The sequence below is a fragment of the Enoplosus armatus genome, chromosome 17 (genome assembly GCF_043641665.1).
Source record: "Enoplosus armatus isolate fEnoArm2 chromosome 17, fEnoArm2.hap1, whole genome shotgun sequence".
Classification (NCBI taxonomy): Eukaryota; Metazoa; Chordata; class Actinopteri; order Centrarchiformes; family Enoplosidae; genus Enoplosus; species Enoplosus armatus.
Window position 1 is genome coordinate 6,381,336 of NC_092196.1, and position 57,889 is coordinate 6,439,224.

The window sequence follows — 57,889 nt, forward strand, 5'->3', positions numbered from 1 at the left end:
CTGTGATGAACTTTTCCCTGGCGGTGGAGAACAGGAGGCCAACAGAGGCCCTCTGAGCGTCTCACGTGAAATTATTGTCTGCATGTGTGCGCGAACAGACCAGCTGACATTTGTACAGTGTAAAGTCAAGTGATGTTTGGCTGCAGGGAACGAAGGAGGAGACGTTGAGTCAGAGGTCACTTATGTTACATTTCATGATTTCTCACGACTGGTGATATTCAGAATAGATGTTTCTGGGTCAGCCGTTTCCTCATTATAATCTCCTCCGATGAAAATTCATTCATTCATGGACAATGAGTTCCAGGTGATGATATTGAACTACTCTGACTGCACCATTAAAAAACAAAAGCAACTTAAAGGGAGCCCCATATAATTCACAGTGGAACGTAAGTTAGAGCTTGTTTAGCTCCTGTAATGTGACGTATTTGTGGAATCCACACCTCTGACCCATGATGTTGCTCTGCTGGCTGCTACGACCCACGAGCTAACAGTCTGGTGCGGTTTTATGTGGCGGGCATAAATTACATTTGATTGGGAAGAGAAAAGAGAAGGAATTTGTTATAAAAACACTTAAAATGTTTGGTTTTTTAACATGTATTTTACATATAAGAAGTGATCAGTTAACACTGCAACACGGAAGTTTTCATTTTACGGTGCCTTAAAAGGAATTAATTACATACACGCATCATACAAGATGCCGTCAAAACTTGATTTTCTTTGAGTTGTTAAGTTGGCGGTTATTGCAGTTATTAAAATTAAAATCCGTCCTTTATGAAGACAGTTGACACATCAACTGGACTTTATCTTGATTGGCTTCCCTCACCAAAAATGTTCTGAAACCTTCAGCTTGTTTATCTGATCTGACTTGAAAAAGCTTCAGTTGTATTTATTTTCAAGTACAAGAACATTATTCTTATCAGCTTTATATAGTAACTAATGAGAAATGAATAATGTTAAACTGAGTTGTTATGATTATCTGCATTAGCAGCTGCTGCCCACTGTCGTCTTTATCATATTATAAAGCTAAAAGAAGACAAGAAGAAGCAGATTTCTGTCTGTTCACTGAGTTTCATCACTTCTTGTGCCCTCTGATGGCTGGAAAGGGAACAAAATGTTGTTATGAAATTACCAGATGAGGTTAGGGTGACAACAGCTGTGTCTTGCAGTATTTTATTTTAAATGCGTTGTGTCTCCTCTGTGTCCCTCTGAACGCTCTGTGTGTGTAACATCCATGTAATGATGTGGGATATTATGGGGAAACAAATTAGTGCCAAAAAAGTCTGTTCAGTGTCAGTAGCTGAGAAAAGAGTGAATGTAATAAACAGTTTAACAGGATGAAAGTTGTAAATATATAGAATGAAATGCACTCAAAGCAGTGAAGAGCTCTTTTATTTTATTTCTGTGAAAGCCTCTAGAAGATATCAGATTCATATTTTTTGTAGCATTATTTAGTAGAAGCGGTCCGGAGAGCACCTGTTTCCTTTATTACACAGCACTGAGCAGCCTCCTCGGCTTCTTAGTTCCTCCACGTTTCCTGTTGGATTTGATTAATTTTTCAGCGGTAAGAGGGCATCCTGCCACAGCAGAGTTCACAGTTGCATACATTATGAAGAAAACAGGCCTCAGTGTAGAAAGCCGTGAAGTGCACCACATTATGTAGGTGACGGCTTGAATGGAGTCCAATGCCGGTGCTGTGAAGAATGGTATGGTGCCATTTGGGAGCTAACCTCATTACTGTATGTATGTCCCACCGTGCTGACGCTGCCATATAGCCCCGAGGCCTCTCTCCTCACAGTGAGCTGCTGGGTTTGAAGGTGGTTTTAGTTATTTTTGGTCAGATGTTCCATTAAAAGACATGAAAAGTCTCTTTCCTTCTCTGTCTGTCTCTCTCTGTTAGAAACGACAGGGCTATTTGAGAGAAGGGAGACCCCACTTCTCAGAGAATTGCATCTTAAACCAATATTTAATGTTGAATTCAACCCTTCAAGCTGATTTGAAGGAATACTTCAACATTATGGGAAATATATTTCTTTCGTACTGTGTACTACGATCGATACCACTCTCATGTTTGTCTGTTAAATATAAGGCTACAGCCAGCAGCAGTTAGCTGAGCGTAAAGACTGGAAACGTGGGGTGGGGGGTGGGGGCAGCTAGTCTGGCTCTGTCCAAAGCTAAAAAAATCCACCCACCAGCACCTCTAAAGCTCTCTAATTAACACGTTATGTCTTGTTTGTTTAATTGGTTGAGTATAAAAAGCGTAAAAATTACAATGCAACATTTTTCTGTTTTCCCCCATGTAAAATGGCAAAATTAAATAATTAATTTAAACTTGAGTGATTAGATTAGATGACAGAGCCAGGCTAGCGGTTTCCCCCTAAGCATATTTCCCAAAAAACTATTACTTTTGGATAAATAATTCACTGCAGTGGTTATTATTTTACTGGCTTTTTAAAATAATGAGTAAAAGATTTTCTACAGTAACAGGTTATCTTTTCATGAAACAAGTGCGATTTTTTTGAAACCTACATAGTGTCTGCCAGTGCAAAGTGTAAGCTGCACTGCAGAATTGGACCATAATGACACATTGATCTGTTAATGATCTACTGTAAGAAAGACTGTTGATGAATCACTTATCATTTCAGAACATTAGCAGACACTTTTATACAGACTGACTTATGATGAGTTTAACAGCAGAATAAGCTTCACCAAAATGAGATCACCAGAAATCACAGAGGGGAGTGCAAAGAGTCACGGTGCTCCGACAAAACACGGTGCTCTGACAAAGAAGTCACTTAAAACAGGAGGCAGAGGGAAGATTTGGATAGCAATCAGAGTGAACTATAGAGCAGAGAGGAGAGACACTCATCAGGAGAGGTTTTGGCCTCTGATGGGAGATGGAAAGCGACTCTGGAATTGGAAGTTATTCCACCTCTGATGACATTCAGCCTCCATTTGAGTTGACCGTGCAGCTTCATGCAAACACTGTCCTGTAAAAAAAGACAGGGAAAACAATCTTCTAATTCTGCCTTTTATCTCATCCCCAAGGTCTGATATCTATCCTGTCATATGACTTCCTTCTGTTTTCTTTTTTTTTTTTAAATCAGCCACAGTCATCTTCCTGCCTACTAACAGCAAATCATTTCTTCAGAAACCACGTCATGCTGACTGTTTTACACTCAAGTGACTGCACAATGTGAATCACCAGGATGCTGTAAAAAGACTGCATACAGACACTATGCTGTATATATGTATATGCGACTGATTTCATCCTCCAAAACTTGCTGATTTGACAGAGTGGGTGCCAGATTCTCTAATGATGTGAACTGAAATGTTGTTTTATTGTAAATATGTTGATGCTGGATGAAGGATTTTCAGAGAACAGTCTGTTTGTGTCCAGCATTGTTTGCATCTTTGTCTGCTTCCTTCATCTATTTGTGTTGTTGCTACTATTTCATTCCTGCATCTTACGGTTTAGATCAGAGCTCCTTTGTGTCTGTCAAAAACAGGAAGCAGCCACATTTAGTCAGTCAGATTTTTTCCTGTTTAAACAGCTGTGAGCAGAACCGCGAAACCTCACATCTCACAACAAATCTTTTTCTTATGAGAGAGTCTTTTTCAACGGGCTTCCTCGTCCTTGGTGCCGTGACAGTTGAGCAAGAATCCGAGTGCCTTCCAGCTGGTGGAGGCTGACGTTGCTGTGGAGGGGGAGCAGGAGAAATGTGAATTCATCCTGCAGGGAGCGATAAATGAAATCTGTATTGACTGCTTCTATCCAGCAGAGAGCGCTGCAGCTCAGAGAACCACATCAAGCACTATGCCGAACAAGGAGGATTTCAGGTCCAAATGGGTGCTGCTGTAGAGCTTTTGTATCACGGATCAGAGGTTGTGTCTTTATTTAGCTTCATATCTGTGTCAGAGAGCCCCGGAGAGTGACAGAAAGAGGTTCTCGTGAACGGAAATTCTCCTTTCTTGACCTTTGACCTCCTGTTGCTGGACAGCGGCTGACGCACTAACATAAAAGGCCGGACAGAGGAGTAAATCACTCAGACCAGTAACATATTCTATCTTGTGTTCACAGTGTTATAGAGGTCAAACTGCCCCTGTTGTCTCTGTGTGTGAATATCTGGGTGTTTGTCTTGTGTGCAGGCTTGCATGAGTGTGTAAGAGTGTGCATTTGTGTGTGTGTGTGTGTGTGTGTGTGTGTGTGTGTGTGCGCTAATTTTGGATGTGGCTGCAGGGAAAGGAGGTCTCTGGCGTGTGACAGAGCAACTGATCATTAGTCATTCTGCTCCACATACTGTAGAGAGGGAGAGAGGAGGAGGAGGAGGAGGAAGATGGAGGAGATAGGGGAAGGCGGAGAGGGAGCGGAGGGGTGAAAGAGGTCTGTTCTCCACTCTGACTGTGTTAATGGTGCTGTGTTTTAAAGGTCAATACTTGCTCTGCAAATGGACTGTAATGTCTTGGAGTAAACAGATGATGATAAACCTCACACCAGCACTGATGTTTTTCCTCTAAATTAACAACACGGGCCTCATAAACCAACTGCTTCCTTTCACAAATTGGACGCTAGATTTATCTATCTGCCTATCACTTGTATAACCATCTGTTTCTGCAAGACATTTGAACGAATTTGTGCCGTAAACCGTAAAACATTTTGGGCATCACTTAAAAAAAAGAAAAAACAGTCCAGCATGCAGCCCAAGTCTTCTCTGCTTGTTTGTTTAAATAAATAAGGATCATTTATTGATGTGAAAATGCTGCGTGTGGTATTTTCACTTTGTTAAAAAATGGCTCCTCTTCCTCTTTACTGTCTCTGTGGCGCGGATCAACAGGAAGTAAGAGAGAGTACAGTGGGAAGACAAATAACATATGAAACTGTTGGACCAGCGTTTTCTGTATATCCTTCATGATTGTGCCCTTTAAATTACACCATCACAAATGTGTCTTAACACATATCATATAATTACAACAGAACCTGAATCAGTTGATGAGTCATTTGAACTGGTCAGACAGTTTCAATCTTTACAGCTAATTACATTTCTGCCATTTTTTTCTGAGAGAGATCAGAAGTCCCAATCCAGAGAATTACCCAGATATTTATATATGCTTATAATGGTGAACATGACAATATCAATTCAATGAATAATAACTCAATTAATTATAAAAGGCAATGTTGGAGCAAAGAGATATGGAAATTCAAATCTGTAAAACTTTTACTGATTTACTGGCCTGGAGAGATTTTAGTTTGAGAAATGTGACTTTTTATAACTTCTGAGTAGAAATCTGGTCAACTGATATTGACTCATTTTTGGAAGAATATGTGACATTTAATAAAGATTTGTGTAAAAAGTGACATCTATCTCCTGAAAATCTTCATGGCTGCAAGTAAAACTGTTATAGACACTGTCAAGGACGACTTTGACTGCAGAGCGACACGGCTGAAAAATACTGGGAGAAATGGGATTGTTGTCTCAGGACACAGTCACTGAATAATGGTCTTTTTGTTTTTCACTAAGAGGGTTGTTCGGTGTATTTGTGTAATTCCAGTCCTCCTGCTGTTGTTCTGCATCTCATGGTCACTGTTACTTCTACTGTATAAAAAAAAGTTAAAAAGGAACTTTATATGCACTCAAAAAGCTGTAGAAAATGAACATCCTCCACAGTCCAGTCCTACTCTGTCGCTCATCCCTGAGGTTCCTCCCTGTTTTTCTGTTGAAGGGGTTTTGTCTCTACTTGTACAGATTGTGAAGCCCTCTGAGACATCTCTGTGATTTTAGGCTATATAAATGCAACTGACTTGTCTTACGAGAGGAGCAATGGCAAATGAATAAAGCAAGGAAGAGAAAGGAAAACAAATATAGGTTATATGTACAGCTAGAGAGACAGAGGCCAATGAAGGAACCAAATAAAATGAGGTAGAAGAGGTGCATGCGAGAGAGAGAAGAGATGAAGAAAAATGGCTGAAAGACGAAGGTGTGGAGGGATGACAAGAGAGAGGAGGAGGAGGAGGTGATGGATGAGACAGGAGGAAGGTGAGACAACCAGAGAACAGAGGATTGGCCAGAAGAACAGACGGAGGCATCCTGATAAGTGACACTATGCACAGATACGTCTCATAAGTAGGATGGATAGAGGACGATAAAAACAGGCTGTCCCTGTATAACAAGATATAAAAATGAAATATGGAAGAAAACTTCCTGGGTGGTGAGCGTCGGCCCTCTCCTACAGGTGGCAGCCTTGAGCTGGAGAAGACTTCACTCCTCTCCTTTACAAATGAACTATATCGGCATGATCACTCCTAAAGCAGGTTGTTCCAGCTTTACAATGTAAGAAAGCTATTTACAATATACGTGTATACTGTAATTCTGTTTGTGCATCACTACACTATGCAACATCGTCTACAAAGGCAGAGAAGTGTAACAAGGCTGCAAGGAAAGAGGAAGAGGAGTTTTCAGTCACACTGTAAAGTGTAATAGATGAAGGATGTAATGCCTTATTTTTTTTGCATCAATATTTTACAACAAAAAATCACTGCAATGTCAATAACTGCACAAACGTCAGGGAATATGAGGTGAAAACAAAGTATCGACAGACAAAATGTGTTTTCTTCAGCTTTCCGTCTGTCATTTGTTATTGCCGTGAATGAATGTAATACATTAAAATACAATTCAATACATTTAAACATGTGATTTAAAGGAAATAACCACATCAAACTGTGAATTCCACTACAGTCAAAAGCTGAGATTTCAATTACTGCTACTCTGCTAAGCTAAGCTAGTTACCTTTTTAGCAGGACTAGTTTAGCCGGATTTAGCTACCACCTTATTTATGTGGGTTAACAAATTAAATCACCAAGATGTTAGTTCTTCAAAATGGATATGTTTCAATAACAGCTGGGGGGGGGGGGGAGTATATTTAGCTATAGCCAAGAGCTATCTCCATCTAGCTTTAGCTGTGTTTTGTTGTAACTGCACACTTAACATGCTGTTTTCTTTTAAATTATACATGTCTGTGGCATAAATAAATCATAGCAATATCATAGACTGCGTAGCCCATTAGTTGTTTTTCTGGAGGTGTTTCTGGGTAAACCTCTGTTTCAAATTAGATTTTTCATGCATACAAACCTCTCTCTCTCTCTCTAAAGGCAAAACTATGTGACCAATATGTCCTGCATTTATTTGTATTTATGGCAAATAACTGATTATGGTGAAATGACTGTGCTTCCAACTGACTAGTCCAACGAAAAAAATTATATTCTATGTAGATTTCTATATTATTAATGCACTATACCACTTAAACTCACATTAGTTTTATTGGAAGATAGTACTGTATCTACATCTTTACTAGAAAAGGCACTTGCTATTGTAAAATATATATAAAATGTTCTCTTCCAAAACTTGAAGAGGAGGAGGTGCCCGTTTTATGCCCTGAGTAGTGTCTGCGGGGCTTCCTGTCAGGCTGCTCATGGTCCCAACAGGCTCCACCAATCATAAGAGTGACAGCAGTATGTACAGTATGTAGCCTGAGAGCTTCTACCTCTAAAGCTTTTTACTGTGAGCACACCAGATGAGGGTATCACTATGCTGATCAACTCTCTCTGGAGTTGGTTGGCTGGACAGTCAGACACTGTTAAGAGAGAGTCTAAATCCCGTCCTCCTCATCCTCAGTGGAGCTGATGCTCTTCCTCCTTCATTAGGAGGAGCCGGTAGTCATCAGCTGCATTCAGCGGTCAGGTATTCAGTGGGCACCACCTCGTCTACACAGCTACAATGGGATTCCATTCACGCTGTCACTCTTGTCTAAATACGCACAATGGCAGCTGTGTGTGTGTGTGTGTGTGTGTGTGTGTGTGTGAGTGAGAAATTCAGAGAGAGAGAGAGAGAGAGAGAGAGAGAGAGAAGTAAACATGCCTGAAATTCAAAGACTGTGATGTTTCATTCATTATGTTGTCAGCATGAATAATAGATAGCTAATTGATATGTAGTACATCACACTCACACTCACTCACACACACACACACACACACACACACACACACACACACACACACACACACACACACTTCCATGTGGGATCGCACTCTGAACTAATATTTGTGAGGCTCAGTTGTCATTTCACATTCAAATTTATCACAAGAGGCAAAAGAACAAGAGACACAGTGAGGGGCGAGAGAGAGAGAGAGAGATCAAAAGCCAGAGAAAACAAAGAACACACACACACACACACACACAAGCGCGTACAAATATATCATACAAACATGCAGAGGGTGGAAATGAATAACAAACTACTCCTGTCTCTGAAACTGAGTAGCTTTTCCTCATTGTATCATCAGAGCTTATATGGGGAGATATCCTCAAAGACTTGTTGGTTAAAGTGCACACACACACACACACACACACGATGCAACCTGTGATGAGGGCTTAAAAGATGACAGTTGTCTGTTTCCACATCCAGCAGTTATGGAGCAACATTAGCATTCATTTGGAGTTGTGTTCATGGCCACCTGATGAATGTTAAGTCCAATATTCACTCTGTTTTTGCTTCTGAGGGAAATATCTGGCTGTTTAGCTGCTAAATGCTCCACTATGTTCACCATGTCTCTAAACTGTGTTTGTCTGCTGTTTGATTGAGGTAGTGTACAGTGTATTTTTACAACTGCCTGCAGGGACTGGAAACGGGGTTCATGAGAGCAGTGAATGTGAAACCAAAACAAAACAGTAAAGTTGAGGGCTGTAAAACCAAAACAAAGAGCTGAAAGATGCTAGAGAGCTCAGTAGAGCTGAGGGGAACTGCAGAAGCAGGTGATAACTCTCGTTGGGTTCGTCACTCCGAGCGACCCCTGAGCTTGTTTGTTGTCATTTTATCCGTTGTTTCTGTAGGAATATCGATGTCAGCCGCTTCAACACACAGACATTAGAGTGGTTTTGATCTTATCAGCTAACTACAAAAGGGTATTTCCCAAAACAATTTTTTCAGCTTCATGTTTTTGTTGCCATGAAGGAGAGGGACAATAACATGAAGATTTAAGGCTTCAGGTGTCTCCAGGTTGATGTCTCTGGCAGCAAACAGTCCTGTATTTGACATCCAGTCCAGTGTCCTTTTAGACCTCCTGATCTCAGCCTGCGTAAGAAAACAGAGGAGAAAGAGGGCTGGATGTGAGAATGAAAGAATGACAGACACACAGGAAGAGGGAAGGAGGAGAAAGTAGAGCGTGGATGGAAATGAATACAGAAAACTCTTTTTGACAAAACAGAGTTGAAGGACAAACACAATGTTCTGAAAGTCTGAGAGCAGACTCCAGTCTGAATAACGACCCTTTCAAACTGTTTGTGCTCAGTGTGCGTTTGAACGCCCCCTCACTTAGATACCTGTCTCCTGGGAAACCGGTGTATGCGACCCACTCTCTCTCACTCACACACACACACGGCTGCCTGGAAGAGCTGAGGAGTAAAGAAAGAGAGGTGGGGGATTCAACAGTAATGAGTTCAAACACACACACACACACACACACACACACACACACACACACACACACACACTTGCGTCTCGGCTCCCTGTGTTTAAGCTGCAATGAAGCCTCAGCCAATAGAATGTCTCTGTTCATGTGATGCCGGCCAATCAGAAGCCTGCATGCTGACACTCCCACAGGAGGGTGTGTACAGCGCTGCTGAGGTAGGATGGAGAGAGAGCGTGTGTGTGCCAGTGTATGTTAGGCAGTGTGGATACCTTTCTGTGCTGGTGCACTGTATCTGTGTGTGTGTGTGTCAGAGGAAGCTCCCAGCAGGTTCTGATGTTATGCTGATGTTGGTCCTTTGGGGGAAACAGAGAGGCGGCCAAACCCCTGACTGCTGCTCTCACTGTGAAACAGGAACACACACACACTCAGTTCATGTCAGCAAAGATTTAATTACACGTGGACACACAGGAATTCAAAAGCCCCACACACACACACACACACACACACACACACACCTTTGCCAGCTCTTTGAGGGCAGAGTCATGAACGGTCAGCGGTGGAAAATGCGTCTCCTGTGGTCAGCTCTGCAGCTCAGCAGAGGAAGCTGAACTTTCCTCCATTTTATCACAACCAGCAGCTTCATTACTGGGCTGCCAAAATGGAGGCCTGATGGAGTCCACTGTTGATTAAAGCGGCAGTCCACACAAACTGAACCCAGGCACAAAAGCAAAGGGAAAAAACAAAACACGAGAGCAGCTAATTTAGGTGAGTGAGCTGCTTCTTCTGGTGGCAGAGAAAACTGCAGGAGAGGAGGTGATGGAGGAGAAAGATCAGCGCGGAGGTGGAATAAACTGAATATTTAATATGAACTATTAAGGGCTAGTTTGACATTTTGGGAAATATGCTTATTCGCTTTCTGGCAGAGTTAGATGAGAAGATTGATACCACTCATGTCTGTATGGCAAATATGAAGCTAGAGCTGGCCGTTTCGCTTACGGGGGAAACAGATAGCAGGGCTGTCCAAAGGTAACAAAATCCACCTACCGTCACCTCTACAGCTCACAAATTAACACGTTATGTCTCGTTTATTCAGTTTGTACAAAAACTGAAATGAGAAAACTCACCATTTTATGGACAGTTATGTGCCTGACTATTTCTTGGCCGAGAGCAGTAACTTCCTGGAAACAGCCCTGTACAAAACCCCACACACCGTTTTAGTACGGATTAAATAAATGAGATGTAACATGTTCAGTGAATTTTAGAGGTGCTGGCAAGTGGATTTGTTACCTTTGGACAGAGCCAGGCTAGCGGTTTCCCTTGTTTCCAGTCTTTATGTTATGCTAAGTTAACCAGCTGTTGGCTGTAGCCATATATTTGACTTTCAGAGAGGCATCAATTTTCTCCTCTAACTTTTAGCATGAAAGCAAATAAGCGTATTTCCCAAAATGAAACATTTTCCTTAGAAATGTCTTTCAGGGACTGAAATTCAAAATGAATCCTGTGTCCCAGCTCCCTGAAGTGAAGAAAACAAAGAGAGGGATGAAAGTGCAGCTGTTTTAGCTGTTTGAAAGGAACACAATTGTCATCAAAAGATATCAAAGCTTAAAGAAAGAGTTTGTTGTTCATGCCAGAGACTCACAGACCACCAACAGTACAGTTCCATCTGTTTATTGATTAACTATAAAATATTGAGTAAAACAATTTAAAAGAAACACTGATAAACGTGGTTGCTGTCTGTAAAAAAAAAAGAAAAAAAAACATTTCCTTACACATACAGTATAGGGTGACAGAATATATCCGTTTTCAGATTTATCTCTAAAATGTATTCTTTTTGCATTTTTACAAGATTAGACATGTGTACAAAGTATATTCTGATAGCTTTTTCTCCCCTCGACGGTGAAGGATCATTTACAAAACTTAGATGATTTTTCTTTTTATTTTCAAAATAATCTTTTCTTTTTTTTCTGTAACAGGACGATAACGTTACTGAAGGAACAGCAGACGAAGAACCAGCCTCCAGTCCACCTCTCTCTCTCTCTCATTCTCTCTTATGCTCTCTCTCCCATTCCTCTCTCTCTCTCTCTCTCTAGCAGCTAGCTCCCAGTGCCTGTCAGCAGTATTGCTTGAGAGGCGTGGACGATTGTTCAGAGAGGGGAAGCAAGGGAAGAAAAAAATAAAGACGGAAACATGCAAAAAAAAAAAAAATTACACAGAGTTGAAAAAATAAATCACAGCAAAAACACAAATTTGAAAGACAAGCCAAAGTAAAACAGAGACGGCGATAAAAAGAACATATACAAAGTTGGGCTCTTAAAACATATGACACCAAATGAAAATGAAGGCGAAGTGGGCAATAAGTGTGTGTGTGTGTGTGTGTGTGTGTTTGAAGGCCTAAGGCTGGGCTTTGGATGGAGATAGGGGGCAAATAGAGATTGGAAGGCAATAACACACACCTTAAAGGGTTACAAAGGTGTGTAAAGTGTGTGCATGTGTGTGTGTTTGTGTGTGGTAATACCAGAGGATAAGAGTGGGATGTCTTATCAGTCTCCCTCCATCACACACACATACAGAAAAAAAGTGCTTTAGCAGCTCCAGGGGTAAACAAACATTCATAACGGGCACTTTAACTTGGCCACTTTGCAAACACCGGAGCGACCAGTGTGCTCATTACATGGGAGATCAGTTTTGGTCAACTGTCACTCAGAACTTTTTGAACTTTTGTCTGCAGAGATGCGAGTTTCAGACGGGGACGCTCGGTCGGGTCTCAGCCCCCGGGGGGAGCAGACGCGAAAGCAGCAGCTTGTGGAGTAGGTGGGGCTTTAGCAGATTAGATTTTCTGGCATCAATCGATCGAGTAACCTCAGAAAACAACACATAGAGTCGCTCTGTACCTGGTTAAATCACTTTCAATACTAATAGACTAGCAGCACATTATCAAACGTTTCCTTTTCTGGGCGACTAGCATGTCTGTTTTATATGAATGTGTACTGACACGCCACTGCACTGGCAGACGTCTTTTGTCATTTATCGGAGGAAATGTCACATTAACAACATTAACATCTCGGGTCGTCCACCAGACAGCCATCTCAGAGTGAGTAAAAAATATTATATATCCTATAATATAATCAGACGAATCCAGACATAACCAACAGATCTCAAAAGAGTAGAAAATATTAAACCTATTGAATATCAACAAGACAATCATCAATCTCTGCAGCAAAGCAGAGAGAGGGCAACGTGGTAAGAAACATACAAGAAAATCAACATGATAATCACAGATATATACTATATATACAGTATACTATATACTGTACATAGACAGTGATACATCTGATACAAACTCTATACACAATAGTGTAGCTAAGTGAATTAAGAGCTCAGGAACGGAGGTTTGTTTAAACTATAAATCACAAAGAATGGTGTTTCCTGACATCAGCAGACTGGGGAAATACCAATCTGGTGGTGGGGGTAAGGGGGCGGGACCTAAGCGAGATTTGGCGAATCATCATCATCATCATAAGGCCTGGGAGAGTAAAGGCCGCCCAAACGCTCACAACCCTGAGCACGACATTCAACAGTCTCACCCTAAAAATGGTTAAAACTAGGCACGTAGAATAAAATCCCTAAGCAGCTAAGAGAGGCAAAAAGAAGAACGTGTAAAGTGGGGGGGGGGGGGGGGGGGGGGTGGTCGTTTATCTGTTTATTAAGAACGGCCGAAGGGGCGTCACGCAGAGGAGAGGCAGCCAGAGCGGTGGGAGGGGGGTTTAGTAAATACTCTAGGAAGACATACAAGACTCCCAGTCACAGAGTCTCCTCTGCAGCGGAGCTCATTCAAAGTGCACTCATGTCAAAGATGATTGCTCAGAGGGGAAATATGACCAAACATGGGTGAGACAGACACCCGTAAAAAAACAGCAGAAGCAAAGGAAAAATAAAACACATCGAACACAGGACATTTAGAGGTTGGAAACGCTGCAGCCAGAATGAACGGATGAAGCCAAACTGTGAAAGATGGCTGTTAAAATTGAATTATGTTGATCTAATCAGTGCTGGCAGCTTCATACTGACTACCAGTGCCATGACCTTGATGCATCTTGGACTGACTGCAATGTTTACAACCCTGAAAACACCTTAAGAAAAAGGAAAAATCCACCCTCTGGGACTCCTACACTGCTAATACACCAGCTCGTCTTGTTCAATGCATTCGTGGAGTTACTTTGTGATCAAGAGTTGTAGTTTACTTTTCTTGATGACACAAAGGTGTCCTACCTTTCCCAGAATGCTTTTGAACAACCCTCTAGACCCCAAATCTTGTAGCTCTTTATTGAGGCTGGTGTCTCTGCCTCCTTTAGGGTCTATTTCTCCCCGTATTGTTGTCCGACCTCAGTGCAAAAACGGGCAAACAACAACATACAAAGATACATCAACAGCAGCTGTTTCTTGTTTCGTAGTGTTTAAGTGTTTTCAGGGTGGATTTTTCCTTCAAGATAAGGAACTCAAAGATGAAATGGGAAGTGCTTTTAATAGTACAAAGATTCCTTCCTCTCTCTTTAAGCCTGAGTCTGAGGGAGTCAGAAGTTTTAGTAGCACACGGACGGTTTGCCTGCCCGAGTTAGGATTGTCAAAGGGAATTGAAGGGGTTAAATTAAAAGGAGGGTAGACTTTAAGTGTTTTTTTTTGTTAAGTGCTTTCTGTTGGACAGCAATGGAAGGAGTCTCTACCTCTGTCTCTTTCTGTGCGTCTCTTTCTATCTTTGCGTCTGTTGCTCCTGCTGTTCGGTAGATACATTTATATGACTGTAACATGACTGTAACATCACCACGGCAACATCATAATCACAACGTCACATCACCAGCGTGTGTGTCTGTCGGGCCTCTCTCCTGTATCATCATTCACAGTTCATTAAAGCTTCTAGACTGTTTACCTCTTTAGAAAAAAGTACTCTGACATAAATCTATTACATGAAAATAAAACACTCATATTTTCCTCTATATAACTGTGTGTGTATTACATGGAGGTGAGTATTTACACGTGTCTGTGCATGTGTGAGTGTAAGTACGTGTTTATGAAGGGTTTATTTACATGTAAAAGGAGACTGCTGAGCTCGTGTGTGTTCTGAAGCTTTCCCATGAACAACAACAAGCAGGACAGTCCGTGTAAATGGAGTCTGTGTGTGCAAAGGTTTCAGGAGACTTGTTCCTTTTAATACTGTCTATAGTGTCTCCCGTCTCTGTAGTAGTAGCTGTTCATGACAGCCTGCTCCAAGTGTATCGTGGTATCGGAGCGGTTGAGTTCATCGAGTCGCGGCCATGAAAGATCAATCATGAATGAAGATCAGTGATTAGACTTGGAAAGATCACGGGCTAGGTTTGATTCCTCAGTGAGGTCCAAAGTTTGTGATCCAGGTCATGATTTGGTTTCAGCAACTCGCAGTGAATTTCTGTGTTTGTTCAGCAGATGACCGGGACTCCGTCGGTGTTGAAGATCATGCCGGTGGTGGGTTCGTAGGTGCCGGCCAGGTAGTAGAGGTCCTCGCTGTCGGCGTAGCGGCGCGTGTGGGTCATCTGCTCATACTCCTCCACGCTTACCACCAGGCACTTGTGGCTGACCGTCTGCACGTCATTCTCGTCGCTGTGAGACGACTGGTAGAGGGCGCGCTGTGACAGAGACAGAGGTTTTTATTCTACCGTTTATATCATGGAGGAAACGCCTGCTTCTTTTCTACCAGACTAGACAATTAACTGCATCCATCTGTTGTCTGTGGAGCCCCAAAACTGACAAAACATAGTAAAACGTTATCAGACAAGTCAGAAATATAACTGAACTGACATTTAATTACATAATTAAATGGAGAATTTAAAAAACAACAACTTGTTCCCTTAATTTCCAATCAGTTGGAAATTGCCCCCAATCAGTTGATAAAGTAAATTAAAACATCAGTGGAGCAATTGAGGGGAATGTGTGACTAGCTAGCTTAACAGGTGGCTAAACACACTACACCAGCCTTTTCAGCTAGCTACCTAAGGCTGAGGCGAACCCTAGTCATAAAACTACACCAGCCAGTGTACATAATGTCATCATCTATACACTGTACTGCTGTAACATCACTGTACAAACCCTTTAACAGTAGCCAGCTGACTAATGCTAACAAAGGTAGCTAGGTAACCCTATTTGGAGGTTCACATACATCACGCCGCTTGGAAAAGTAGTAGAAAACAGATGAATGACAAAATGTCTCTCAAGACCAAAAGAAAAAGAAAACAAAGGAGTTGTGAAATGAATGGCATGCGTAAAAGATAAACAGAAGAGTTTTGATTGATTTCAGCAAGTGATTGTGGGTAAATGAAAACAATAAAATGCATTTTACCAGCTGATTGGAGGTGAAATGAAAAGTATAAAATGTTATATTTTCTTTTACACTGAATTGTAATTGTTTAACTAACAGCATTATTGATTATTGATATTTTTGACATTTACATTTAATCGGTTTTGAGGCTCCATATTATGCAATCTCCCTTTTATGGTTATGATACAATCACCAGATGTTTTGAAGCCTGAAGATCAGAGCTGAAAAACACAGATAAAATAGTTGTTGTTTTTTTCTCTCACCTCCATGAAGTCTTTCCTCTGGATAGAAGAGTGCAGCGCTGCTGGTAAAGACTGACCACACATCTGATCCCAGTTCTGGAGAGGAAAGAAGTCTTAGCACAAAGCTTCAAACTGATCATACACAAAAATGTATTCAGTCTGATGTGCGTTTCTTTTACTTAATGAATGAATCACACCTGCAATACTAAAAAAGTCAAGATCAAGCTTCTCATGATAGTTTCTTAATGATATACTAGCACTATATTTGCACTGTTCTATTAGTTATGAATTTGAACTAAATCATTCTCCTTTAATCAATTCGATTTATTGGAATGAAATATGGGTTAAAACACTTGTGAATAAGACCTGCTGCTATTCAGATGAAATAATTCAAGAAACAAAATTATCTTTTACTGAATGACAAATCTAAATTCTCAGATAGCGATTTATCAAGGCGCAAAGTTTTGTAACGTAAAAATGACAACCAATGTAGATTTAGTTTAATTTCAGAACTGGTTTAAAAACTCCTACCTTCTTGTCGGTGAGTTTCTTGCCGGGGTTTGTCTCCTCTGGATGGTAGAACCAGTTGACCCTGACCACCATGTTGCTGCCCCATGACTCCCACATGCTCTGGATGCGGCCAATGAATGGCAGGTTGGGCCGGCCGGCGGACAGGAACACAGCACAGTCACCGATGCGGATCATCTCTCGGCCACGCACAATAGCCTTATAGAAGAGCTTCTTAGCCTTGCCCTTCATGCCACGTCTCTGGGGGGGTCAGAAGAGGACAGGCTGGTCACAGATTGAAAGGAGGGACATTTGGACGGATACAGTGTGGGTGTTTCTCAAAATCTGACCATGAATTGTTCTATTTATGAGTGATTTTTCTCCTCACCTGTGTGGGTTTCCCAAACCACTTCCAGAGCTGTCTGGCTGGAAGGAAAGCAGAGATTTTGGGCCTGTTCTCCACACTGGGAAGCCTCTGCCGTTTAGCCAGCTCCTTGGTTGTGGGGAGATGGACCCCCTCCCTCCGCTTTGGTCTCCCCACCTTCCCCTCTCCTCCGCTGGGCTTTGGTTTCGGAGGACGACCCCTTTGCCCGGAGCCCTTCCCGGTGGCTGGTTTAGCAGGTTTAGCTGGAACAGGAGCAGCAGGAGTTGGAGAGCTTGAAGGGGAGGGAGATTGTGAGGGAGGAGACAGCTCTTCTTCCTCCTCTTTTACCTCCGCCTCCTCTTTCACCTCTTCTTCTTCTTCTTCTTCCTTTGTTTCTTCTTTCGGTTTGTCCTGTACTGGAGGCGGGGAGGCGGGGCCTGGTGGGGGAGTAGGGGTCCTCTCTTCATCTGAGCTGCAGGAGGAGTCATCAGTGGACGAAGAGGACGACGAAGAGGACGATGATGAAGAAGATGAGGAGGAACCAGAGCAGGATGAAGAGGAGGAAGAGCAACTTGAGGTGCATTTCTTCTTTTTGCACTTCTTCTTCCCTTTCTCCCCTTCTTCCTCCGACTCTGAGCTGCTGCTACTCTGAGATTCCTCTTTCATCTTTCTCCCCTCTCTTTTCTCCACCTCCTTTCTCCCCTCTCTTTTCTCCACCTCCTTTCTCTCCTCTTTTTTACCTTTCTCCTCTCTTGTGTCAATCTCCTGTACTCTACCACCACTTCCACGACTATCTGCCTTCTCCTTAGCCAGCATCTGCGCTTTGTAGGTGGAGTCCTTCTCTGGCAGGCCAGTCTCTCTGTCTGGAACTCTCACTTTACCCTTTAGGAGTTTCTGATTGGCTGAGGCTGTGGTAATGGGGGTGTGGTCTCGTCTGACGCCCCGGCCCTCTAGCAACATCAGAGCCTTGGTCTTCTTGGTCTTGGGGGAGGTGACACCTTCATGGTCGAGCTTCACGAGGGGCTCTGCAGACAGGGGCTTGCGCCTCACCACAGAGCCCACGTCACTCTGCCCGGAGCTGGGCTTGGGTCTGGGGATGGGGCTGGGTCTGGAGCTGGAGGAAAGCTGGTCGGACGGCATCTTCAGTTTGGATCTGAGGGCAGATGACGACGACAATGAAGACGATGAAGGTCTGGGAGTCAGTGAAGAGCCGGGTTTGCCCGTTGACAGCCTGGAGATGGAGGTGGGTATGAGACCAGAGCTGAGGCTGGGTCTGGAGCCGCTGTGATGGTCCGAGGAGAGTTTGCTTTTGGGTGTGGAAGCAGAACTGGGCCTGGGCGTGGACGAAGCACTTGGCTTGGATGCAGTGGATGATGCTACTATATTGGGTCTGGACATTGGCCTGTTGGTGGTGGGACTGACGCTGCTGGTATTCTCTCTCTCTCTGCGCTGGTTGTTGTATGAGCTGAGGTTGGGCTCGCTGTACAGATCCACAGTCAGGACCTTCCCATAGGTGGAGGGGTAGAGGGAGGGAGGGAGAGCGCGGGCTGGTTTAGGAGCAGGAGGCTGGGCTGAGCTGGACTTCCTGGGCACTGGGTTGGGAAGAGTTGGGCTACTTGCGGGGGATGTGGTGGAGCTTTTGCGGCTCGGTTTTGCCTGGGTTCCCATTGTTGGCCGTGATGCAGGCCGGGGCTTCTCCTGAGCCACCTTCTGGACAGAAGAGGTCCTGTCCTGGGAAGGCTTGGCCGGAGCCTGGGGTCTTTCTGAGAGCTGGGTGGAGGAAGATGGAGGATCAGCTTTCTCCTGGCCATCTGGGTTTATAGAGGTCTCTGAAAAAAAAGAAGATGGAAAAACAACCAAAAAGTTTAGCCGATTTTTGGCCAAACTACACTGTAAATGGGTTTACACTGGATATGCTGACACTTTCATTGTGTGGCCGCATGATTCTTGTGGTCTGCAGCTTCACATGCTGAGAACGGTACACAAATCAGCAAGGAAACAATGCTGAAATGAAAACATTGCATTTCAGCAGAACTGCTTACCAAGTAGAAACAAGGCCAGTGTCAGCAAATCAGACATGCAACATGCCATATATTAGAGCTAGAGTAATAGACTCGGAGCTTTACAGAACAACAACGAAGCCATCTGAGCAAATTCATTAAACCGAGATGACAGCAGTGGTCAAATAAGAGATGTTTGATTAAAGATCTGTCTGAGCCTTGAGCTATTTTTGTTGGTTCGGTTGTTTTAAAAAGACTCATCAAAACACGAAAAAAGCATTTTTGATTTCTGCTCTTTAATGGCCTCTATGATAAATATGTTAAAATAATGACAGCAACAAACTGCATGTTATTCATTTCTATTAGTTTTAATCCTATCCTAATCTCCCGCATTTCCTGTCTCTCTCTAAACTGTCACAAATAAAGGCAAAAATATCTTTAGAAAAAATCCTAATAATCAACATAATTGAAACCGATTTCCAACAGTTTTAAATGGAAAGGTAAGGCACGTCAACACACTGCACGTCCATGATGAGGACTGAGTCAAATAAAAGTCAAATCCATCTCTTTTTTATGACGTTATGCTGACACATTTGGCTCCAGTGCGCAGTCCTGTACTGGTCCCATGGCATTACTCAAAGAAGGCAAAAGGCAGCACATCTCAAATAAAGGCAAACGTGATGGCAGTGCTTAATGTACATTGCACTAGGTTTACTTTAAGCACCCACTCCATTATTCTTACCTCCCATGGGAAACATCACCTTTACTTTCTTTCTTCCTACAGATTTTACTCTTGTGGTCAATCATTTCTGTGAAACTCATCGTTTCCACCAACCATTTCACTGATACATTAGAGTCAAATAGAATTGGATCTTTTCTATTAGTAGGATAAGCAGCAGATGATACTAGCGTCAAGCTTCCAGCCACAGTGAGCCGACTTTTACTATTCAATCAATCCCTCTATCACTCCTGAGGAAGCAGTTTGATTAGCTCACCTGGTTTGGGTTTGGGTTTGCGACCAGGTTTTCCTTTGATCTTTGGAGCGGCCTCCTCTGGCTTTGTCGCCGCCTCTTTGCCCTCTTTGCTGCACTTGCGGACTCGCCTCCTGGAGCAGCTGGCCACGAGCAGAGCAGGGGACGGCTCAGCGCCTGGACAGAAGCAGAGGGCCAGCAGGACTTTATGATTTATCAGAAGAATTTCACATATCTGCTGCTCATGCTTTCATCATGACTGTTACCTGCAATGTTTCAACATTGTCTGCTATTTTGGACACCGTTATGTGTTTTTGAGTGTGTGCACTCTCATAAAGCATCAACATGTTGGAAGAACCTTGTTTGCAAAAAGAAAAATATTTATACCAGCTTCTGATGCGCAGAAATCAACAAAAGCGCCCACAAAGAAAAAGACTGTAATGTAACAAGGTGCTTGGAGCTCCGTGCTCAATAAATATTTTGGTATATTTGTGTATTTTTGTAAGAAATGTGCTTCATTTCTCTCCTTTTGGAATCTGTTTCCCTCACTGTATTTGATGTGGGCATTCACGAAGCCTGAACCAGGCTTTAGACTTAGAAAACACATCCACTTACAAACAAATATATATATATATATATATATATATATGCACACTGGTGTAGAGTAGTGATGTACCGGAATAGCCGTGAGTGAGCAGCACTCCACTGGGAAAACACTTATAATAAAACCATCAACACACACGCATAGCATTCATGCAAATGCAGACAGGCGTCATCCTAGGCCTACACATGCGCGCGCACACACACACACACACACACACACACACACACACACACAGTAAATATATCAAAGTTCAAACCAAGCAGTGAGGGTAAGATGAAATTTGAATCTATGACTGCATGTGAAAGTGCTGCTTCAACAGAGAACAGAGTGGCAACAAGAAAAGTCTAATGAGGCCATGATTGACTGAGATGATGCTGCCCACCAACTGTGTGTGTGTGTGTGTGTGTGTGTGTGTGTGTGTGTGTGTGTGTGTGTGTGCATGCGTGCTCTCACAGTGGATCTTGTAGTCTGGCGGCAGCAGTCTGATGTGGGAGAGTGGGATGCGGCCTGTGTCACCATCGTCAAACTCCACTGTGATGAGATCGTCATTCTCATCGATATCTGAACTTCCTGTTTGGGGGAAAAAACAGTCACAAGTAAGCAGAGAACATTTGATTTTGACACATTTTAGAGATTAAAAACACCTTGTTGTTGTAACGCATGTGATTTGTATAACTGTGTCACTTCCAGTCACTCAAGCAACATTGTTCTTATTGCAGCAAAGCTCACTGAGCTGAACGTGTTCAATGAGAGCAGAACCCAGACCAGTTATGTTCCCATTACCATCTGCCTCTTCAGAGTAATAAACCTCATACACTGAAGCTCTGTTAAGATGTGTTACGTTTGTTTGTGCTGCCAGCTACAATTAAATTGTCCATGTAAGTGGATTGTGAATCATATCATGTAAGCGGTGGGTGTGTTCGCGTGCTGTACCGTTGACAACAGTGCCGGGGTAAAGGCAGCGGTACTGCTGGCTCCAGTAGGCAGCGATGCGGGTGCCCTCTGGGAGGTAGCGCACGGATGGAGGTTTCACATCGATGATCTGCACACACAGAAGAACCTTTATATTTCAGACTTTGCACATAACGCTGTCACTTTTCTAAATCCTCAAAGTGTCTCACACCTCATGCATCACTAGAAATAGAGAGAGAGGAGCATTCAGTCTTGTGTAAATGTAGAGGATCCATATGTGATCCGGTTTACTCACAGCCTCCTGCAGCAGTTGTTCCAAGCAGTAGATGTGCGGTCGGTTCCCTCTCTCCCCCTCCACCACCACGCTGTATCTGCAGGGAGGAAATGTGGGAAAAGGGCGGGGGTCAGCAGTTTGGGGTCAGTGAGACAGCACTCCATCTTTATCTGGATTCTGACTGCTCTGGTGTGTAGCAGGCCAGGGAATGTGTTATCTATTACTAACTCCCACTGTGGTGCTTTGGCTCAGGCTCAGGCTCAGACGTTGTCCAGAGTGGAGCACGACTAATACCTGCATCCCCCTGGAATATTAATCCCGTCTGAACAGGGCTTTAGTCTGTTTGTTTCCTTTTAATTAAGCTACTCTGGATTTGAGCCACAGCTAAATGACCAAAATTAGATCTAAATGTAATGCTTTGTGTCTGTGTGCATGCAAGTTTGTGCATGTTTAAAGGAAAATGTCCTTATTTGCTTTCATGCCAAGAGTTAGATGAGAAGACTGACACCACTCTCATGTCTGTAAGCCAAATATGAAGCTACAGCCAGCAGCCAGTTCGCTTATCTTAGCAAAAAGATTGGAAAAAGCTAGCCTGGGTCTGTCCAAAGGTAACTGCCTACTGGCACCTGTAAATCTTGCTAATTAACACGATATATCTTGTTTGTTTAATCACTACAAAAAAACGTTTAAAACAACAATTGCGTTAGGCTAGCTGTTCCCCCCTGCTTCAAGTGTTTATGCTAAGCTAAGCGGCCGCTGGCTGTAGCTTTATATTTAGTGCACAGATATGAAAGAGGCATCAATCTTCTCATTTAACTCTCAGCAAGAAACGTTCCCAAACTGTCAAACTACTTCTTTAAGAAAACAGAAAGTGTCCCTGCATGTAGGAAAGGTTTATGTATCTGGGGGTTCTTCCAGCCATGTGCAGCTGAATCAGGTACTTCTCAAATCAAGGACAGCAAACTTTAGAGGGGAAGAAAATGGGAGCACACTGATTGATGTGCAGCTTTTAATAGTGCAAACAGATGTGTGCATTTCCACTATTAAAAGGCTGACATCAATCACTGTGCTCCTGTCTTTTTTACCCTCTGAGGTTTACATGTCTGCTCGTGTGTACTCACATGTCAGGGGAGTGTACAGTGTTCACGTGTCCCGCGTACAGCAGCTGGTCGTCCATCGGGATCAAAACTCTGAGGCCGTCCACCAGAGAGTCCTTATCCAGCACACACTGCACTGGAGCTGAACACAATAACACATGCAGTAAATAAGCATGTCAGCGTCTACAGTGTAAGCATGTCTGGAAGCAGCGGCAGTAGCTGGTGTCTTTGTGTACTGACCAGGTGTGGAGGACCTCTCTGATACGCTGTTGCTGCGCGGTGGGAGGAGTTCGTCCTCGCTGAAGCTGCTGTCCTGGTTGGGCTCAAAGTCTTCATCTGCCGCCATGCTCTCCATGAGCCGGCTCACCGCTCCCCTGGAAGGCTGCAAAAACACACACAAGGGCTCTAATTTCACGGCACTAATCATCCATTTAAAATACCAACTGCCTCAAACGTATTAGTTTATATTCCAAAACCCCCCGATGACATTTAATATTGAAAAGTTATGATGCTGGTGATGAAATGAAACCTGCTGCTTCAGGTTCATTTGTGGTAGCCCACAAAAACTTTTCAAAGTGAAACGGCGACATATTACAGTGCTTATGCTGTTGAACACACAATTTTTTTCTGCTGCTCTGCCACCACAAAGAGCTCTGCACACACTTCAGCTGCCTTTCGTGTTTCCAAAACAAACTCCAGTTTTGGCTGGTGGCAGATGGAGAGCAATGCAACACTTTGGCAGAAATCACACAAAACAAGAGGTTTACTTTTTTTCTCTCTCACTAACAGAACAAAACTGTTAATTACAACAGAAGTTAACAGTTAAATTCTTATTGTTATTGTTTGTTCATGTGTTTGTGCAACACAGCAAGCTAGAAAGCATGCTGTGTGCGTGTGTGTACATTTAGGTCTAATAACTAAAATGTTCTGGTTTTGTCCTTGCCAGGATAATCAAGTTCACATCCATTATGGCTTTGCAGCTGATCCATCATCCCACTGACCTCTCTGGCCTTGGTCTTGGCTTTTGGTTGGCTCTTGCGTGCCGGGCTGAGGCTCAGAGGCATGGGGCCGTCTGTGATTGGACTGCACAGAGTGGATGGGCTCACAGGCAGTGGAGAGTCCTTCAGCTTCTTCTTCTGGTTTTCAAAAGTCACAACACACCGAATTAAAACATGCTTATGGATGACAGTATTGAGGATCTACTGGACAGATTTATATCGTTACACACACACACACACACACACACACACACACACACACACACACACACACACTGAGGGTGGGATGCTGCCAGGCTTCCTGCAGTTGTCCTTTCTTGTCAGCAACACGACACAGACAGCAGGGGAGTGCTGCAGTGACTGAAGTACTGGGAAACCCTGCTGGCACTCTGACACACACACTTAAACACACACTCTTGCACAGAGGTGTCGAGGGAGACAAAAGGATGTGAGGGAACCAGAGTTTGAGGGAGTGAAGAAGAGTGAAACAGTAACAGAGAAGAAAAGGGAGATGAGTAAAGAAGGGAGGGGAGAAAAAAAGACAAGTCTCTTTGTTTTTCAGTCTCAGCTGGTGAACAACAACCCGATGAATTATTAACGTACTTTCACCACATCTTTCCCCTCCCTGATGGGTGGAGTGGGCTTGGGCCTGGAGGCGGGCTTCGGGGTGAGAGGTGGGGCCGAGCTGGAGGAGGAGCTCTGACTGATGGAAGTGGAGGCTGACACAGACGTCTGACAGGCTGAGGTGGTGGCATCGTGGAGGAAAATCCTCTCGCTGCGTCTTCGGTTCCAGCCCTCGTCCTCGCTGAAGCCTCCGACCCCGGAGCCAGAGGGGAGGTCGAAGCTAAACTGCCGGGGCGAGCGGGGCGAGGGGCGTGTCTTGGGCAGGGGCTTGCGTTCGACTGGCTGCGCTTTGTCTCGCTTGGTGGGGCTGGTCTGGTCGATGCGGCGGGTTGCTGGGGGCAACAGGGGGAGCTCTGGGGCGGAGCGCTTGCCGTGCAGCAGGGAGGGGAACTTCCTCAGCCGCAGGTCCGAGCCAGAGTCCGACCACTCACACTCTGACGACCCTGATGGGGGAGAGGAGAGGGTCACCTGACGTAAAAACTCTTTGTGTCCCTCTCTCACACACACACACACACACACACACACACACACAGTACAGAAACAGGCTCCTCCCATAAACATGCAGCCAGTAATAAACTCAGGTATTAGGTTCTCTGAAATCAATAACGCCACGAATAGGACTATTGATCAATCTGAAACTAATACATAATTCAAGACTGAATCATTACATGCACCCTGATGTGACAATTAGAAATTATTGGATATTTAACCATGAATCAATAACACAATCCTGAATAAACGCTCAGGCGTTGAACCTGCTCAACCACAAAAAATTACAATTAAAGGCTGGAATGCTGTCAGGGGAACCTGTGAAATTAGTAAAAGCTGGCGAGTTTGTGCAGAGAACAGGTTTGTCTACATTTTGTATAAAAATATAATAAGGAGACAGATTACTGTGTTTTTCTCTACTTTTCGTTTTGTTGCTACTTTCCACAATAAGGTCATTCTGTTTATGAATATACAGAATTGTCATCTTTGTGAATTCGTGAAGATGGCCGTTGTTATGCGAACGTGTGCTGCATGCTTTGTCTGCATCACTAGTTAACTTCATTCCCAGGCCTACAATTTTTGTCTTAATTTTGGAATTTGGAGCTGTCGTCTGGCAGTTTCTTGAAGCGGACATGTCACAACAGGCCAGCACAAGGTCTCTCTTCAAACAAGTTTGAATGTTACACAGCAGATCAAATCTGAAATGCCCATTTTGACAAAAAAAACCCCTGATAAAATCCAAGTCAGCCAATAAAATTCAAGGATCGCTGACTACACTTGGGGAACAAGTGTCTGAACTGGAACAGAGAGCTCAAATGAGGACAATGTTCATGATGGAGGTGGAGACTCTCTGGAGGATGCTGAAAAGATGAGCCAATCTTTGAATCTTCATTTCATTCATGTTCCTGAAAAAGCTGAGGGCCGTGACGTGGTTGGCTTGGTGAAACAACTTATTCTGCTTCTTCTTGGTAAGGAGAACTTTTGACTCCCCCAGTCATTCAGTCACCAGCTAGTGCTGGTCTGAGGTCACTCCTGGTAAAACCTTTCAGGACAAGGTGAGGATGCAAGGAATAAGCAGCGGCTCTTGTGTAATGGAGCTCAAGTTCACATCTATCCAGACTTCAGCGCCAGGCTATTCAAGAAACGCAGGGAATTTGACTCTGTCAAGGAGAGACTCAGACACCTCAGCATGAAATATTCAGTGCCGTACCCATCTACGCTGCAAGTGATTGTCAATGGCGACCAAAGGCTGTTCCGTCACCCAGAAGAAGCTGCATCTTTTCTCCCTGATCAAATTTGTACATGGATGTGTATTTATGATCATCATTTTCAAGCCAGCTCTTTTTTTTCTTTTCCTTGTTTTGGGACTGTACGACAAGGTTATATTTTACTTTTCTCTATTTTTATTAATGATCTTCCAAAAACACGTTTTACTTGTTCTGTTCAGTTATATGCAGATGACACACCCAGATGGCAGCATGTACCTATCCGACCTCCACAGCTCGGCTGGTCTTAACCTATCCAAGTTCTCCCACAGTACACTGCTCCTCCAGACGCTGCACTGGCTATGGGTGGCTCCTCGAATCCGATTCAAGACACTGGTATTTGCCTACCGTGGAGCGAATGGGTCAGGCCCATACTAAATCCAGGTCATGGTCAAACCATACACCCCAGCCCGTCCACTACGCTCGGGTTTGCTACTCCCTCTCTACAAGGGGGGTACAGCTACAGCTCAAGGGGTTTATCCTCAAATCAAAATTATAAATAAATAAAAACATTTTCACAGACATGATGCTTAGTAACAAGACGACTTATTTGCATCTGTTGTGTTGTGTTACCCAAAGTGCTTTGCCTGCTGCGGTGTTTGCCGTCATGGAGAAGGCTCAATGGGGTGGAGCTGACAGGGAGCGCACTTGCCGCAAACCTGGCCAGCAGACCCAGCCCACTCTCCTCACAGCCACCATCATCGTTCGAATCGGACTCATCCTCGTTGTCGTCATCGTCCTCTGAGGTTTCTGTTTAAGAGAAAAGATTTTTCAGCTCAGAGATGAATGTGGCTGCAGCACGGGTCTGGGCCAAAGGTCAAATCACTTGGTATTGTTTCTACTGACTGCGGACACCACAGAGACAATTAATTAAGAAAAGAAAAACGATCAAGATACAACTCTTCAAAGACAAGAAACTAAATACAAAGAATGAATTAAGCCCTGTGTCAAAGGACACAGCCACCTGAACCTTACAATAACATACTAACTACACAAATTCCCAGATACACACACAAACACACACAGTCCCACATCTTAACATTAAGGCTGATCAGAGACAACAGTGGAGAGAGAGGAGATGGACAGACTGTCCCCTGCCTTCACACTGTAATGCTGTGTGAGCAAGATACAGGAGGAAAAATTGGGATTTACCACATACATGCATGTGAGCCACATTGACACACACACACACACACACATACATACATACATATGCTGAGACCATGTGAGCTGAAACTCTGACTCAGATGACATTTATTATTTAAAAAACCCCTTCAGAGAATGTGACAGAGAGAGAAGTGAAAAACTGCTCTTCCTCTAAGTCTGACAGGCCGACACACACACACACACACACACACACACACACACACACACACACGGTGTAGCATACTGCTGGTTAGCTGTGTGTTGCTGGTGGTTAGCAGTTAGGTCCATGGCAACAGATGAGCAGGAGGAGCATCTCCTCAGGGGTTAGAGTGTTAACATTGAGGGTGGATGCACAGTACAGGCTCTCTTCAACCACCAGACAAAATATCTTCTTTTTTTTTTTTTGTCTTACTGACATTAAAGCGTAAAATGTCAGTCGTAACATTAGCTGTAATGTTTGTTTATGGAGACTTTTATTAAAAAGTAACGTAACACCAGACTGAATCAGTGTTTTGCCCTCTCTGGTTGAAGTCTGTTAGACCTGTAACCACACCGAGCGGTGATGTCATGGTGTACAGGAGTGCACCTGTACATCATTGCAGCAAGGTGAGAAGGTTAACCAAGAGAGGTCAGCAAAAGCAAGATTTTTAGGGGGTGTTAAATTACTCTTAAACCAAAACAATAAAGCTTGATTTGATTTTGAGGCTTATCTGAATTAAACAGTTTATTGTGGCTCCAGACAAGAATAAAATAATTTTATCTATTCAAAAAACTAAATTCAAGTTGTTATTTTAGGAGCCAAATCTGGTGCATATGTTGTACTGTGAATTCACTATGTGTTAACTGTAGCAAGCAGACAATACAACAAGCAGGCACTGAGAGGACAGCCCTGTGACGCCCCTTGGTATAACGTTGGTACAAGGTTTGAGAAACCATGGTTACATCCTCTGTCCCAGCACAGCATCAAAAGTCTTCCTTCAAGCTTTAAGCATCAGGAGATGTGAAGTTGGGTAAGTGGGGGTAACCATGGCTCTCATTAATGAACTTAAATTTGTGAGAACAATAAAAATACAAAAACAAAAAAGAGGTCAGAGTTAATGTTCTGTGTACGTAGTTCAATTTCAGCATAGCCCATGTTAGCGGTCAATGAAGAATAGAGGGAGGGGCACTTCCTACTTACAGAGCAGGTGACAGGGGTGTGGCCTCAGGCAGGGCGGGCAGCGCAGCGGCGAAAGCGCAGCCTAGCCGTAGCATAGCCTGGCCTTAGCACAGTCAAGCTTAAGCAAAGCCTTAGCCACAGCTTAGACTAGCCGTAGCGAGGTAGCGTAGGCTCAAGGCTGCGCTTGTCCTTGCCAAGCTTCTGTAATGTCGCAGCAGCAGCAGCACAAGCACATGGAACAAAGCTGAGAGACACTCAAAGCATCATGGGTAGGACGGGGGGATAGGGGTTCAAAGGTGAGGAGGGAAAGGTGAGAAGACAGAGCAAGGTGTCCGAGAGAGCAACGTAAAGGGAAAAGGGTTATTTGAAGGTTTAGTAGACACAGAGGAGGAGCTCTATTGTCCAAATATCCCCAACATCTGATATGATTGGTGCCATCAAGAAGTTTAGAATGAGTAGTAATTCATTTATTTCACCCACATCACCAAAAAACTAGACCACATCATCAATACAAAACATTTAGTCTGATGTAAATTTCACTAACCATTCTCAAAAAATGGTCTTATTTCTCTTTATTTTATGACTGACCAGGAAAAAAACATGTTATCTGTCCTATCAGACTCAGCTCTGTGTGCTCCAACTAATCCTCTACATATAATGTTTCTGTTTCCAGATATAAACCTTAAGCTGAACAGTGTTTTCCAACCTCTGCAAGGAGAAGTGAAGGGATATTTGACGAACAGAGCAGTCTAAAGGATGTGTGAGGTGCAGTGGCAGCTGGACAGACTGACGGAGACAGACAGACAGATGAAGCAGACACAAGGACCACAGCGCTTCGCTTTCTGTGCCAATCAAATCAACACCTTTAATAAAGCTTATAGGTACCAAACTGCAATACAACTTTATGAAAAAATCTCACAATTCACACAATTTTTCAATGTACAAATGCTACAAAAACACGGTTTGCAATCCAGGCAATAAAAAAAACACCATAGAAATAGGTAAACTCTTTTTTTTAAAAAAAGGCAACTTTGCAGAGAAGCCAGCAGCAAGAGAGGTAGGGATGGTCGAGCTAAAGCACAGTCTGAAAACTGCTGCCTTAGCGAAACGCAAACAAAGACACAAGCTGTGACGTGGCTCAAAGACACATTTCTCTCTGACTCAACAGCAAGGGGCGGGGAGCTGTAAGATTTGGTCAGTAACCTTGGTCGAAGGAGTCGTCAGAGGAGCTGAGGCCCGCCTCCTCCAGCAGCAGGGATAAGTGCTTGTGTTTCTTCTTCTGAGCCTTCTGACTGGACAGTAGGGATGTCGGCGACGTTGCAGACCGCCTCTTCCTGGTCAGGTTGCCGTGGGAACGCGTCCCTGAGAGAGGGGGCCAGCCCCCTCGAGCAGAGTTGTGCTCCTCTGAATCTGAGTCTGGTGCAGAGAAAGTATAGTTAATGATTCGCTAAGCAAAGAGTCAGAGAGGAAGAGAGGATTTCTGCTTGACCTCAACATGACAACATCTGCGAGGATTCCTCAAACTACACCTGAATTTATATTACATTTTTTAAAAATTGACCAAGGATAAGTATCCATATTTACCACCACCCCCGCTACTACCACTACCACTACTACTAGTACAATGCCACCAAGTCCATGCAGCCTGCTGGTCTTTTAGTCCACAACTCAGGTTAGATGTGAAATGATTCTCCATACAACAAGATAACAGTGTTAAGTGTGAGGTAGATAGGATAAGTCTGATGTTATTCTATATTCATTAGTCTCAGTTATGTCTCGCCTCCAGGTACTCACTGTTGGAGCAGCTGCTGAGCTCTGATCTCATGAGAGAGAACAAAGCAGTCTTCTTCTGACCTTTCACCTTCCGGACGGTCTCCGAAGCCAAAGCCTTGGCAGCCATCTTGTGTTTCCCTCCTTTGGCAGAGGAGTGGATGCTGTGCTCCTTCATCCGCCTTTCCGCAGACTTGCCCTTCAACTTGTCTGATTTTGAGTTGGAGGTAAGTTTGCGAGACGCACCGAGTGAGCTGAGCTGCGAGAGCGAGAGCGCTCTGTCGAGGTCCGACGCCAGCTGCTCCTGCTCACACACAAGGCCACGCTTCGCCTTCAACACCTAACAACACCACAAAAAACACTTTATTAATGAATCCTAACGATGGCACGACACTGCAGCCAAAATCAAATCATGCACTTTCAAGTGGCCTACCTCCAGAGCATGACTGGTGGATGGCTCCTGGTCATTCCAGCTCTTCTTCTTCTTTTTCTTCTTTTTCACCTTCACTCCTCCACTTCCTGCCTCCGTCTCCTCTTCCTCTCTGGACACCCGGAACCTCTTCCTCTGTCCCTCCCCAGCTTCAGAGTCCTCTGAGTATTGCACCGTCCTACCCACCCTGAGACATAGGAAAATTTGCACTGTATGTATCAAACATCCATAAAGCCAAAAACTAAAACATGGAGAAAAACTGGTTAAAGCCTCACTCACTTTCCAGGCCTGCTGTCCAGTTTGGGAGGTGTAGTCAAGTGTTTCCTCTTCCTGGGGCGTCCTCTGCCCCGTCTGGTCAGACTCCGCCTCTCGTCCTCCTGCTGCTGACGCTCACTGACATATGAATAAAAGAGTTATAGGTGTGTGTTTGTCTGGGATGGAGGCGTGGGAACATTTTTTTGCAGGTGTGTATCGGTGTGTAATAATAGCAGCAGCGTGATTAACTCATCTTACAGTAAGTATGGGAGCTGTGTGAAACGACACTCACCGCTTGTCTCTGCGTCTCTGCAGCCTGCTCAGATCTCTCTGCTTCTCCTTATACGTCTTCTGCAGCTCAGCTAGGCGAACACGGTATTCCACTTCCACTGCGTCCAACACGTCCACAGACATTTTACTGTACAGCTGCAGAAAATAGAGGCAAAGTGTCTCGATTCACAAACTGGCACATTTTCATCTCTGGCTGACCATGACATTGTTCTTCATCTTACCGGCTCCTCCTTCCTCTGCCTCCAGCTGTACTTCTTGTTGGGGTCCAGCGTTCTGGGCAGATCAATGTGAGACTGTTTCTCGATGGCCTCCAACAAAATCTGCCTGCTTGCTTCGAGAAGACAGTCCAGACCCTCTAAAGTCAGATCTGAATGGGATGCAGAGAATATTGATACATTTGAGGAATATTAATATTTTATTCTTATCTTTTCATAATTTCAACTTATTTCCTCTACTCCTCCCGTCTCACCTTATTCTCCTTCCTTTTCCCACCTGTCACCCCCTTATATCGACTCACCTTGTTCCAGGCTGATGTGCTCCATCTCTCGCTGGGCCATTTGGCTAAGCAGGGCCATCCCCTCCAGCGCCACCATCTCCAGTGCACCAGTGCTGCTGCAGTCTGCACCCACAAGAGGGTTTTCTATCTGCGGTATGAGTGTCGGGGTGGGTGGGGTGCAGGCGCGGGCCTGGGCTATCTCACTGGCCGTCAGCAGAGCGAGCATACCTGCCATGGGATCCTCAGGACCGCTGACCAGTGGGAGCAGCGATTCGGAGGTGGGAGGAGGATAAACGGGAGTTTCAGTGACACTTTCTTTCTGACTGGGAGTGTGCAAGTTGATTGGAGTGTCTGGCTGTTCTTGTTCACACACAGCGCTGGTGGATGCACACATCTGAGCCAACTCCTGGCTGTCTGAATCTGCAGTGATGCACGATGAATATCGTTCTGGATCCTTGAAGACTTCTGGTTTAGGTTCAGCTTCTGTGAGTGGAGGAGGAGGGAGATATGCTGCCTGACAGGAGTAAGATGACACCTCCATTTTGATTTGCCCTTTCTCTTCCTCCCTGACTTCTTCTGGTCTTTCAGCTTGTTGCACTGGAGGGCTGGGGACACGCAGAGGTAGTGGTTGAGGATGGGACTTCTGGGGTTCTCTGTCTCCCTCTCTGTCCTGGCTGGCCACCACACGGCTACAGCTCGGGCGGCGGAGAGGACCCAGAGGGTCTGGCGTCATGTTAAGCTGAGGCTGCTCCACGCCGGGTTCCTGCTTGAGAAAAGATCTCGTCTTTGATGGCTCTAGTTTCTGTGGCTTGATGTCTGCGTCCAGCATCCTTGAATGAAGGTGGGCTGAGGGCAAAGGGGCAGCAGAGGCAGGAGAGCGGGAGCGGTGGGGTGGGACAACTTCTGTGTTTGCCCCTGTGGGTGCTGGGATGTGATAAGGAGGGAAAGTTGAGCCAAATGGGGCAGTGATGGACTGGTATGGGTAACGCGGAGGGTGATCTGTCATAAAAATAAAGCAAAAACACAGAAATTAGAGTCACAAATAGAATCATACAATATCATGCTTGTTGTCTCATTTACTCCTCGTGTCCTGTGAAGCTTATAAAGTATCACAGACACATTAGATGAGCCTCAACATGAACATCCTGCAAGCTAATAAGACTAACAGGTCAATAATTTAGCTACAAACTCACTACACCTGTAAAGAATACACGTCTCACCAGAGTAGATGCCTTGAAAGGATGCAGAGGCCGGCTTCTGTCCCCCTCTCTGCTCCCTCCGTCCCACCTCCCCCTCCTCGGCCGCCTCCTGTTTAGGCCGCCGTGGGGAGGACGGGGGCGGAGAGGCTGAACGGGGGGACGGTGGGTGAGGCAGGGGCGTCGGAGGGTGAGACAACTGCCTCTGCCCACCTTCCTCTGACTTGAGGGTGGTCACTGGTGATGGGAGCGGAGGCAGCGACGTGAGGGAGGAGGTAGACGGGGTTGGCGAGCGAGAGGGAGGGGGTGCTTTGCGGGGGTGCAGGACAGGTGAGGGAGATGGGGAAGATATGGAGGAGGGCCGAGGTTTGGGGTCGGTGTGCCGCTTGTCTGCTTTTTCCTCCATCTCTGGCCGGTGCTCGCTGGCCTTTAGACGCTCCTGAAACACAGGAGAGGAGGTGGCTTTGTATGTATGATGTGACATACTTTGATACAACGTATAAACATTAGTGTGTGGTTGCATTGTTTAGACTTCCTTGACTGCATTCTACTGTGGCTGCAGGAAGGGGTTGTCATACATAAACATAAATGAGTTTAAAAGACAGGGCAGGGAAGTCAGAGAGTATTGAGATATGGACGGATTGTTGGTTTTGGTCTTTTCATGTGATTTGTTGATAATTAGTAAAATACAGAATATCCGCCTTATCCTTTAAGTATTGCTGTTACTGTTCACCCTGTCGTAGAATGTGGGTTTATGTGTGTATGTCTCCATTCCTCTACAGAGCCAGGATCTACTGTTGTTGTGATGTGATGTGTGTTTGTAAGGACACTAATATTATGTTTGTGTTTGGATATGTGGGAGGATATATACCGTATGTAAATGTCTTGTGCACACGTATCAGTAACTCCACTTACGACTAGCTGTGCGTTCCTCTGCAGCTCCAGGACCTGCGCTGTGTGCTGCTGGATCATGAGCAGCTCCTGTTGACGCAGCATCTGCTGCTGGGAGAGGAGCTGGAGCTGGGCTGCGTGCTGCAGAGAGCTGCCTGTACCGTATACCCCCGACCACACTGGGGCTCCACGCTCTAGTACGTCACCCCCTGGAGGAGCAAGACGAGGAGGGCATGAGGAAGACCGTAAAGTTAAGAATCCATTTAAACTGGACACTGTTTATGTAGCATAGTTGTTGGAAAGAAATGAGCCCATGTTTGACAGCAAACAATGCTGTCAAACATGGGCTGCTTTATTTCTAAAAATGAAGAGTACTATTACTACTAGGCTATCCCCCCCCCCCCCCCCCGGGTTTTCCTGTCAGAAGGACTACATTTATACTACACTGTACTAAATTTTATACTTTTACCAACATCCAACTGTTTACCCATTACTTTTAGCTAACTATTTCGCTTGCTAACTAGTTTTCTCACCTTCTTAATCACAAGATTGGTGTTACAGCTGACTCTATATGAAGCTATATATTCTCAATCAAAACATAATTTTTATATTTTTTTCTAAATTAGTTGAGCTACTACAATCTTTCCATGTACAACTGTGACCACTGTAGAGGCACTGCCTGGGTACAAATACCCCTGGTTGGTAAACTCTGCTCTATTGCAATGCTTCATATTAGTTTGTTTTCTCTTTCACTTTACAGAAGAGGATATTCATGTTGAAAGTGCATCACTGCTCCCTCCTGTTTGTGCTGTACAGCATCAGTCCACAATAACATATGGAGGCTGTCAATATTAGTTATTTGTTTACAGTAATTAGTAATTCAAACATCTGTTTCTAAATGAACATAGTGATCATTTAGTTTTGCTAAAAATGCAACAAAGACTAATTGTAGAACATAAAACCAACATCATGCACACAAACCTAAGATTTCAAATGTACACGCACACAGACAGACAGACAGACAGACAGACAGACAGAGGCTTTCATACCGTAGTGTGGCAGGTGTTCAGTGGGGATGACTATTAGCTGTCCAGACTGTGGGTCCCTGGCAAACTGGTAGGGAGCGGGCATGGAGCCTGGCAGAGAGGGTGGGTAGCCAGGTGGGAGGGTCTGGTGGAGCGAGGAAGGACCAAGGCCTGTATGGGAGGAGAGGGGAAGAAATGGGTGAAAATGGAAAGAAAACGTGTAAAAAATGTGACTGAGAAAGTGATAAAACTAACATTTACTCAGCATCATTTGTCACCCGCAGTTTCATCAGTGAGCACACACTGAATTTAGCTGCTTTTGAGAGTGTTTGTTTTTTTGCCCTCTGTGTCTAGACAGAGCTGGCCCTTGGGGAGCTCCAAGTGTCTTTCCATATTTTCAGATGTTGTGTGTACAGTCACGTAAGTATGTGCGTCTTGAAGCTGTTATTTCTGGACAGCGTTGGAGAAGGAATGTCCTGCAAAGACCAGGAATGTCTGAGGAACTTGACTCCTGGAGGCTGCTACTGGACGAGCCGCTCGACGGACAGACAACGCCTCCCTTTTCTGCGACACCAATCAGAAAAGGCTACACAGGCGCATGCAGAATTTTGCAAGCATGCTGCATGCTGGTGTTGAACAGATTTACACTCTTTAGTCTTTAGCACCGGGTTGAATAACTCTAATGACAGAGAGTAAGACATAGATGCCCAATGAAAAGGGCAAGAGCTGCACACTGAAAGCTACTACTACTAATGCTTTGTGTGGGGAGCTGCTGTATCTGTCCACATTGGGCAGTCTGCAGTAGTGGACATATGAAGTGGCAGCTCACACCAAAACATGGAAGGTCTTCATCTCCAACAAGAGAATCATTTGACTTTTCATTTGTCATGCATGTAGAAGCTTTTTACTATGCAGTGGTGAAAATAATGCACCAATAAATTAAAGCCATAAGCACATTAGGGCAATTATTTTCATTGTCGATTAATCTCACTATTATTTTCTTGAAAAATCAATGCTGATTAATTTTCTGATGGTCAGCTATTTCATTTCAGCTCAAAACTACACTGAATCACTTTTCTCCTGATATTATATGTTATGTATAAAAAGGTGTCATGAGGAATGTTAAGAATTTTGGGAACATCTAAACATGTGCTGTCTTCAGTCACATGCAGGTCAACATACCGTATGGTGAGCTGGAGAGCCAGACTGGAGGGGCTCCAGGCCGGGGCATCCAGGGGTGAGAGGTCAGAGTTGAGGGGTCGGGAGGCCATCGCCCCGCCCCTGCCAGGGCAGCCCCTCCTGTCACCATAAGGTTGGGGGTCATGAGGCTGGGAGTCATCATACTGCTGGACAGCGGGGCAGGATGCATCTGAGTAAACTCTGCCAGCTCCTTAGACTCTCTGGAAGGAAACAAGACACATTGTGATTCAACACTGTATGTTTCATTGTTTTGTTTATATTAACATAAAGATATGTAACTGAAAATTGAGTGCTTATTTTTTAACTTCTAACACTAGATTGTTTACACTATTTCAATTGGCAACCATTCAAGTTTGGGTTGATAAGAATAAATTGGCACCAGGGGAAAAAATGACTCAATCAGCCCCTTACCGGAGCACTTTCTCCTGCTCGCGCTCCAACCGGCCGGCCAGCAGTCTGTCATCATGGTGACGAGCACGGTCCTCCCCTCGGTCCTCGTCTATGACGGGTTCAGGCACAGAGGGAGAGAACAAGATTAGACGTTCAGTGGTTGCGTCACTGAGGTTCCTTGAATGTTTAAGCCCTGATCCCACATGTAGTATTCATTGAAGAAAAGAACAGGAGCCGTGAAAGAAGATATGCTATGAAGAGATGGTCGAGAGGTAAAAGGAAGCGATACTGGAAAGATATGTGGTGAGAAGAGACAGAGAAAAATGGGTGACAGCCGAGGAGAGAGGGGGAGAAGACAAGGTGACACTGGCTATATAATGGTGACACGACACAGCATATCAAAATGAGAGGAGAAGCTAAAAATACGATGTTGGGCCACAGCCTGAACACAAAGAGTGTGTGCACAGATACTGTACAAACACACACACACACACACAAACGGAGTGACAGCTCTCACTCTGAGTGTCAGCTCTTATCAGTTATTAGTCTATAGATGTGTGAACATACCACTACTGCCTTGCCACACACACACACACACACACACACAACCACACAACCACACACACACAACCACACACACACAACCACACACACACAACCACACACACACACACACACACACACACACACACACACACACACACACACACACACACACACAGCCTTAAATTCATCCTGCTTACTATGAGGGCCAACGGCAAAAGACAAGAGATGGAGAGCAAAACACAAAAATGGAAAAGCAGCAGCACTCAACCGAGCAATCCAGAATAAACATGAGGAGCTTCTACTCGCACGCTTTCCTGTTAACCCTCTTCCCTCTAGTCCACGCTGACTGAAGGTCCCCGAGCAGCAGAGAGATTTTATACAAGTGTGCTGAACATTTCACTTCTGCTCTAGTGTGTGTGTGTGTGTGTGTGTGTGTGTGTGTGTGTTGCCCGTCAAAGGGACAAGAGACTTTAACAAACCCTGACATGCTCCGCAGGAAAAGGTTTCAAGACTGTTACCAAGGTTACAAGGAGCCTGTCCCACATGCTATCCTCTCTGCATCAGAAAGTCAGTGATTAGCGCTGCACGCCCCCTCTTTCTCCCTAGTCCTTCATCGCTGGTTCTCCCTCCATCTCTCACTCTCTTTTCACTTCTTTTACTTCCCGACATGTCTCTCTCTCCCGTCTATCAACCTATCGACCTACGTCCATCTCTTATCATTAGCCTATCCTTCTTCTTCCTGCTTCCCTCCATCCATCCATCCACTCATCCAACTGCTTGTGTTTTCTGCGTAAATCCTCTGCTGTTTATTTAGAGCTCTTCTTAGCACGAGGGACCGATGCTATTAGACCAATCACTCTGCTCGAGCAAGGAAATGAATTAACGCCCCCAACAGGGATGCACATGCATGCACACACACAAACATCTACTAGTATCTCACAAATACACATAATTCCTCATATACACTTGCACACACACACACACAGTCCGTCACTCAAGACTGATCCATTGCTTAGCAACGCACCCATGGTCTTATTGTAATTCAAGGCTTGTTTGTAGCTTTTAGCTGCGCTCTGTAATGACATGTTTAATGCAGAGAGGGTGTAGGTGGGGTGGGGAGGTGGAGCTGAAGAAAAGAGTAAGAGAAAAGCAAAGGGGCCTGAGGTGGGACAAGGAGGGAGTGCCGCTACAAAGGCCTTCTCAGAGAGGAAGGAAGGGTGGGGAGAGAGAGAGTGAGAGAGAGGGGTTGAACTGTGGGAGGACAGAAAGAGAGAGAAACAAGGAGAAAGACAGAGAGATGGAGAGGGAGCACTGTAGCTGAATGACCTTGACGTACAAGAATAGAGAGCTTTATGGCAGGACTTGCTATGCAGCGAGGAGAGCCGGCAGACTTGCCAAAAGCAGCCTTTCAACTAAATACAACCCATGACATAATTAGTAATTTGGGGGGTGGAGGGGTGTTTTTTATCATTCCAATCACGTCATATGCATGAACACCTCAAAGTCAAACAGGGCTGAGGAAACATGACTTTGATCCGAAAGAAAATGAATCCTCCATTATTCATGGAAACCAAAATGAGTAATCATTTGCTCTCGGTTCATTTAACTAAGGGGATCTACGTTCCCTGCAGTGCGATTCTGAGAGAAGAACACGGCAGAGAGTTGAAAGTGAAAGAGCGGGAGAAAATACATTATAAAAATGTTTCAAATAATTGAACTATACTTGATTTAACTTGCCAGAAACTATCAAATATAAAATGACTTGTTTGATTGAGTGAACGTCACCGGATGACAGAAGTGTTTCAAACCTACATCCAAGGGAAATGCGTCCAAAACATGATCACAACAGAATTTATTCCTTTTTCAGCTTAATTTGCACCTCATTCATTCACATGCAAGAAAACAAGATTTGACTAGAGCGTTAGCAGAATGCAACACAGGAATATAAGTCTTAAGTGGGGCGTTAAAAACTGTGTTGAGCAGTTTTCTATCTTACATAAAAGACTTTGTTACCTTTAATAGCTGTTTGCAGCAGGGTCCTCTGTGTGTCTGAAGGTCCACTGGTCTGTTTACTGGTGTTCCCACTGTCTCTCTGCCGGGCAACCGCTACAGCAATGCCAACCGGAGGGTGGCGCACCTCCCCCTCCGCCTCCCGGCCAAACGAGCGGGCACTGTCCGGCCGCTCCTGCTCTCTCTTCAGCTGGGGAGGCACCCTCAACGCCCCTGAAGCACCTGATCCAACTGACACCCTCTCCCTGTCTCTCTCCCTCTCTCTTTCACGCTCCCTTTCTTTCTCCCTCTCTCTTTCCCGCTCCTTCTCTTTCTCCCTCTCTCTTTCAGCTTCCGTCCCAATGTTAGCCAGACCCCCAAAGGGCCCTCGACCGTCCGCAGCGTGCCTAGAGGACCCAGGACCCTCAGCAGCAAAGTTCCCACTGTATTTAATGAGACTCTGCATAGCTGAAACCTCTGTGGGATCCGAACCTGCTCCCCCACCTCGCTCTACACCACTGGACCCTCCTACCAATGACCCCCCGGGTCGGTATAGCGCCGATGGGTCCAGGTACCGTCTCTGACTCCCCTCCTCACCTGCATGACCATGTCCGTGTTGGGAGGGGTGTGTTTGGGGGGAATGGCTGTGGGCGGAGTGTGGGTGGTTGCCAGGCCGGTGGGTTGTGTGAGGGGAATGGGACATTTGTGTGTGTGTTGGCTGGCCGTGGGGAGAGGAGAGTGTGTGTCCGTGTTGGGCTGCCAGGGCAGCCATGTGACTTGTGGCATAGTTGGCTAATGGGCTAATGGTGTTCCACTTAGGTTCCGCCCCTGCCCGCTCTATGCCCAATCGGATTGAGTGTTTAGAGATGTCCCTTGTTTCGGGGCTGAACCTTGATTGACTGGAGGAGTAAGACGCGTCCTGGCCTCGTTTACCAATAGAACCATTGGAACAAATGACAGAACCTTCCTCTCTTTGATTGCTTGAATCGCCAGACTGGGAGAGCCGAGGATGCTCCATCAAGCTCCTCTCAGGAAACCTGTAGCCCTCCCTCTCCCTGTTTCTCTCCCGTTCACGCTCTCTGTCTCTTTCGCGCTCTCGTTCCCTTTCTCTGTCTCTGTGTTTGTCGCGGGCTTGCGAGGCGATCTGGATGGGCCCGGCCCGCTCGTCGTAAACCTCCACAGAAGGCACATATGTCGGTGCAGTGACTCGCTGCTCTCTGCTCAGCTCTCGGGGTGTGGAGGGGTGGGGCGGGCCGGCGGTGGAGGGCTGTAGCGCAGGAGGGAGGGCGTAGGAAAGCGTCCCAGGTGACGCGGTCACAGAGTCATTCCTCCTGTGTCTGTCTGAGTGACAGTTTGAGTTATTCGAGTTAGTGTTAGAGTTATGATTGTGGTTGTGGTGTGGTCGAGAGCCCCCCTCTTCATCCCGACCCCCTCTGTCTGTTTCTGGTCCATGAAACCTGCCGGAACCTAATCCCCCGCCCCCACCTGAAGGGAACGAGGGCTGTGGAGGTGACGGTCTGGATCTGGGCTCCACTGAGGAAGGTTGGGAGTGTGACTTCTGCTGGTGGGGGTGAGGATGGAACGACCAAATATCTCTCTCTGTGTCTCTGTCCCTTTCTTTCTCCCGTTCCCGGTCACCGCTCCTCGCCCTGCGGTCCTCCTCGTTCCTCCCATCCTGTGTCAGGTCCACCACGCTATGCGGCCTCTGCTCCTCTCTCGACCGCTCTCGCTCTCTGTCTCTCTCTCTGTCTCTCTCCACCCGGTAATGCCGGTCCCTACCCCCGTCCCGGGACGTTCTCTGAGGAGGTGTGGAGCTGGACGGGGCGGTCGGGGGAGCAGATGGGGGGTGGAGAGGCAACTGGCTCAAGGAGGCTGGCAGGTAAAAGCCCTCTAAAAAGACACAAAACATAAGACACATGAGTCTAAAAACACACACACCCACTACATGAACACAAACTGCTGGAACAAATTCAGAGCATAGCAGGGTACCACAGCACACAGACAGAGGTGAGCATGATAAATATTTAAATTTCAACTTGCCAAGAAAATGTAACCGTATATCTGCAACAGCCATATCCAGGAAGAGCAGAAGTACTATACACCATAGCATGAAAATAAAATAAGAATCGAGACTAAAATTGGCCCTGTCAGACGAATGTTGCCCATTTCTGGCTGGAGGTTTGGCCCAGTTCCACAACAAAATACACGTCTTCCTCACTAAATGAAAAGGCTTGACAAAAAAAAACTACTTCCACTCGTGTATCACAGGAAATGAGAGAATGTGTTCACTAAATTCAGCCACTTGTCTTCATGGAAGTTGTGGGCGACAGCGACTGACCTTTATGTGAGTCGTAGAGAGGGTGCTGGGAGAGCGAGGGAGGATCCAGGTGCCCCAGGGACAGATAGGGACTGGAGTACAGGCTGCTTGGCAGAGGCGGGTAGCCTGAAGACAAACACAGAACATGTCACACAATGTAGTTTACACAAAACGGAGACAACACGATAAATTCTTCTTGAATGAGTACCTACACGGCCATAAACAGTGGATGAGGGGGAAAAAAACTGAGTTTGGATTTCAGATTATTGCATCATTCTGAGTAAAGCAACCCACCTATCAAATAAACACATGTAAACCAGGATATTGGTAGAAAATTGTTGCTTTGATATAAATACACTCAGATACCAGTTTATTAGGTACACCTAGCTGAAGTTAATGCTGTCTCATACATTAGTCCTGCAATAAATCCTCTCTTCATGAAAGTTATAATCAATTTTTGTAGAAACTGTTTTAGAGGTGTTGATTCAACTTGGTATAATTTTGGGGGTTGCAGTAATACATTTACAGTCGACCCCACATCACCCGCAACGATTGGTTTTGTTCACGAGGTCAGTTTGGGGTTGATGTTGGAAGAGAGTCTGCCAAACAGCCAGCTGCTGCTCTCAGAGACCAGATCTTAATATAGACAAAGCCTCACGCCTGCTGTAATGCTCTGGATTTCTGTGTTGCGGCTGAGCTGGCTGCAGCTCTTGACGCTGGCTGGTGTCACTGCGTTAGTCCACATGTAAAAAAAAATAAAACACTGCCACCCACAGAGGGTGAGACATTCCCTGTTCCCACACTCCGGTCATTCCAAGAAATATCAAAGACGCCGCTGCCATTCCAGCACGGAGTGGCGGGAAGCAGAGCCGAAGTATAAATCTGTCTCCTCTCTCCGTTTTGAGAGGCAGAAATGGAGAAGCCGGGGGAGGCGGGTGGTGGGGGTGTCAGCGGTTAGAGGCAGGCAGAGGGAGACAGAAATATAAGAGGAGCAATGTGACGAGATAAAGGCATGCGGGATAGGTTTCTTGCAAAGCTTCCTTTAACCACAGCTAACAGCTAACCTTGATCTCTCACAGCTTTGATACGGGGTTCTTGTGCAGCTACAGTGCATCTCAGGCGTATCCACAGTCGGCCTCTTAGCTGCTGCCCGGAAACCACCAGGTATTAGGAATCTCTCTTAGGCTGTGAAGATTTCTATTCATATAAGAGCAAGTCGATTCTTCAGCCAGCAGGAGGTTTTAGCTTCTTTAGCTTCAGATACTTCTAGACTCAAATCAGGTTAAACTTTAAGTCAAGTGTCAAAAGTCCATCCATCCTTTATCCCTCCTTCTTTGACTGAATAAGAAGTCAAACAGGGTGTGTCCTGGCAGGGCCTGTGATCGATTTGTGTATTTAAAAAACACAGGAAGTTTACAAGAAACAAGGCATGCATGTAATCCAGCATTAAAGGAATAGTTCAACATATAGATATAAATAAACCAGCAGCCATTTTGCTTAGCTTAGCATAAAGACTGGAAACAGATTGCCTGGCTCTGTCTGAAGGTAACAAAATACATCAAGCAGCACCTCTAAAGCTCACTACTTAACACATTATATGTTGTTTGTTTTATCTGTACCAACACCGTAGTGTAAAAACAAAAATTCAACGTTTTATGGTGGGTTATGTGCCCGGCTATTCTCGGCTCTGAGCGGTTGCCAGGGAACCAGCAGAACTTACTGCTCAGACTATTGCCATAATCATAGGTGAAATCACTTGCCAGGGCCGCCCCCTTGAACCGTCCCTGAATCGAAGAAAGTAAGATCGAGACAAAATCTTAAACTAATCACACACAATCTGATTTGCTGTGTTTGGAAAGCACTGAACAAGATCTGTGTCACACAGGCGATGCAATCAGTTTTAAAATGAATCCTAAATAGAATCTGTTCGTCCTTCTCCGTTTACCTTGACAAAATGCACTGCGGGATACGTTTCCTCCTATCTGACCTTCTACTCCAGTGAGATTTGATAAGGAGACACAAAAGGACAGGAGGGAATGTGGAGGGAACAGAGATTCAATCACTTACTGAACAGGCCTTAAGAAGAGGTCCAAGGAGAGGACAAAAACACACAAAGATAAATATATATATATATATATATATATATATATATACACACACATATATATATATATATATATATATACACACACACACACCTGTGTGTGTCTAAAACTGTGTTCATAAGCTAGGTCAGGCGAGAGATGTTGTTGCATATTGGACAGGAAGCTCAAAAAAAGAACAAGGGAGAGGAAGATAGATTACAGCAACGCATGACAGGCGAAACTCAGAGACAGGTGGAGGACAGAGGAAAGGAGACACATATAGGACAGAGCCAGCTACCAGCAGAGGGGCAGAAATGGAACAGGATCCCACGGGTGTAAGCAATGAGAAACGGAGGAAGAAGCCTCCTGGGCTTTGGACTGGGAGAAATGTCATGAAAATATGATGTCGCTTGCGTCTTTAAGCATTTAATTTATGGACCGAGACAGAAAAGGAGGAGAGGAACAGAGAAAGATAGAGAGAGAAAGACAAATGTTTGGTGAGGCGACTGGTGATTTACCTTCATGAGCGTGTGATGCCCAGAGCTGAGCCATCTGCAGATTGCTAGGATTGGACGATCTGTACGCTGGGTCAGAGGTCAAGGGGGAGGGGCCTGGATAACCTGACAGGAAGGGACTGGAGCCTGCCGGGAAAGCATCGCCTAGGAAAAAAGAACAAGGAATGTCAGTCACCCTCGTAACCACAAGAATGAAACAAATAAACGACAAATCGATTTATACCGTACATGCTGTCAGTTTCCTGTGTGTGTGTGTGGTGCACAATCGATACGTGCTGATGGTTCTATGCTGAAGCAGTCTATTGTAATCACATTTTTACTGAGCCACCATGCACTCTGGTTCTACAAGACAGACCACACTCAGGAGGAAAAGGACAGTTTATGCGACCACCAGCTAAAAAACACACTCGTCACAACAGGAGTGAACCATGGGAGGCAATCTGGAGGGCACCCTCTCTTCTGGGAAGCAGTGATTGGATGGGGCATTAAGGGAGTTGCGTACACTTAGTTGGATCACATTGGCACATTCCCCCTCTTGTAGGAGTTTTTCCTTTGGAGCTTCCTTTGCTGAATTTGGTTATTTCAAATTGAAATGACAAACTAAAAATTATTCTAACCAATAAACCTTTTTCTAATTATTCAATGATCAGGACAGTTGCCAGTTACTCTTCGGTGGACTGATTCACCGTTTCAGCTCTATTTTCTACGTGACTCCATGATTCAGTCACATGGCGTTTCCTACGTCAACCAAAACGTGATGTTTTCAGTTATACAGCAGCAGGTTTTTTTGTTTTGTTTTTTTTTCTTTTTTGTGATCCAATAGATATCTACTCGTTTAATCAATATTTCCACAGACTTCGCCGACCACTGCTATGGCCTGTGGAGCAGACTTTAAAGTACATCGAGCAAAGAGGAAGAGCAGAGCAGAGTGGTGCTGACACCTGTGAGATCATGAAAATACCTGCAGAGTAACCTTTTCTCTTAAGGTTTGCATAGAGAACAGTGACATATTGACAAAGTGACACACAGGTCAGGGATTAGACACACTGTATATGCTACAGGAACATCCCTGATGTCAACCTTTCTATGGTAGATTGATGTCAGATTCAGTCTTTTCAACAGACATCCCTCCATCATGTGAGAGTGGGCTGGCACATAAAGACACTACCAGCCTAAAGTATCTCTCTCCTCAACATAAGAAGACTGACCACCACTCCTATTTCATTTGAGCAAATAATCCATTGTGCACACAGTGATGTGTACATACACACATTCTGTTCAAAACATGTTGACGTCACACACACTTCCCCATTAAAACCGGCTCCATCACTGCACCATTGACAGAGTAAATCTTTGTAAAACATTAAAACATTCCATATCTCAACATGAGATCGTTATCGATTGTTTTTATTAGACTCCATTCCCTGCATGTGTGCAATCTGACCATTAGCAAACTTTGAACCTTTGAACCATTACTGCCTCTTCCAATCACAACCTCCTAAGAGCTGGGAAAGGCTTCTTGTTTAGCTGAGGTTTGCCCCCACCCAGCCCATTACTGAATGCACTGCACAGCCATTACCCTGATAAAACTAACCATGTGTGTAGGGGAAAGGGTGCTGTCTATCTGTATATGGGCGAGGGGGAAGGGACTGAGTGTGTGTGTGTGTGTTTCTGTATTAGTCCTGTGGGAATCTGAGAGACATGCTGTGCTCACCGAGTTTCCCCTGCATCTAAATCAGTACATTAAAACCGCAGTCCGTCAGCGCCTGTACGCATGCACGCACACACACACACACTGCATTTTAAAATCAATAGCAAATGCAGCTTTCCAATTAATCACAAACAGAGGCGTGTACACACACACGCACACACACACACCTACAATACTGAGTAATGCAGTGTGCCTTTATTCTCTGCTATGAAAATGATGGTGTAGCTGGATCCTTCCACACACAGCCCCATCAAGAACATTTCTTCAAGACTCTCCATGTTTGTGTGTGTGCGTGCGTGTGTACTCAGGGTCTCTGTGTGTGTAGCTGAAGTCGCTGCACTACATCACTGTATGACCACTGACATGTGCAAACAGTTCCGTGTGGGTTTGCAGTGAATGCCCTTTGAGTCAGAGACACTGCAGGAGCTTCTAGCACACACACACGAACAAATACACGTCTAAGATACACACATGCAAAAACACAGGCGCAAAGGCACAGCGCACATACAAATCAACACAATCACGCCAGTTCCTGGGAATATACAGATATGCAAACATGCACAACTAACCACAGACAGCCTGTGATTAACCTTCAGTTAGTCTTGGTACATTAATTCTGCTGGAGAACACCCCCCCCCCCCCCCCCCCGTCCTGTGTGGAGCATTGAAGAGCAGCACAGCGACAAGATTTTACCTCCAAAAACAGACAACTTACTATCTGTGTTGTCCTCATAGAGACACATTCTCACACACGGTTATTATCCACCTCTCTACTACCATGTCCTGTATATGCATATGTCACATCGTCACTGATCAAAGAAAGTGTCCTTATAGGTGTGCTTTATGCGTTTAGAATGTTCTTCTACTTCTTGAAGTTATAATCCTAATGATTTCATTCCTGGAGGAGTAAGTATGTGTGGTTTAACACAACAGCAAACACTCGTTGAGCAGCTACTAGAAATACAACAGAAGAGCAAGTGGTGTATTTGTATACAGTGTAGACAAACAAACTCACACTGTTTTAATAAAGTCAGTCTTAGTCTTTTTCCATCATGTCATGAGCAACCGCGATGTGAATTCAGCAGCACACGGGGGAAGTAGTTTTCCACTCTTCACCCAACAGCTCACTGCTCCTTCTTTCCCCATTGCTCCTGGCAACAATTACAAAGGATCCACTGACTGGCTGGCTGTTGTCTTGTTTTGTAGACGCATTTTTGATTAATGATCGAGGCCAGCGCTAACCTCAGTGACAAATGCACTGAGATTTTCCTGTGACTGCTTCACAATAAAGGCCACCCTGTGTTTCGCCACTTGAATGCTTTTAATGTGAACTAGCAGCAGCAGATGATGTTTGGTTTGCATTAGCAGTAACTTAATCCAGCTCTGATACGGCTGTAGTAGAGAGCAAACAGTGAGGCTGATATCAATGAGACAGAATGACAAACAATAACGCAGAACCGCATGCACTATACATGCATTGTTTCCTGTGAATCCCATTGCATGTGAAGGCAATCTGAGTCTAATGCGGGAATGGTGAACTTACTGAATGTAAATGTTAAACATTGAATGGCCATTACTGATGTAACATAAAGTATGATTTACTCCAGCGACTCATTACTCTTCTATGTAATTTGATAATGTGAGTTATAAATAATAAGCAACCACAAAAAAAGCTAAGAAACCTATTTTCACTGCCACCTATCCATCATTCACTCCAGTGTGTGTCGGGATATGTGCCAACAATGTTGTTCTAACAAATTATTCTCTCCTATAATCCATTGCTAATTGTTACCTTTGTCTGTGAGGAACAAAACGTAGACATACCTCCTTGACAAACAAACACAACCACCACCTGTCAAGGATGTTAAGGTCCTGGTAGGATGTCAGCAGTTTCCATTCCTTCAGGCCAAACACCAGGGTCTCTTTAACACACACACACACACCACTAGAGTATGGATCAATCTCAGCATCACAGCCGCCTACAGGCCCTTTATCCATGTGTGCAAAGTCCACAGTTACGCTTCGTGCCAGCAATCAGGAAAAAAAAAATACAATCCCCAAATCCCTTTTCCCCTTCCTGAACAGTCTAAGGGAGGAGAAAGAGGGAGGGGAGGATCGAGGGAAAACATTTGCACTATTCGTTCCAGAAACAACATCCAAATGGTAGCTGTGAGGGAAATGTTTCTTTAAATGTTTTGGAATTACTCTTTCATTACCTCCCTCTTTCTTTCTCTCAGCCCTTTCCTTCCTTCCTCTCTCTCCCTTCTCAACTCCATCCCCGCTTTCCCACCACACACACACACTTTGGCTCCCACTTCACAAGACAGTTAGTTTGCCATATTGGGATAAGCAAGTTGCCAAGAAACACGCTCTCTGACTCCCAACACGTTTTGAGCCTACATTTTCAGATCCTCATAAGAAACGTATCTCTGTATCAGAGAAGAGAAAGGCCTGCTGGAGATCAATTCTGATAGAGACACCGCTGCAAATCTGACACACACACACACACACACGCCAACGCAGTGAAAATCAGTGAAATCAAACTCAAGAACAAGAGGCTTGATCGCAAATCGATCTAAGATGGACTGAAACACAACAGAATCCAAGAACAACAATACTGGAACATGTACATAGCACAACAAAAATCTCTGGTATAAATGTCTGCCACACACACACAACACACACACACACACACACACACACACACACACACACACACACACACACACACACACACACACACACACACACACAGAACCCATCTGTTATCCATCAGCGGTACTCAGAGCAGGGTTAGCTGGGGGGGAATCTCTATTGATCTCTGGTTTTTATTCCCTGCAAGAAAAACAAAAACAGTAAAAGTCTGCTGTGCTATCCGTCTCTGCCACAGCTAACTGGCACACTGACACGGGTAACCATTAATCCTGACTTTTAAAGCTGGAAAAGAGGTCCTCACACACATATATATATATATATATATATATATATATGCGATGGATGTGCAGGATTTGCATTCACGCCTGGCAGCACATATCTGTCTTTAAGTGTGTTCATTCAGGCTGTGAGCATGTGGTTTAAAGCGTGCGCCTGTTAATGATTTCAAAACGTACGTGTCTGGTTTTCCTGCGTTCTGAGCTGTTTAGAGGAAACTATTTTGTTTGTGCATTTGTGAGCTCAAGCCAAACACAAACAGTTTCTCAACTTCACTTAAAAAACGGTCTCTGCTCTATGACAGGTTCACGTTATGACATGTCAGCCGCCAGCTTTGCAAACCACATTGCACTGTGTTAATATGTGATGTGTCTATACTTTGTATTATTGTAATAGGGAATTACACAATACATTTGTAAAGGAAATAGATTTGCAAAAAACAAATGTACAAAGAAAATAAATCTTCTCTGGGATAGGCTACATCTGATTAGTTAACACTATTAATAGAAAGTAAAAAGGCTATTACGAGGGATTGTGGGATGGTAGCGCCCCCTACACGGGACCAATGATGTTGGTGAATGAATTTCCCAAACTGTTTTTGCTGTTATTATCTGATGTTGCAAATCTCTTGGCAATAAAGATTGAAGTGAAAAAAATATACATTGTAGTCATTCTCACAAAAGAGCTGCACATCATGGCTGTAATGAGATGAGTGGTGCAGAAATCGATATGTTTCTGTATTAGTTTCTTGGATTAAAAAGAAAAAAAAAAAAGATTTAAGCCTAAACCAAATTATCCAAAACATGTTTCAAAACTTGACTCTTCTCGCCCTCTGTGACTGGGGACGTTTGCACAGATTTCACCATTTCTAACTGTAAGAGCCAGTTAAGCACATATTTTTATTTGGTGAATTGCTTATGTTGTTATTGTACATTTTGTATGTTATTGAAGTTCATACAACTGTTTATGTATATTTTAATATACTTTTTTAATGAGTATTATAGCTGGACTATTCGAAGGTTGTGTTTACATTATATCTTTATTATTTATAACAGGTGATAGTGAAAGTGCAAATTTTGGTTCAAAACACACTTGTGACTGTCATGGCGTGTTATATGGTGTAAAAGTGTGCAAAATGGAGTAGCACATCAATTCGATAATCTGGATAAGAAATCACCTGCTGTGGTAACATCTTCCCTGCTCCTGGACTTGTGAGTACACTGGCTTAATGTACAAACAAATGAACAAAGTTGGATTTAATTAACTGTAACACAAGTCAAAACCAAGAAAATCCACTGCAGACTAAGTGGCCTTGGAAACAGGAATACGGTGACCCTGATCATCTTTTCAAAAAGCGTTGAATTGAAATCATAATACACCTTTTTCACAGCAGACAGTAGTTAAAGCACAGGGCTTCTGTTCAGGTGTCCCAGGGATCCAGCATGCACAAGAGCAGGACCCTGAAACTGAAGCAGCTAAGTGGAATTCAGCAGTCTGCCACACAACAGCCAATTTATTTCACCTCAACCAAACAATAGAAAAAAAACACAAAGTCTGTGTTTTCATTTTCTTGCAGCTCTCGGAAACTTCACGCAAAAGTTGCTCCAACAGTTGGATGGAAACACACCTCAAGTGTGTTTGAGCCTCGCTGTGCCATGCTGTTGCACTCCGAAAATCTCCTGTGAAGATGGCAGGCGTTATTTTGACACACAGTCCTCGTCACTCGCAACAGGCACACACACAATCATGCAGTGTCACACACAGGCAGAATGGCATGCACAGTTGCATGGTAACACAGGTGCAATGAAACACACACGCACATACTTTCAAGAGCAAGTGACAACTACGTCTACGTCTGTACCACAGGGTTGGTCAACATTTATCTTGAAACACAAAACCACTGCGCTGCTGACTGACAGGAAATGATCAGATCTTTAAAAAAAAACAAATACGTGATTAATGTTATCAGCACATTACTCAGTAACAAAGATTAATCGAGCCTGTTCCTGAGAAGTTGTAGTAAAAACCACAGAAAGGACAAAGAGCAAGTGTGCCATTCATTCAGTTTTAGAGGCTAACGATTTATCAGTAAATCTTATGTCAGGTGTCCAACAGTCAAATGTGCAGGTCGTCCTGGTGGCTCAGCTGGCTGAAGCACATTCCACATAGTGAAGAATCAGTCCAATTTGACTTCTCTCACATGTCTAACCTGCTGTGTGTCTCTTACATGTCACTACACATTATAAATTTTATAACCCTTATGTCATGGGACACGTAGAGACTCAACAAGCAGCCAAACAGACAGACATAACGCAGTATGTGACCTTTGTGTGTCGGAGGCTGTTGTTTGAGTTAAAGGGAGGGATCTGGCAGAGTGAACGGCTTAGCTAATGCTTTGGGTATTTCGACATGCCACGGCACGCTCGTTTTCTCTCTCACACACACACACACACACACACTTCGGCCGATGACTCTTATGTTTGACAGCTGTGTGTGTGTGTGTGTGTGTGTGTGTGTGTGTGTGTGTGTGTGTGTGTGTGTGTGTGCGTGTATGAGTGTGTGTCGTTTGTCTGCCTCTGACAGGTTTATTGTAGCAGGGCAGCGGGGCCTTGTGCTTTCTCTTAAGGAGCCTGTTTTCTCTCCTGAAGGATTCAATTAATCTGAGAGGGGATGTGTCCAAGCCACATCTTCTCACACACACACACACACACACACATATATATATAGGGGTATGTGTCTTGAATACATATAAACACACACTCAACACATTAATTTTAACGTAAACAGACACAGTAACCAAGTGGCATGGAAGACAAATTGGTATCGGCCAAGACAACCCTGCCCTGCCCCGCAAGCTGCATGAATTACACTTGCGCTTGTGTGTTTTTGTGTGTGTGTGAGACTGAAAGAGAGAACATTTGAAGGGCTACCACATTTATATAACCATGTATGAATGTGTTGTGGTCAGGATAAATCTCTTCCTTTCTCTCTGCAGAGAGTCCCAGGGGGAACCCCCAGCTCTAGCTGCACTAAACACAATCACATGCTCCCATTCCCACACACAAGACCTCAATCCTCTCATCTACACTGTGTCCCTCACACACACACAAACAACCACCTCAGCTCTTATCCCTTGAAAACAAAACACTGCTCTCTACCTTAGGGATTGTGCCAATTTAGTTCTCCTTTTCCATTTGTCTTGAGCCGTTTTCATCTCCATCTATTGACTTCCCTTCTCTGCACTCACTACAACACCTACATTTGCCTCTGTGTCTCACTCCTATATTCTGCTACTCCCTTGTGAACACTGAAAATGTGCGTGAGAGAGACAAAAGGGCAGAAAAGTTGCTGGTTCAGACGTGTTCTCCCTTAAGTCTCACAGCCCTGAACGACATTTTCGCCTCATTAAACAGGCATTTGTTCAAAACTGTCCTCTTAAAACGTGTAAGGTCATTCCATACAGTTAAGGTAATCATCTATAACAATGGCCAACAATATAACACAACAGAAACTCAACCTTCACCCAGTTAATGCATGCTTCTACAATTTCTACCGCTCTCAACCACCGGGAAAAAAGCCACTGGTGCACAGAAAGTGATGTGCTTTACATTTCCCGCAGCTGCAGAAACATTGTTTTGTTTGTGTAGAAGAAGAACTGAGTAAACAACTGGTCATTATCCAGGCGAAAGGATGTCACACGCTGTTTAACTGTCAGGGAAATGCAGTGCAAAAGAAGACATAGCACCTAAAATGATAAAATCTTCTTATTTCTTCACCTGCACAACCACAAGCCCTTCACAATAAAAGGATCTGCAGCCATGGCAGCCTTTAACAGTAGTAGTAGAGTCTCTCTGGTATCTCTGGTCTCCTCATGCAGTCACATTTCAGCAGGTCCTACCTCTGCTGCGCTCGGATGCCAGAGGGAGGGAAGAGGACAGATGGCCTCAATCTGGTGATGGAGGCTCCAGCAGACCTCCAGTAGACAGAGGACCATTTACAGCCATTTTATAAACAGCGACTAAGACCTTATCGTGTTTAGATATGACCCGTGCGAATGAATAGGAGCAGGTACTGTGGGTTAGAAAGCAGGATTTGCTGATGGGAAATTATGTCTTAACAGAGGCGCAAAAATTCAATGACCTATTTGCAACTTCACAATGCAGCTAAAACAAATGTTGAGCTGCGTCTCTCTCACATCTGCCAACCTTGAGTTGTGAAAATAAGGGAGACACTCTACTCCATTAAGTCAAGTGGAAATCCTATTAAAACTGAACTAAAAAAGAAAATGAAGGAGACTCCTGGGAAATAAGAGTCTGTTGGCAGCTATAAACAGTCACCCTTGCTATCAGGAGGTCATCCAAAAACAACAGTGCAAAACAAAAAATGTCTTGAATTCCATGAAACACGTGTAAACACAAACAGCAGCAGGCAACCTTGGCTCCTCTGATTTCACGCTGGCTCCTTGAGCGCTGGATTCAAACTGTTTATTGCAATTAAAAAGGGAACATTATGAACATTTGCAATTACTGGATAATTATCATGTAACCAGGCTGTATAGCGTTATTACAAGCATGGGACTGGGATCTCAGTTGGGTTTGGTTAATGTAATGTGTGGGGATTTGATATGGAGGAGTGCCGTAAAGCTAAATGACCTGTATCGTACAGTGGTGTGTTTCAGTGGGTGGAGGATGTGAGTGTGTGTGTGTGTGTGTGTGTGTGGGGGAGATGAGAGTCGGAGAGTATGAAGGTCAGTGTGTGGGCAGAATAAAATGTATCCCGTTTTAAAGGAGTGTTTAAACTGCCAATCTGGGCTGCAACAGTGGTTGGGTCAATTCCACTTGAGAAACACACATCAACTTGTTCCACACAAGCAAGTCTGCACACACACACCGCAAGCAGTTTTCAGCTCGTTTCAGAGCCGCAGGAGGGGACATCATCCCAACTGAAATACACTGCTGCTGCCACAAAGACACATTTCACCCAGAAGTGATATTTGCACGGTTGGTAGTAAATCCACACGTCTGATCATGTCACCTGGAAATATTTCCATGTTATCTCAGAGCCGCAAAATCAGTTCCACTAGCTGCAATAAACTGTGCCCTGGCATATCTCTTTGCCGCGATATACCCATCAATCATCCTAACGCTCCCTGCTGCGAGTTGATTTCATCTCTGACAGCTTTTTCATGTGCGTGTGTGTCGAGTGTGTGGGCTCTGTCGGTGTGTCAAATTAACGCTTCATCAGAGCCCTGCCATGGGAGCACTACCTCGCTTTACTAGACCTCTAGTACCTTGCACTGCAAATGACAAGTGCTGCATTGAACCCACGCTCACAATAAGGACGGGGGAACACAGCTAAACTGGAATATTATTCTCTCAGGGGTTTACCTGTGAAAAGAAACAGGAGAGAGTGTAATTGTACCTCTCTGGCTGTACCTGCATGACTTCACGGGGATGTAAGCAACTCGATGAGCGCATTTGTCAGACTTTCCATTTTCCAAACGACACAGCAGTCCCCACGGTTGTACCTACATGACAGCGCTCTGACTTTACCCTTTTCCTTAGACTGACCACAAGACTGCATGCATGTATTGTTATCTGTTTTGCACAACATTATTTCAAGGCTTACATTACTAATAGCAGGAGCAGACATCACTGTGCAGGCAGTGAAAGTAAAAGGAAAATCACCAGCACAGCAGGGAATGACATATACTGTACATGATTACTGACTACAGTTGGGTAACACAGGAACACACACACACACCTAAATGATGTAAACAAACACATGGGGGTTCACTTTAAGGAGCCTCTGCCTGGTTCATGCCACACCTTCTTTTTAATGACCAAACATCAAAACCAGCCACTTTTGCACCGAACATGTGCTCATTTGAGAGCACACAGCTTCCCCAGCGTACTAGAAGCAGCAGCAGGGATGTCCAACAGAATTGGTACAAATGCAGGAAAAAAAGCTGCATCAGCTCTTTGCCAAATGTTCCAGGAGAGTGGCTTTTACTTAAAATACTGGAGGTTGAACAGTCACAGCCATTCTTAACTCACACAAACACTCCTGCAAATCCCCCCAACAGGGTAAGAAGTGGTCTGTCATCCGTCTAAGGTCACAACTTTACCACCCCCACTCTCCCAAACACACACACAAACTGCATCTGCTCTCACGGCAATGACGGTATAATGGTCCACAAGCAATCCAAGACCATTGCACCCTGACCTGCATACTGCTGCAACAACACCCACACCACAATCCGCCACAGCCAGCCCTGTTTGTTAGTGTGTGTTGCACACTGCCAAGTAATTTTCCGCTAATGCGTTGCCCATCGCAAAGGCTGTGAATCTTTAACACGATCCCATACTTTCACATCTGAAACTTGTCACAGCTTTATGACAGCCACTCCTCCTTACGAAATCTACATCTGGGTCCATTTCCCTCAGAACACCGTAGCGACATCCGAGTGATGACCGCACATGCTGCCATGGGCAGCCACAAACTGTGCGCATTTTTGCGCAGCGTTATTTCAAGTTAATATTTGATCATTTGAGGGCTGTGCTTTAGGGGCGGCCACACTGCAGCATTTAAACAGTCTAACATCATTTACTTACTATGGTGTGGATGTAGGTTAATGCCCGATGGCAAGAATTTTCCAGAGTGGAGGGGCGGCGGATGACTCGCGCCCAAGTGACCGGGCGAGGGAGGGATCCTCCCGGCTGCAGCTGCTGCTCCGAGTCGGTGAGACTCCATTGCGAGCCCCGCCAACAACGGAGGTGGTACGTGGACGGATCGGGGAGGTCCAAAATCTCTGCCATCCATTATCCACAGAGGGGAAAGTTGTGAAAAGAAATTGTCCGTTCGGAGAGGCCCCCTATTCCGAAAAAGCCAATTCTGGCTATAATAATGTGTTTAGTTTTCCAGGCGATTCCGGCTCCTTCTCAGCCATCCTGCTGACCTATAAAATGCAATAAGAAACACATCGCTTGATACCTAATCTAAAAAGGACAGACTGAGCAAACTGTTGGGAACTGGTAGGCTAGTTTTCGGATTTCTCCTCTTTCCAGCGAACAGGCGGTCCATACAAGCAATGACGCAGTTTGGAAAACCACTTCAGAAACTAAACGTTGAATAATAGCTGGTCGACAGAAAGACCGTATGAGTTGCTCCCGGTGTATCCCAACTGCACGTCTCCATGCAACTTGAACTTATATCTACAATATTATGATCTAATGTTTGAGCGGACTAGCAGCACTCCACCCCCACTGCACACCGAGCAGGCAGCCGCTCCGGGGCTCCGCTTCCCAGGGAAACACAGGCAGGAGAGGGGCGGCCAGCTGCTCTGCCCCGGCCGTGAAAACACCCCGCGGTGGAAACGCATATCGTCAAATTTTAATAACTTATTCTACCTTTTCCGATTACACAGCTGTTTTCCTAAACCGTAAACCAGCAATGTAGGCTGTGGGCCGAGTCGCTCTGTAAACCAATACACCATAAATACTGGAGGCGCATCAAATATAAATTTCAAACGGGTTAAAAATAAATAAGCTTGCAAAAGCCTGCATCATTCATCAGCGGAGTTAGCGGTGTTTTGTTGCCCTCCGATGCGAATTTAGTCCGGGCTACTTCGCAGTTGGACATGGGTGCTGCCCAAGGAAAGAAATCAAAACCCAACCCGTAAACACTTCAGTCCACAGTTAAAAACTAAAACCTCATATCAAATCATCGACGGATTACCATCTGGACCCGAGTCTGAACTAGTATTTATAAGATATAATATTGTGTTTAACATCACAAAATCGACGGATATCCAGTTTTATCAGCATCGACCCGAGCAATGCGCCTTGGATCTGGGTCGATTTTAATCATTTTGGGAAATAGGTGATAAAACACAATCTTCGCGGACGCCCGTATTTGTGGTATTAAAAAACACGAAAATAGAAGAAAAGTTACTTTAAGGAGAACAACAACAAGCAATTGCGACTTTATATGCAGGCAACAAAGAGACAAAACAAATTGATGTCTTGTGGAAACATTTTTTACATTTTGCCCGAAAATAAATAAACACTGGTTAAACACTGCGAGTTGTATGATTTTAAGTTAAAAACACGCCGAAAGTCGAGTTAACCTTCAAAGGCTGCAAGCAAACACACATTAAAGCAATGACTCGTGATACCCAGGCGGGCGGGATCTGAAGAATGGCTTGTTCAGAAATCACAATAAACCCTTCTTCCTTCAAAAAATCCACCAGATACAAATGTAGCCTCTAAGCCCCCTGAAACCGACCGGGAAGGTGAGTTAGGTTGCAAACTATCCTTTTCCGATGTGGTCCATGCGGCACGGCGGCGGAGGAGCACGGCATTTCAGCCACGTTTCAAACTTTTCACGGTTCCATTAACGACACACAAAACTTTCTAGGCGGAAACGTCTCCAAAGTGTGCTTTTTACATCGACAACAACCGCTATATAATCCAAAATGTCGTACGCAATAACCTCCGCGCCCTTTTCACTCACATTTACAACCCGAATTACGTTTTAAAACACCGACACTTTAGCTGGAAAAAGAAAAACCAAAAAAGAAAAAAACATGCCGACCGCTTACTTGAATGTGGGAAATCAGAGGTGAAGGAGCTAAAAATGCAAACGTTTATCGAAATCCGTCCAGGTTGTTGGGAAAACTGGAGTAGTCCATTACAGGCTCGTCCGAAGGTAAACTAGGGGATAACTGGGGGGGAGAGACTGCCCCTGACGCGTCCGTAAACTCCTCAGCAATGAAACACAGCATTGTTTTACAAGCCCCGCCCATCTCCCCTCATCACCAGCCAACCCCAGCCCAGCCCAACACTACGTTTTACACAGCTACTACCTGATTGGCTGCACTAAGTGTCAATCAAAGTCCCCAGTGAAAAAAAAAAAGAAAACACTCTGGCCGCTCGCCAGCACTATAAAACCAATTATGGAGCAAGGAGGTTGAGCCGTTTCAAGGTCCCCTCTCCCTTCAAGACTGAGTGATCAAAACAAGCGGTGGGTTTCTGTTTTTTTAGTAGGGAGGGTAGTGGGGGCCAGTTTCAAGGCGACCCCCCCCCCCCCCCCCAACCCATTTCCACGCCATTTATAATAGACCCTCAAGATTGGGAAGTGGAAAGTATGGAGGCGTTGTTACGCTTTTAAATATTGGACTCGTTTTTAATGTAGTGTGGGCCTCAGTTTACTTTTTCTCACTAGGAAGCAGTGGATAATTACCCTAGTCAGTAAATTACTTTTCCACGACTCCCCCACCCTCTTCCAAAGGGAAAGAAATTAATGAAGGCGAACTCAAACATCAAAATTTGAGATGATAATTTCTTAAGGTCCTTCAATTAATTCTAATTTAATTATTAAATTGCATTTGGGCGGCC

The 57,889-nt window shown here is 44.6% G+C and overlaps 1 protein-coding gene across 1 annotated transcript; it reads right to left on the reverse strand.

The window, feature by feature from the left end:
- Positions 1–14,030: 14,030 nt before the first annotated feature.
- On the reverse strand, positions 14,031–57,199 carry tnrc18 (trinucleotide repeat containing 18). Its single transcript, XM_070923482.1, has 30 exons — positions 57,094–57,199; positions 55,106–55,449; positions 43,854–43,994; positions 41,273–41,377; positions 38,959–40,824; positions 36,421–36,508; positions 35,992–36,209; positions 34,834–34,980; positions 33,809–33,993; positions 32,918–33,332; positions 31,719–32,696; positions 31,423–31,568; positions 31,203–31,336; positions 30,935–31,048; positions 30,659–30,842; positions 30,250–30,565; positions 29,659–29,871; positions 26,724–26,900; positions 24,376–24,839; positions 23,776–23,910; positions 23,015–23,156; positions 22,799–22,916; positions 21,699–21,774; positions 21,425–21,533; positions 20,945–21,061; positions 19,912–20,064; positions 16,941–18,745; positions 16,577–16,813; positions 16,067–16,141; positions 14,031–15,114 (listed from the first exon to the last, which is right to left on the reverse strand). Exons 2-30 carry the CDS (start codon positions 55,311–55,313, stop codon positions 14,908–14,910), a joined length of 9,273 nt encoding a protein of 3,090 aa, XP_070779583.1. The 5' UTR covers positions 55,314–55,449; positions 57,094–57,199; the 3' UTR covers positions 14,031–14,907.
- Positions 57,200–57,889: the final 690 nt, after the last annotated feature.

What these genes read in the sequence shown, in the direction of transcription:
- tnrc18 (XM_070923482.1), bottom strand. Translation starts at nt 55,313, where the DNA reads ATGGATGGCAGAGATTTTGGACCTCCCCGATCCGTCCACGTACCACCT. An exon ending in CCACCAGTCATGCTCTGGAG is followed by an intron (nt 30,566 to 30,658) that starts GTAGGCCACTTG and finishes TGGTGTTGTTAG; the next exon opens with GTGTTGAAGGCGAAGCGTGG. An exon ending in AGAAACTCACCGACAAGAAG is followed by an intron (nt 16,142 to 16,576) that starts GTAGGAGTTTTT and finishes TTTCCTCTCCAG; the next exon opens with AACTGGGATCAGATGTGTGG.